The sequence below is a fragment of the Thunnus albacares genome, chromosome 4 (assembly GCF_914725855.1).
Source record: "Thunnus albacares chromosome 4, fThuAlb1.1, whole genome shotgun sequence".
NCBI classification, from domain to species: domain Eukaryota; kingdom Metazoa; phylum Chordata; class Actinopteri; order Scombriformes; family Scombridae; genus Thunnus; species Thunnus albacares.
Window position 1 is genome coordinate 6,013,710 of NC_058109.1, and position 67,423 is coordinate 6,081,132.

General features: G+C 38.3%; 1 protein-coding gene across 1 annotated transcript; it reads left to right on the forward strand.

Moving 5' to 3' along the window:
- Positions 1–2,631: 2,631 nt before the first annotated feature.
- Positions 2,632–54,493, forward strand: grip2b (glutamate receptor interacting protein 2b). Its single transcript, XM_044350258.1, has 24 exons — positions 2,632–2,705; positions 7,276–7,411; positions 7,542–7,687; positions 8,683–8,763; positions 10,540–10,615; positions 17,800–17,945; positions 18,605–18,752; positions 19,615–19,784; positions 25,761–25,916; positions 26,595–26,747; positions 26,852–27,038; positions 34,109–34,254; positions 36,040–36,120; positions 38,365–38,428; positions 38,785–38,930; positions 40,224–40,368; positions 44,348–44,487; positions 45,038–45,247; positions 45,543–45,696; positions 47,115–47,229; positions 47,769–47,964; positions 48,147–48,355; positions 51,243–51,389; positions 52,397–54,493. The coding sequence occupies exons 1-24, from the start codon at positions 2,678–2,680 to the stop codon at positions 52,553–52,555; spliced, it is 3,339 nt and encodes a 1,112-aa protein (XP_044206193.1). The 5' UTR covers positions 2,632–2,677; the 3' UTR covers positions 52,556–54,493.
- Positions 54,494–67,423: the final 12,930 nt, after the last annotated feature.

Here is a 67,423-nt window from a genome sequence, read left to right on the forward strand (position 1 = left end):
AAGTAGGACAGATCATCTCCCCTCAGAGCCACAACAACAATGACAGCCTCAGCTTCACTGTCACAGCTGCTGTCAAACTGAGTTAAAGAGTGTGGGTTAGTAAAATACTTAATATCCTTCATCTATCATATATGAGGCCTTAAAATATGTACATTAATCTCAAAGAATAAATGCTCATGACTCCCTGAAAACCAAAAATTACGACCTCTAAGATGTTTTTAAAGAAAAAAATATTTATCGTTTAAAGGTTGCTTTCGATTTCTGCATCTGCCCTTCCTCCTTCCGTCTCCAAAGTAGGCAGAAGGATGCACTCAGAGCAGAGTCAACCCCGCAGCTAAAAAACAAAAAAAAAAGAGAAAGAAAAGAAAAAGAATGATGAATGAGTTGCACATTGTCTGCAAGTTTCAAAACACCAGAAGCTGTGATTTTCCTTGCCTGTAGTTAGTGCACATCAGCACCACCGACAGGCAAAGAACTGATGCCGTTGTTACTTTGCTTAAAGGTGGCACCGGTCCACAGCTGCAGAAATGAAACTGCAGCCCTGCAGGTTTTCTCAGCCCAGTTTCAGGTGAACCACATCCATGACATGGTGTCCAAAAAGCTCTTCTGTCATTGTCCGATACATTTCCAATTACCAGCAAGGAAGTAACAACAGCAGCAGTTTGGACAAATCAATGTTGATGCATGTCACATCTACAGGCAACCTTCTTCCAGTTTATAGGTAAAATATACAATAAATAATATAAATCAAAATAAATTATATAATAGCATATAATATTTTCAACCTACAGTGTTCATTCTTTTGTCCTCTGCATCCCACCCTGTTTTTTTTTGCAGGACTCTTCTTTCCCCCCTTCGCCAAAATGTCTGATTGAATTAGCTTGGTTGGTAATTCTGCATCAGAGTTTTTAAATGATTACCTCTGGCATGACTCCAGCCTCTGCATTTAAATCATGAGTTTAAAATTGCAGTTTCAGACACCTGTGGAGATTTGAACATAACTGAATTTATAACTTCTCAAATATTAAAATCCTCACATGTTCATCTGCTACAAATCCCTGCCAGACGCTATAAAACAGACTATCTGTTCCCCCCTGTGACATATAACAATGATGGTTTCACTGTCCAACCAGGGAGGAGACTAACTTCACCAAATGGCCTCATTTGCCAATTCATCAACCTACTGAAATGTAGTTACAGTGACTGACTGTGTAGGTGCCTGGAAAATCTCCCTTACGTGTAATCTTCTTACAACGGTATTTATACAAAGTGGATGCAATTGCACATGTGATACTACTAAGTGGATTATGTGTGAGGGAGGTTTTTCAAGTATTTACATTGCATATTGTACAATTCTTACACTTGTCAGGGAGGAAACACTCCTAAAACAGCATTTATAGGACATTTTGCAGCTCTTAAAGGCCAGAAGACCCATTGTTGCTGCATCTATTCAGTGGGACAGGAAACATTAGGATATATTGGATATTTAATAAATAATAGATGTGTAATTTCAGGCTCATTTCTACACTGTCAGAGTGACCTGTGCTTGTGGTAAAATCTTTGCTAACATGCTAGACAAGTGGAAACTGACCTGTAGGAGGCTCTTGATATTTTTTTTAGGGGATTATCAAAATCATTTGGATGAATCCTCTGCAGATTTCTGGATGATTACCTCATGGCAACCCCACCTATGTAACAGTTTTCAAGATAGCTCACTCTTGACCAAAGTGCTGGACCAACTGAACAATGGACTGACAGCAACGTAGCTAGTGTGGAAGAAAAATGCCAAATAATTGGCAATGAAGGAAATACAGAAATACCTGATCGGTCATAAGAGAAGAACTGTACTTTTTTTTTTTGGGGGGGGGGGGGGTTTCATCTACTGAAGATTTGTAAGATACAATCATTTATAATGACCTGCCATGAAAAGGCAGGACTCTGTTTTCACCTAGTAGCCTAAGGTGCAAAATCCACAAAAAAGACAGTATACCCTTATGATTCAACCCATAAAATCAGAAACTACAAAAGGAGTTACATTGGAAAAGTTCTTTTTGTTTTGTTTTGTTTTTTCTACAAGATGGGAGTGTGTAGAGGAGAATGATATGATTCATGGGAAGGGAGGGAGACTAGATGTGTCGAAAGATGAGTGACTGTTGGCGAATACACATATATGTAGCAGCAGTGTTAGCATGAATAGTTTCTGTGCTTTGGTATGACAACAAGAGCTTTTCTTGGTTTTTTTGAGTTTCTGGTCCAAGTGGTGGAAATTTTCAAAAAGTTAGCATGTGAACGTGTGCCACTGTGGAGAAGGTTGCTGTTGATGTTGTTGACTATATATGAAACTTCTGATCTTGAGGCAGGAAGTGTATTGTACTGCACCACCCCCTCCCCTTCAAAGTTCGGGCTGTCTCCTAACTTGATAAGCTGTCAACTTGCCGCATATTTTGGCCACCACATTGAGAATGCATCCAACAGTTTAAAAACTATGGCTTTAATTGTTCTTCAAACATTTGATTTTGACATTAATACACAGGGTACAGTATATACTACCATTTTAATATTACCAAGACAAAAATAATGTATATACATACCAGTTCTAAGCTTTATTATGTGTCTCCTCTCTCTAGATGACGGGCCGTATGGAAAAACTAAGGATATCTCTGGACCAGAACACACCATGGCCTCAAGAAGACACAGTATACCAGGTATGTACCACTTCTATATCTATCTATCTATCTATCTATCTATCTATCTATCTATCTATCTATCTATCTATCTATCTATCTGTCTGTCTGTTTGTCTGTCTGTCTATCCATCTATCTATCTATATATCTATCTGTCTGTCTGTTTGTCTGTCTGTCTATCCATCTATCTATCTATATATCTATCTATCTGTCTATGTCTCTCTCTCTCTATCTATCTATCAATCTGTCTATGTCTCTCTCTCTCTCTCTCTCTCTCTATCTATCTATCTATCTATCTATCTATCTATCTATCTATCTATTCACTGTCACCACTTTGAAGTGTCAGAATGATTTGTGGTCATAATTTGTCTCAGACATGCCAAAAGCAGAATTTGTAGATGTGAATTCACTTAATTAATCTGAGACATTTGTAAAACCAGCTTTTCACAGTGGAGTCTGGGTAATCTTCTCTCTGGTTCACTATCAGATCCTGGTGTACTCTGTGTATGAATGGCAGGGCAACCTCACGATGACTGCAGAGATAGTCTGATAACAACAACGGTTGCAGGGTTGTTTTTTTTTTTTTTTGTGAACAGATGTGTTTGTGCTGAAAACGTCCCTGAGAGCAAACTGTTCCACAAAACCTTTTCTCTGTAATATTCCATGGCATAATATGTATCTGTTATAACAACCAACAAATTTACAATAATATTTCTTGTATGTTTATAAAGAAACTGTGAACATACCTTCTCATTAAACAAGATTTTTCAACAGTCTCATCCATTCACTTTCATCCAATACAACTACCTTTATCATCCCAACTTATTTAACGTTGGTTTACATATTTGAATGACCTCATCCCTCATTAAGAGAGCAAGAAGTTTCTAAAACAATTTAAGCAGAAAATCTGGGGAAAAGTATTTTTCTTTTTTTTCAAAATCCTACATCAAGAAGACAACAACATAGCTAAGAAGAAACAAAACTTATGAATCTGATTTATAACAAAAATACTGGGTTATTTACTCTTTAAGTTGGACTTTTAAAAGATGTGTTCTGACATTTCTTTATCACTTGTGAGAACTGTCCTCTAATTCTCTGTTATATGATTTATTTCCATTTAAATTCTATTCTATCTATTCTGCTATTCGTCTCTCATCCTTTGTTTCACCCTTGCAAGGTCTTTGTTACCTTCTCCCACATATGGATTTCTTTCACACATCAAATCTCCCATTTTTGTCCAGATAATGTGTTTTTTTTTTTTTTCTTATCAACTAAACCAAATCCCTCCATGTAGCTTCCCATCATCTCTCTCCTTCTCTCGCTCGCTTTTCCTCTTCTTTTCTGTCTCCATCTTTTCTTTATCCGTCTTTATTCATCCATGCACAGTCACGTAACTCGGCTCCATGCTGGGTTTCCAGTGTCACCTTGCTTTACAGGTTTACAATCGAGTGTTTGTCTCAATCACCTTCCACGGTCATGTTGTTGCTGATTCCATCTGTCCTTCTTACTACTGTTACTACCTTGTTGCTGCTATGCATCTGAATGTGTGTGAGACAGATTGAATTTGTACTTTTTGTTATGTTGCATCTAATGATACAACATACATTTCCTGAGTAGAAACACTTTTAGTTTTATTTCTGCATAATATCAAAAATCTCATAACTGTATTCCCTGAGCATCAACATAAAGTGTTAGATATATTTTTATTAATCCCAACATGGCCGTTTCTGTATTTCTCTGGAGGAAAATCTAATTTTGTGATGGATTCAGCTCAGAAAATGTTCTCAACTTCAAACTATATTTTCAAAGGCGTTGGTGCTTTTATGCAAATATGAACAGAACAAGGACTAATGAATGAATGAGTGACTTTCTGCAAATAATGTATGTGTGTGTTTCTGCATGAATATGTGTGTGTTGTAATATCCACCAGAGATAACTGCGGTGTGAAGCACCTCACTGATCCTGAGTGTCGCCTGAGGGATTTACCTAATCTAGCTATCTATCACACCAAAGCTTCATCTCACCTGTGTGTGCGTGTTTGTGTGCGTGTGTGTAAAAATGGAAGATATAGAGACAGGTATTCATCTGCAGTACAGGTCTCTATCAGCACTGTTCAAAGGTTATATTATACTTATTATCTGGCTGCCTCAGACTAAAATCCATGACCTTTCACTCATAAACCCAGAACTTCCTAAATTTGATTCACATGTTTCACAATAACTGGCTCATTTTACAGCTGTGTGGCTAGTAACATCTGATTATATTCATGCAGGTGTGCAGCATGGCTAATATTGCTGGTGCAACTCCTTCAATCACCCCAACCTTCCCTTCATGTGCAATGTTCATTATGTTCATTGATGGGATATACAGTAGGTTGTCTTGACTGAATCTTTGTTGCTGATTCTTTGCAGAGCTCTTTGCAGAGCCTTCTTTGCCAAATTGAACTGTATAACCGTTAGCTATAAGTTATCATTTTCTTTTAATTTTGCATACTTACATACTATTAACTTACTTAACTTATAACAACTTAAAGCTGCTATATGTAAGACTGTGTTATTATAGTCCTGTAACTGAGTGCAGACAGACAGAGGAAAATAATTCATCTGTTGTAAGCATCCTTTGTATCGGACCATCCCAATGCTTAACATTGCTAGCAGTTTGTTAGTCAGTGCCATGTCCAAATGGCGGTTGATGATTTGGACCCAACCTGATTATGTTTTGTAGGTCAAATAGCTGTGCACATGGTCATGGAGAAACTAGTCTTTGTTCATTAACTTTTGTCATAAACTCTTAACTTCAAAGAAGCAGAGGAACTGAGCGCCGCAGCTCTGCAGTTCTGCAGCTCTGCAATATGGCTCCCAAGTCAACCCATTAAGTTGTTTACCTCATCAAGCCTTGACTCACCCCAAGAATAGCTGACCTGCTGCAGTTTATACTTGTTAGAAAAGAGGTTACATGTATTTTTTTTTCTCAAATTCGTGATGCCTTTGTTTTTACAGTAGTTTAATTAAGTGTTAAGGGAATATAGAACTGTACAATAGTTTTTTGTCCTCCTGTTGAAATAGTCAGAATGGTCCACCCTACCTTGATCCTCGTTATCACATCCACAGAGAATTCCCTTCAGTGGGTTTAGTGGAGGGTTTTAGTTTTAAACAAGCTTGAGACGGTCTCAAAGTGTATCCAAATAATGTCTTTATTTTCTCAATAATAATGGGTTTAAAAGCAATATTATATATTTTTTAGATTCCTCATTCTTTAGATACAATGTAAATTTTTAGTGGACACATAGTGTTGCAATGTAAAAAATCTGTCCTAAGTGACAATCTGAAAATGTGCCACTATGTAAAATGTGAAGACCTAAAGCAACATGGTCATCTGATAGATAGATAACGCTTTATTTTACAGGTCCCTTAATTTTATAGTAATTTCCTAGAAATTGTCTGAGTAATTTGCAGGTATTTAACAGTATTTTTAGGATGTTTTACAGGAAGACTGGTGCAATTCGGTAGAAATTATGAGAGAAAACAAAAAGTTGGTTTAGTTGGTAAGTGCCCACACAGTTTTTAAGAAAGAATCTAATATCCTAATATGTAGTTTGACACTCAAAACTACACTCTAGAAACTCTAGAAGTATTTAGTCAGTTAAATGATTGTTGATTTATTAAGAATTTTTCCAAATTAACAACTATGTAAGAACCCAAATATAATGAATTTGTACCATTTGGTCATTATTAAGTGACAGTAAAATGTGCTCTACCATATATAGGTGTATGAATTGCAGATGTACCCAACTATGAACTTAAGAGCCACATTTCATTTTGATCTCATGTATTTATAGTTTTGCACGCCAGTAATCAGAATATTTAATCAACAAAGATGTTCTGATTATATCTAACTTTAATTTGACTTTAACTGGTTTGATTTCCATCTCAGTTAACTGTTTAAAATTCAAGGACTTTGTAAGGATTTTTTGAAAGTGATCAATAGAAAAGAGTGAAAATAATGTAGTCAGTAACACACAGTTTAAATATGTGTATATACATTATTTTGCCTTTTAATAAAAGTTATGTTTGTGTCACAGAGAATCTATTTTCATACATTTAGTGTTCTCTAAAGAGTTTTGGTTTAGTTGTTGTAATTTCTGTTACTGATGATGATGATTTTAACCTTTCGAGCCCTTTTCATCCCTGCCAGAAACTTTTCAAGTGGATTGACTGCAAGAAACAATGAGCCTTTGTTTATTCTCATTAACTGATACTTATCTAATCTGATCTTCACATTTACATTTTAGTCATTTCAGCGGACTCTCTTTGATTGAGCGGACAGGAGATCAGTGTCTCACTCAAGGACACACAGCGGCGAACCTGTTTTGATTTCTTTTTTTCTTATATCTCGGCTTTGCTTTAATCCGGGAATCATAATGGACAGAGGGCAGCCACTAACCACTTATCTCTTTGGTGTATTTTGTGTGTTTGAGTGTTTGTGTCTGTGTCTACATCTTTGTGTGTGTGTGTGCGTGTGGGTATGTCCTTCTCTTTGCCTGTTTTGTGTGTGTGTATTTGTCTTTATGTGTATGTGTGTTTTTGGTTAGAAGCTCTGCGGGGGGTGACCATGGTGGAGCTGGTGAAGAAAGAGGGCAGCACACTGGGCCTCACAATCTCAGGAGGAACTGACAAGGACGGGAAACCACGGGTATCGAACCTACGGCCAGGAGGACTGGCGGCTAGGTCTGTAGTAAAACATCTCACAGTTGCACTCAGGAGTAGAAAAAATAAATATATAACTGCCACATTATTTAAAAATAATAATGTGTCATTTATGAAAGCTTTTACATTTGTTCGTGCTTCTTCTGTGCAGGAGTGACCAGCTAAATGTTGGTGACTACATCAAGTCAGTGAACGGCATCAATCTGACCAAACTACGCCATGAAGAGATCATCAGCTTACTGAAGAACGTAGGAGAGAGAGTTCTTCTGGAGGTGGAGTACGAACTGCCCCCAACAGGTACAATATTAGTTCATATTAGTAACACCATGTGCTTGTATAGGTTTCTAAAGTAATAGCAGCACTAACGTTATGATCAGAGCGACATAAGCACTAAATTAAAAAGCGCAACATCCTCATTCATGTCAGTGCAGCCAATCTGCTGGTGCCAGAGGGATGCAACCAAAAAATGAGGGGTGGATCAATTTTTGCTGCAATGCAATGAAATGTCAACTGTCAACACACACTGGCCATTGAAATACATGCATGCACACATTCCTGGTAGATTACTGTGTAACGAAAATGCCTTAATTCTACTGTTTCCATGACCATTATTGCACTTGCTGACAATTGCCGCTGTGATAGCTTTCCAGAGTTGTAACAGCTTTTAAACCCATGGATCTGTTACTCAAACTAAACTAAAACAACATGCCCATACCAGCGCTGGCCCCTTGCATTGGTATGCCATTTCCAGGCTGAATGCCAACTAAAACAAACAGCTGCTAGCAGACGGAAGATGAGCTCATGATCTGACTGAAGTACCAGTAGCTTCACATATATCTTTATTTGAGTTTATTGTAAAGCCTTTAATAGCTACAGTGAAAGCAGCAAAGGCATTGAGAAGTACAAGCATCCTTAATCAAAACCCACACAGTGTACTGCATACATATTGGGATCCGGGTGTAATTCAGTCTGCCCCCACAAGAAAAGAAGTGTATTTCTTGTGGTGTCGTAATTATATAGGATAATATAATTTCTGGTTCATGCTTTTTCATTTCTCTGTGTTGAATGTTTATGCTTCATTAACATAATATGAAATTTAGTGTATGTGAACAAAGCTGCACTTGATTATTGCAGCAACAGAAGCAAATGACTCAATTACTTTCACTAGAAAATACGTAACAGCTAAAGTATAAATTACTTTCTCTCCCCCTCTCACTCTCTTTCCCCCTCACTCTCTCTCTCTCTCTCTCTCTCTCTCTCTGCCCCCTCACACCCATTTCTCAAAGCACCAGACAGCACCTCAGGGGTTATCTCAAAGACAATCGACATCTGTTTGCACAAAGAGGGGAACAGCTTTGGTTTCGTCATGAGAGGTAACCATGAGTAAAAAAGCCCATTACTGTGTGTTTAGAGAACTTCATGAATAGTTATCTGTGACATGCCTGTTGCAGTATCACAGCTTCCTGCCTTGTAGAAAATAGAGACATTGCATCATTTGTTTGAGCTGGCACTGAAAAAAATAATAAAATGAAGCTTTAAAAGTTGAAAAAAGATTAAGGAATGATACAAAAGTGCAGTCTTTCTTTCTGCTGTCACTCCTCTAAAATGGCACACTTAAACAACTAATGGTTAAAAGAAAGGCTGCAGTAACGTATCAGTGATTTGGACGTTCTAGTCCATTAACTACAAAATCTATATTTGTACATCTCTGCTGTCCATTTTCTAAAACATACAATAACATTTTAGATTGATTGCCTGCCACCCAGGCAGCTATCACTTTCAATTCTTTTCACTTTTTTTAATGTGAAAATCTTTAAATTTGTTGTAATAGGTAATCCATTATAGCGAGTAATTTGTTGCATTTATTTTGTTAGTGTTATGTTTTTGTCAGTGTTATGTTTTTGTCAGTGTCATGTTTTTGACTCCTCATACTTGATGATAGACAATACTTTGTTCCAAAAACAACCCAGAGGAGCAAATTTGAACTGCCACCTCTATGGTTAAGGTTTGGTTAGGGTTAAATAACTGAAACTACTTGGTTGAAGTTAGGGGAGGCTCACCTTTACGGTAAAACAAAAACATGAACCTAGAAAGGATGCAAACCACAGTCTCCGATGTCAAAATCACATCCAATCCTAAAGCTTGCGGTGATACACTCACCAAGCACTTTATTAGGAACACCTGTGCAATCTAATGCAACCCAATACAACAGTTCTGCCATAAATTATGCTTTTATGAAGCATATACATTTTCAGCTTTTGTTGAAATTGTCAGAAAGGTGAATATTGCGTTAAACTGAAAAGTGTTCCTAATATTTTGCCCCCCTCATGTATGTTAATGAGGTGGACAAAAGATCAGGAACACTTTTTTAATATTATGCACTCCAGTCTACCAAAACCCACTACAACCTCAGTCATAGATATAAAGTAGAAAATTATCACTTTTCTGACAGTGTCAACAAGAGCCAAAAGTGTATAAGCTTCGTAAAAGTAGAATTTATGGCAGAGTTGTTGTATTGGACTGCATCAAATTGCACAGGTGTTCCTAATTAAGTTCTCAGTGAGTGTATTACAATGTCTTGCTTTTTTGGCCTCGCTACTAAAAAGTTAATATATACAGTCTATATTCAGTAAACAACCAATATTTTCCAGACAGAACAGTCATTATTCACACCACCGCCACAGTTTGTCAGGTAAACATAAGAATAGGTCATTTTAAGCATTTTAAAAAATGACCAAATGTCTTATTTGTATAGTCAGGACAGTCTCTTATTGTCGCTAAATAAGCAGCTTAGAGTAGACACTGTCTTAAAAACATGTCCTTCCTTGACTTTGTCAAGCTGAAGCTTCAATAACAAACCTCTTAGTGTAAGCAACCAATTTCACATCATCCTTTTTACAGCATCCATGTTTTGTTATTGTTTTCTATCCTCTGAGTTAAACTTACAGTGGATACAGTAACTTTGTAATTTTGACCAAAATGTGAAGGAAATGAATTGCTCACTCTAATGGATTACATGTCTGAAGCATGTTTTAAGTTTCTGTAATTCTCATACTGAATTAAATTAATGGGGGAAGTGAAGGTTTCTAGTCATATGAGATCACTCATGACTTGTATGACTGATCAGCTTTGCTCTCCTCTTCTTCCAGGTGGTACCCACGAGGACTGGCACAAGTCACGCCCCCTAGTGGTCACCTATGTCAGGCCAGGAGGCCCTGCAGACAGGTAGCACTGACTGCACGCTAATGCACTTGCAGTGAGATATAGTATATGCATACATGTTCATATATACACACATTCACAGAAAATCACATGTACACACATGTTCATGCAGTTATACTGAAACATATCCAAGCAGATATACAAACATATTTACACTCAGAACCAGGGAGAGCGATAATGTATGTCTTTTTAGGGGTGAAAAGGGCACTACCTTCTAGGGGTATGCCCAAATACAAATACATTATTCAGCAAAGTTTTATATGAATATTTGTTTCATACAAATTTAAAAAAATATTTGTTGGGGGTGTTCACCAGAGATAAAGCTGAGCTACTGACACTAGCAAAGTTCTTACAAGGGACTCTCCATAACCTGTTGTTCCCCTTTCCACAAAGTTAGGTTGTAAAAAATAGGCAATAAATGAAAAGTTCAAAGCAATAATTGCCTTTGAAGTTCCTCCCTGCACATTATAGGGTGTGCTGTCACTGTGTTATGGGTGTATAAATAGGTAGAGGTCTGTCTGTATGTGGCGATGAGTGAAGTTTTAGCTCAGTAATCAGTGCAGTCATCTATGATCTAGGAGACTCCGGTTCAAGACCTGATGTGAGGACCTCCTTTGTAACGTAGTTTATTCATGAACACTTATTGTAACACTTTAATTTTCTAAAATCAAAAGTGTCATAAAAACAAAAACAGGATTTTTAAGCCTCTTTCCACTTTTATTCGAATACAAATACAAATACAAATAATTTTGCTGCCTCAACAAATACAGATACAAATACAAATACTGGGATCTCTGCACATCCCTTCTACCTTCCAAAACAAGTGATGTCTAGGAAAAATAAAAGCCAGGCGAGCACTGGCCTCCATCGAGTTTAAACTAACAGCAGCAGAGCGCAGCCAATTCCATTCAGGAGTCTGAGAGATCTGTCTGTGCCCTCATGCAAATAAACCCCAAGGATAACGGTGTCATTTCCTGTGACCATCACTGGTATGTTGACAGTTATGTGTTACTCATAGCTGCAGCAGCATGAATCACCTCATATCCCTTTAATGTTGTCATCATGTGTCTGTCTCAGCCTTCATGTTTCATGTTTAAGTAATAATCCATGACATTTTCATATAAATGTCAGCTTTGCAACTGTTTAACTGATGGAACGCAACAGTGATTCAGCCCTCTGTAGATTCAATACATAAACATTTACACTGTTATTAAATCCTCCTGGGAAAAATACCCTACTGCAAAGAAAATGTTGCCTTTTACATGCCCAATTTGTTTTGAATAAGCCCTATAAAAGGTATGTATGAGCAGTGAATGTAGCAGACAGGGAAGAGAGTGCCATCTATAGAATTTCAGACCTCATATTCTAAGGAAAAAAGATGGCAGTCTAACAAAATGATCGTTAATGCTGGGACATAAGTTGTGGACACCAAAGTCTGAAGTAGGGCTGGGCAATGACCTAAAATCTATGTCACACTAAATTGTCACATTTACCTTGTTAATGACAAATGTAATGAGAACATATTTTAAATACATTATGGTATTATACTTCCTTCTTTCCCAAGTTGTTTGTCCTAATTAATTACGGGGTGATCACTTAGAACTTCTGGACTGAACTTTGGGCTGAATGGAAGGTTAAACATCTGGTCAGATATCAGTGGTTGTTGTGGCAATTCTCAGTTGTGAGTATGGATGAAATTGGACCAAATGTTTTTTTAGTTTTTTATTTTATTCACTGAACTTTCTGAAGTAACACAGTTATATTTACAAGCATATTATTTGCCCTCTCAGTATATTATCAGTCAAAAGCCTGTTCACTGCATAGTAAATATATGCTATTTGTGATACATTGACATTGACTCATTCTATATTAAGTCTCACTACAATAAACTATTTACACAACAAATTATGAACAGACACATGTGACTGTTATCTATACATAATGGTAGGACGCTCTTAAATGTTGATCAATAACAAATCATGTGTCAACACTGAACATGGAGTCTTGAGCAATTAAACTAATCTCAACACAACTGGCTGGAAAACCTTTCAGGTTTCATTATCACTACACATGGAAAGGGCTTATAAACACAAGCTCTCACAGAAACACAGGGGGAAATAAGTAAACTAATATTTATTCAAATATTTAGATAAAGAAAATATTTAAATTGTTTTTCTATCTATTATTTTTTTAAAAAAACATTGGACTTAGCAAGGGTCTCAGGTGATCAAGCCCCCCTCTTGAACACAGACTATTGGCCTCTTCCGCTTCCTGTTTCTGGAGTATAAGAGGCCATTTTATCTGGTTACATATCTTTTGGTCAAAGGAGGACTCCGCCATGAATCTATGGAACCAGAAAAAAGTACATCACAGTTTATTATTATTAATGCAACAATGACAACAGAACATTCGCTGATTTGTGTGCATTTATTTTTTTTTAAAAAAAAGCTGTGTTATTAAGTGCAATAAATTATGCAACATGTAAACAAAAGACTGAGGCATGTCATTACTTGTAACCTTTATTTGCATTGAAAGTAATGTAGATTATTCATATTATATGAGCAACAAATTGTGGCTCATGTAGACACAACTGGATGGTGTTTTTGCTTTGAACTAAGCAGAACTTCAAGCAAAATGTTAGTAAAAGCAAAACATGTGCACCCACACATTTTTTACACAAATGATTTACCCCAAAATAGTCTAAGTTAGACTGACTTATTTGGGCTAAATCATTTTACACAAAGCAAATTACACAATAAAAGCAATTTTCATAAGAAATTTTGAAGCTGTTCAGCATATCAACAAATTCTTACAGTCATAACTTTGGGTCTGTTGCAAATATATTTCTGCTTTTTAAAAACCACTGTAAAAATACTGAAAATATGAAGTGATTTGCAGTAGCATGAACACTTCAATAGATCAGATACATTTTTGTTTGCTTGGTGTTTAGTCTTACAATGTGGGTTTAATTGTGAAGTATTTTCTGGGAAAGTTTTGCCTTTCTCCGGAGCACTGCCACTTTTTCCTGGACCAACCGTAGTTCCTCAACCATCCCCAGTTTGCGTCCTCTCACCCAGATACCTTCCACGGCAACAGGGTCTGGCACCAGGTCACAGACAAGGCCTTCACGCAACAAATCTTTCACCAAATCCTCATTATCATCTTGTGGCAACCTCATTATTATCAGTGAGACATCTTCATCAAATCGTTTCCACTGGATAGCCTATTCAGCAATTTTCAGCTCAATCATTTCCATTCTAGAGCTCAGAACCTCAAGCTCCAGATTCAGTCACAATTCTTTGGCTGTTTTCTCCAGCTCTTTCTTCCGGGTATCTCGGCTTTCTGAGATCAGCTTCTCCAACAATCCACGCAAACTGTCAATTATAGTGTTCATTTTCTTTTCCATTACATTTTGCATATTGTCTATTTTTGCATTAAGCAACTTCAGTTCATTCATTAATGCAGCGTTGCCACTGTTCTCACCATCAGAGTCTTTTGACTTACGTTGTCTGGTGTTATCAACCATAATCTTACTCAAATGGAGGCAATTCAGACCTCAAAATAAGCACCTAGGCTTTGCAAAAAAAAAAACAGTTTGAAGAATACTGATTCAACAATTTTACATAAGTTATTTGTAAATTTGCAGACAATAGAGAGACAGAGTGCTCACACGGACATCTGAAAAACACCAATCTGAGAGGCTTGTGGAGGCTTGTGCCTTACTAAAAGTGTTATTTCCCGAAATTTGTCACCCATCTTTATAACCATCACACAAATCTCATTGCTTAGAAAAGTCCAATTTTGCACAGCATGCTTGACTCAGCTGTTCCTGCACCGTTACTCCAGCCAAGATAGGAAAAGATTGGAAAAATAAAGTGTAACCCTCTTCTCTGATCGCTTAGCAACTTCAATCAGTTGATACCAGACTTAAGAACTGTGAGATGCTATTTTTATTCCACTGGCAACTATTTGTGAAAGAATTACACACAGCAGGAAATAAATGCTTGTTTGAACATTTTTAGGGCTTGTGGTAGAGCTGTTTCAATGTAATCCAGTATGTATTTTTGCTAAAGATTGATTTCAAATCAACCAAAACTATTGGTTTCACATTATCTACAGCCTTATAGTGGTAGATCAACCTGCATATTAGCATGACAACATACAGTAAATGAGCAGACAAAACACAGGAGATATTTAAATGTGTCCAAAAGTTCACACACAAATAGAATAAACCTCCACAGGTTCACACACAGATTGACAGACTGGAACAAGACCAAGATTAAATTCTATCTTACTATTGCGTTATTTCGCCTTGAAGCTCATCTAACAATATTCTAAAGGAAATCATCTCCAAAATGTGGGTCAGTCCAGAGGAAACGAATGAGATATTCATGCTGCTTATATCCCATTTGTATGCCAATTGGAGAAAACTTAATCCACCGCACCATACAGTCCCAGGAGTGCATACATTTTTAGCATTACCCACTGGGAATTAAAGCTCAAACTCTGAAAGTGTTAGAAAGCCATGGTGTTTTATGCAGGACCACAAAGAAACCGCTTTCATTGCATCGTTATATGAAGAGAAAGAGACAAACAGACACAGAGGGAGCCTGCGGGGCCTAACAACTGGTTAGATGTCACTGAAGTCCTTTAAATTGTTTATTTCATTCAAAAACTTAAGTTGGAGTTGTCTTTAAAGGGGAAAATCCACCCACAAACACAGTTAAATCCTCCCCAATTCTTAAAATAACAACTCTGGGCCTATATCACCCACTATTCTAACTTTTCTTTTCTTTTCTTTTGTGGACAAAGATGACAACATGTCATGTTCAGGTAATTCTAGCACCTATAATAGAGTTTGAAAACAACACATGTTTCAGAGATCTAAAAAAAAAATTGCGGTGGATGTCAGATTGTGGTGTTGGTCTCTCAGAATTTGACAGCCTGTGTGTAGAGCCATCATTTTGTTCCAGGGTTTGAGTACGGCCTGCAGCTTTTTTTTGTTGGTGAAAAAGCTACATTATCATTATCACTCTCTACACCTGTTTCCCTGGTCGATTGAAGGGCGGAACCTTTGTTTTTTTGTTTTGTTTTGTTTTGTTTTTTTCTGAAAGACTTTTATTTGACTCCAGACATTCCTTGTGAAACTTCATTCTTTAGATACTTCTTTTACATAACCTAATTCTGACCTTCAATGGTCTCAGCTTAGCTTGCATCCTGTTGTTAAAAAGCTTCAGGGCTATTAGCATCATACTTTACAACTTCTGGCTGGTATGATGACAGCTCTGTATTACTCACACTCTGGCACCATGCATAAAGCATCTATTAGCTCTCTAATGCAGCCCTCTGCATGAAAAATTCAAAATAGTGCATATCCATTTTTGTTGGAAAAAAACATAATTGCCTGAAATGTACGTTTGAGTGCCTCTAAAATATGAAGCATCCAGTATGTAAAAGTGCTTTTGTCAACCAAGGACTTTTGAAAAATTACCATAATTTGATTGAAACCAGATCACATGACATACATTTTAATCTTAATATTTTAAATAATGTGAAGCACAGCAGTATCATCTGTCATCTTAGTGCTGTTTGTCCTCGCTTTGTTTGTCCTCCATTTGAATTGACGAAAATCGTCTCAGACAGAAGAGAATAGAGAAAAAGAGGAGGATGAGGAGATAAGAAAAAGAGAGTGTGGTGAAGACAAGAGGTAGGAAAGGAACGAAGCTTGGAACAAGTAGGAAAGTGAGGAAATGAATAAGATGAAAAAATAAGATCAATGTTAAAAGCAAAAGGATGGTTGGTATTGGACTGAATAAAGAAGAGTGAGATAGGAGGAAGATGAAGAAAAGGAGAAAGAGAAAGAGGCAGGTATCAATACGATGTTAGAGGAGGTGGAGACTAAAAGAGAGGAAATGGTTAAAAAAAAGTTTAGGTTGTCATGATTTTTTAATTTTTTGATGGCATGACACTTGTTTGTCATTTTTATTTCCATATACAGTACAAGTTGTGTCATATACTATTACCTATTCATGCAGATAAAGCATATATGAACTTTAGTGACAGAAGGAAGGAAGAAGTAATGAAAAATGGCATCTGAAAGAAGAGAACAAGTTGACCTTTAAGAGAAAATCAAAAAGTAGAACTGGTAGAAACTAGTGCAGTGCCCGTGCAAAATGTGCCTGTTCAGAATGGGCCGAATGCTTGGCCTCTGGTATTGCTGCTTCAACGCATTGAAAAATGAATATTGTTAATGGTATGAATGAGTATATATACCAACAACATGAAAGAAGCTAACATTCAATTGTACATAAGTGTTAAGTGCTGTAATAGTGAATCTTTTCTCATTTCAAGTATAATAAGGGCTGCATTTAAAAATAGAGAGAGAGCTTTTGAAAAAATGTGCATCTTAAAATAAAGTGGATTGATCATATTGGGGTATTTCTTCTACCACTGTCACAATACCAACATTTCCAGTTAGAGAAAGGGTGAAAAGTAAAGCAAGATGACGTTTACCTGGGGCCCCAAAATGACTAAATCCCCCCTGAAAAACACACCCGAGTTGTGGCTACTCGTGGTCAGAAACACTGATGAAACACACTCTGGTTCATCGGGCATATTAGTCGCTTGCTTTGACATAACCACTGCGGTTATAAACTAGAGCATGGATTTAATTAGCAGAGGTATTTTGCTGGCGGTAACGTTATTAGTGTTATAAGTTAGTGTGGCAAACTTACACAATTTGAGTTGCAATTATGGCAGAGTGGTGCTGTTCCTATCCACTTGTGCTTGTTAACACAGTCCAAGGAGCCCTGAAGCCCCGTCACGCTGCTGCACAGAGTGCTGTTCACTAGTTTATTCAAAGTTTATAATATTGAACGTGTCGTGTGTCCAAATTGCACCAAATTCAATACTACATGTCCTTGAGTCCCCAGCAATACAGCCCCCAAGTGTGTAGTAGATCGGGTGAACAGTTCTAGAGATGTGCGAAGGACACACATACAGACAGACAGATAGTCCTTGCTTTATAGTTAGAAGAAACAAACAAAAGAAAGAAAGGAGGCAAGAGAGAAACATCTGGAAACCATGGATGGCGATTTCAATCCTTAGACTCTGGCAAAACATGATTGTCTCATCTCTTGATGTGTGGAAGAGAATCTAACCCCTTGTCTTTGTGTGTGTGTTTCCAGAGAGGGCACACTGCGTCCTGGTGATCGTCTTCTCAGCGTGGACGGCGTGCCACTGCACAATGCCAACCACAGCGATGCCCTCAGCGTGTTGGCTCAGTGCGGCCAAGAAGCCCTGTTCCAGATAGAGTACGATGTCACTATTATGGGTGAGAGACCACACAAACACGCATGTTTACTGAGGTCATTTTGGGGGCATTACATAGACTTACATTCATTTCTTGGAGACTTACCCTCATCCTAACCATAACCATAACCCTTGCCTAATCCTTACCCTAAACTTAATCTAACCCTAACCTTCACTGACCCTTTTCCCAATGGGGGACACAGCTTTTGTCCCCAGTTGGACAAGCCGTCCCCAATTAACTGGTTTTTAGTCTGAAATGTGTCCCTGAAAGTATCATAGGTCAGACACACATACACAGACACACTCTCAGACATGAATGAAAGCTTAGGGCAAAAGTTTCTCCTTTCCTATTCCTAAAATATCACTGGAATTAAAAATTGGCCTGTTGTGTTTTTATTTGATGTGTTGGCATTTTCTTCTGCCTTAGGCTGAGTTCTGCCTTTTTTTTCTAGGTAAAACTGCTCAATTTCACTCACCCAGAATGCTTTGCAAAGAAATCCCTAGTCATCACATATGGTGGTTTATACTTTCAAGGGCATTTTTTGCCTCAAACTCAGATACTTTTGTATGTTGGTGATACAGAAATTGAAAGGTACTCTGCTTTTTCTCTGTTGGCATTTCATGGCATATCATCTTACAGTAAACAGCCAAATCACAGCAAAAATGATTTTTCCTAATCAGACACAGTGACGAACGCGTCCGGTCCATTATTGGTAGAAATTGCCAAGACACCAGGAGCGACGCTGGGTATCACGCTGACATCAGCCAGTCATCGAAACAAGCAGGTCATTGTCATCGACCGGGTTAAACCTGGCAGCGTGGTGGACAGGTACACACACTCACACACACAAACAATATGTGTTTGCTTATACAGTATGCACAGTTGGAGTTTGACTTTGATGCCCTCTCTAAAAACAGAGCCCTGTTATTGTACACCTGACAAATTACGGATGAAAGTAACCTTCAATTATTACCATACAGTCATAGCTGGAAGGTTTAAAGCAGCAGTTAGTGCTTCATGGACAGTTTTTTTGTCCTGGGTTTCACCTTTCAGGTTACATAAAGGCTGCCCTAAACCTGGAGCTTGATGGGACCACATCCTGAGAGGAAGACCTGCAGACATGGGGCTGAAAAATAATATCAAACTCCTAGACATATTTTTCAAGAAAAAAAATCTCCTAATTCATATTGTCCCCTCCCACTTCTGAGGCCAAATCTATGCATCGGGGTTATAGATATGCAGTGGTTGCGTATTTTTTAAGCATAGTGTATCTTCTCTCTGTCTCTTTAACACACACACATACACACACACAGGCTATGTCCGGCCCTATAACTAACACAGACAGCAGGAGACAGGATATTGCCCCGAGCCGCAGTCTGGCTCTAAAATATACATGAAGCACTTGAACTTTGTGTCAGAGCTGAAACAAGCTCGGAAATAACCTCAGTCAACTGAACAGGTTGACTGTGGAGGTCTACATTCTGTCACTATGCATTCCCACATGGTTGCAAAATTCATTTAAAAATCTGAACCGTAGTATAAATAGCAGAGACGCATGCTGACAGGTTCTGCAGCCCGCTGATGTGTGCTAACTTGTGTAGCCTACATACCGCTTTTCAAGCAACACAAAACCAAGCATTTCTGAAACAGTTGTGATGAGATGCCTTCTTTTTTCTCTCTGTTGTACCAGATGTGGAGCGTTGCATGCTGGGGATCACCTACTGTCCATAGACGGAACATCGACAGAACACTGTACAGTCCTGGAGGCAACACAGCTATTAGCGAGCACAACAGAACTGGTCAAATTGGAAATACTCCCCTCCCACCAAACAAGGCTAACTGGGAAACAACACGACACTGGTGGGATATATATGTGTGTGTGTTCTTTTTAGATATATATATCAGGGAAGAACCTGAAAGCATCTCACTTCATTTGACATTACAGAGGGTTAGGGCCAGAGTTAGGGTTAGGGCCAGGGTTAGGGTTAGGGTTAGGGTTAGGGTTAGGATTAGGGTTAGGGTTAGGGTTAAGGTTAGGGTTAGGGTTAGGGCCAGGGTCAGGATCAGGGTTAGGGTTAGGGTTAGGCTTAGGGCCAGGGTTAGGGTCAGGATTAGGGTTAGGGCCAGGGTTAGGGTTAGGGTTAGGGTTAGGGTTAGGATTGGGGTTAGGGTTAGGGTTAAGGTTAGGGTTAGGGTTAGGGCCAGGGTCAGGATCAGGGTTAGGGTTAGGGTTAGGCTTAGGGCCAGGGTTAGGGTCAGGATCAGGGTTAGGGTTATGGCCAGCGTTAGGGTCAGGACCAGGGTTAGGGTTAGGGTCAGGGTCAGGGTTAGGGTTAGGGCCAGGGTTAGGGTCAGGATTAGGGTTAGGGCCAGGCTTAGGGCCAGGGTTAGGGTCAGGGTCAGGGTTAGGGTGAGGGTTAGGCCCGGGTCAGGATCAGGGTTAGGGTTAGGGTCAGGGTTAGGGTTAGGGTCAGGATTAGGGTTAGGGTTAGGGTTAGGGTTAGGGTTAGGGTTAGGATCAGGGTCAGGATTAGGGTTAGGGTCAGGGTTAGGTAGCATGAGCAAAATCTAGTACACAAAGACTTGCCAAAGTAAAACATGAACACAACATCACATATCATGGCATACATGAAGAAAATGCACATTAATTATCCTTCAATCACTCATGACCACATTTTTTTTATCTTGCTATTTTATAATGTACACACTGTTGTCATCCAGATGGTGTTTGCTTGGTTATGTGGCCAAATTCACATGTTGTTTTCCTTTTGCACCTTGTGTTGTCCTCCGTGACAGCTGTTAACACTGTTTGATCGTGTTGTGTTAGATATACGATGATACAGCTCTGAAGTGAATTTATTTGACGTTTTTCTGCCACTAAAGTGATTTTGGAGTCAGTTGTGTTTGTTTCTTTCAGCTGTCAGTCTGATTTTCACAGACAGCTATACAGGCTCTGCATTTATGTGTGTGTCCAAAACATGTTTCTTCACAGTAGGGATCTATAGCCACCACAATCCTTAATTCTGTTTTCCAAAAATTGTATTTCTATCCACAACTAGTTAACCAGATCCCTACTAGTCTGCCAAAGTCATACACAGACTACAATATAGTGAATGATTGAGCTTGTTGAACTGTTATCTCACTGTTGCTACATCTCCATGGGTCTATCTTAGGAAAAATCTGTTTTAGTCTTTTTAGCCACCGGAGGCTAAAATTGTGCATCTGATAAGTGTGTGAGAGACACCTGAATGTTGTTTTTATTGAGATCGTTCTACTGATAACCTGACGTGAGGTGAAAAACATGATTGTTTGGGACAGAAGTAGTATTACTCCAGCATACAGCTTCTGTATAAACTTAACAACAAGTAAGGGAACTCAGCTGCTACAGTATGTACAATGTCAATATATGAATTTCAGCCAAGATGTGATTGATAATATTGTATACTACCATGTAAATACAGTATATCTTCTTAAACATTACTGTGCTGGGCTACTGGATGTTGTGGCAGATATTGTGACCCCTCCTGAATCAGTCCTGCAATCATGCCACAGTTAGACACTGCCTCCATCTTGCATATTTTCTGATCAATTCTCTATTTTCTCACTTTTGGTTCATATAAGTGGACTTTCTCCAGAGGAAAAAAAGAACCAGAGCACACTGATTGATTTTCAGTCTTTAACTGTGCAAACAGAAAGGCTGGAAATCAATCAGTGTGCTCCAGTCCTTTTCTCCTCTCAGGTTTGCTGTCTTTGTTCTGACAGGCACCTGATTCAGCTGCGTCATAATGCTGGAAGCCCTTTTCAAACTGTTTCGCCTCAGCAGGACAGTTCAGAAAGCATCAGACAACTTGTCAGCAAGCTAAATTTAAAAATCTGGTATTTTACTCAATCAATCAAAATTTATTGGTAAACCACCTTTCATACAGATTTTTGCAAATCAATTTGCCCGACTGACAAGAAGATAATAAGACAGAATAAATGTAAACAGTAAAGCAAGCAGCAAAACAATCTGAATACAGAAAAAATGAATACAATAAAATATGTGATTAAAATAAAATAAATTATGTCCATAAAGCCAAGCTAAAGAGGTAGTTTCTCAGTTTACATTTAAAAATATCAACATTTCCTGAGAGCTGAGATCCACTTTTACCGTCTGTTGCAGGATTGTATCCACAGTATGCTGACATTTTACACACCTGAAATCTGAGCTTCTAAAAAATGTCCAGGGTGTACAACCCTTCAGTGAATTGTGTGTATATAATGTAATATAATGAGATAATTTGGACCCTTGTCTAAACTGGATGATAGGTGTAATACACACTTGTGTTGCTGAAGGAGGAGGAAGGATTTAGTGTGCACAGAGGACATCGACCTAAACATGGATGCCTGTTGCTTTAAATTGAATCTGCTTAGTATAGATGTAGTCTAACCTGTTGATGTCTGAAGTGACACAGAGAAACACCAGTTATCTGTTGCACTGAACGTACAGAATACTAAAACATATTGTCTTTAGCTAACGTCTGTTGAGCCAGTTGAAAAAGAGGGTTTACTATTGATTGCGAGTTAGCCAGAGTTCAGTGTATTGAAGTGAGAGACAGCGAACATTCTTACCTTTAGATGGATCTATCTTTGCAGTCCTTAGCCTGACTAAACGCTATAATGGAGAACAAATGGCCAAGACCGTGTATAGATTATAAAGCAATATAAGCAACTCTTGAGCTCTATGTTGTCATCACTCCTCAGCACTGATTTTGGATACATGTCACACAAAAAACACAACAAAGATTTTATTAGGATTTAGTCCCAATTGAGTCGCCCCACGCACATTTAGGAGATCAAAGAAAAAAACCCACTCATCGCAGTGTCTTTTTACCCGCTGTCCTGTATTATAGAACGCAGATTGAGGAATATTTTGGCTGCGACAGCAACTCTGTGCCTAATTAGAAGAAAGGAGTGTTTCTTCACCCTTAGCCAAGCGACGGCTTTAAATCTGCAGAAGAATTAGTGCCAGTGGATTTACAGGGGAAACGTTGATTCCAACGGCTGCTTTATTATCCCAGGTTAATGCTCACAGCTGAGGAGTTTAAATATGACAAGTGTACACACTCATCACACACATACGGTGACATATGGAAACACATTCTTGTACGCAGCATGTATACACACACACGTAGAACCTGTGATGAAGCTACCAGCATTGGTTTATTTTCAGTCTTATATTTACTTGAATTATTCCAGCGAATTCTCTCTTTTTCTCAATCACACGCATCACACATCCACGGAGGATGAGAGAGTCAATATTTAAAAAGAGGCTGATGGACTGAGAGTACAAATCAGTTCCATTTTTTTTTCTAAAATTGTGTGTTTAGACTCAGGATGTAAAAGGGCAGGAAGGTGAAAAGAGAAGTGGCAGATGAATGTGAACTGAGTGACAGGGAGTGTAAAGTGTGGATGGTATTTAATTAAAGTCATTACATCTCTCATACTGCTGTCAGAAGCTGCTTACAGCCTGCCACCTCCCTCTCCTCTCCTCCTCTTGTCTTAATCTCCTAGTCCTGTCCTCTACTCCTTTCATTTTTCTTCCTCTCTCCATCTCATTCGTCTCTCTTTTCAACTCCGTACATCTCCTCCCTCATGCTGTTCTCATCTCATTTCATCTTGTCCCTCTCTTCTATGTCATTCTGTTTTATTTTATGTAGAAGCGACAAAAAACAATAAAGTTCCTGGTAAGAAAGAACCAAAAGCTATACATCCACACGCACACTTGAAAGGTTGCCATCTCATCTCATATCTCCTTCATTTGTCTCTGCAGAGCAAAATTCATTCTTTCCTTCTGTTAATCACGATTGTGCGAGACCTCTTTTGTGTGTGTGTGTGTGTGTGTGTGTGTGTGTGTGTGTGTGTGTGTGTGTGTGTGTGTGTGCGAAAGTGAACACAGCTCATTAGGATACTGATGGCCTTGCAGCAGACCTTGCGGCCAGCCTGTCTCTGCTTTATTAATAGGCACTCTGTTTAAAAGTTTTGCAGTTGTGTGTGTGTGTGTGTGACAGTGATTGTGTTTCAGGGTGTGCACAGGTTAATGTTGGTGAGTCCTGACATGTGTGTACACATGCTTCACGTGTATTTATTTGTCTTCTCTTAAGGTGTGTATGTGAGGTGTGTTCTTTGTGTGAATCCATCCTGTACGCTCTCCTCCTCCTCTCCTCCTCTCCTCTCTGTGACTGCAGCCATTTCCTGTCAGCAGATTTGTCTCTCCAGTGTGGCGCGCTGAACGTAACGACTTTATTTTTACTCGGGGAAGCTTAGAAAATGTTTCCACATCTCTCAGACCTCACCCTGGGGCCACCCATACACTTGCTGCTCCTCAGACCTCCCGCTAACTGAAGAGTTTAGATAAGACGACTTGCGTGTTGAGGAAACAAAAGCTCTGCGGATGGATGTGGCAGCACGGGGCAGCTTAGGATCATATTGAGAGTTGAGATGAGTGTGTGTAGTGAGGAATTACACATGAAGCTGTGTAGCTTGTCACACTTTAGCCTTGATTGTATGCTGATGCTCTCAGTGGGAGTTTCCCCAGAAGAGGTTTCCCCCAAATTCTGAAGGATTGTGATTTTTGAACAGGTGGTACAGTCCACCAACCTTTCAATGAGATAATTCCATATGATATACTAATGAATTACATACTTCTATATAATTGGTATGTCTTAAAAATACTTGCATCTGATTGGCTGGCAGGTGTCTGTTATATCTATGTAGAATATTGTAGTTCTGGTCAATGGTTTTAACCACACTAAAGTTATACTAAACTGCAGGTAAGCAATTGAGCTTCATGCCACATTAACAGTGAACTCAGTGGTGAAATGGACCTAATTGTGGGTTAAACTACAACAGTACAACAGTTTGAATACAGCTTTTCTTTTTGCCTGTGCTATAAATGGCCTTAAAACACTCCCAAGGTATCCTAATAAAGAGGAAGTTCTACCACACCAAAGCATTATCACTATCTTACAGCACACTTTAAGGCATTTAAGACCAAAGAGATGTATGAACAAATGTCTTACAGGATTGAGCTCCATCATACTGTAGATATGAGGTGTTCCAAGTGGATAAAACAGGAGACATCATAGACATAACGCTCTTAACGCATTGGAATTAATTAGCAAAAGGTCCCTTAAATCCAGTGTGATCACTGCCTTTCTTTGTACACCAATTATTATCATCAGCCGTGGTAACATATCATACGCACAATGGTGTGTAATTTAATACTGTAGACGTCTGTCAGATTTTTACTGATGTTATAACCAAGTACCATCAATCTGGACTGGTCTGCCACTACTGTCAATCTTCAATGAGGCTCACAACCAAAACCAACTGACAGCTGCCGCAAAGTTACACACTGACTAGACCAACGCTTATCAATCAGGACAGAACTTAAGAGTAAGGGAAGGTAAAAACTGACACTACTTTAACACATGACAACAGAGTGAGCCGTCTAACTTTAGACATCAAAAGGCAGTCATGGAGTCAGTTTTTACCACACAAAGCAATGCGCCATCAAAGGCAAGGAAGAAGAATACTGCATGCTAAATGGGACTAAACAATGCAGGATTAAAAATATTTTTAAAATCAACTCTGCAAATGTTTTATGAGGGGGGAAATACATTCAGCATGGTAGAGCTCAAGGATTAAGACAATAACTTTAGCTATTTAGAAAAAAAAACCTTGAAGGTTATGGTTGTTAGACATGTTAAGTATTAAGGTAAACATGGAGGGAAGGACGTTGATGCAGTGTCCTCACAAGTAACAAAATCGTATGTTTGTATGTGTGTGTTCCAGTGAAGGTTCAGAAATCGGACCACCCCCACTCCTGGGACCCTTGTGTGAACTATTGTCACCCTCCCAACTCCACCCTCTGCAACACAAGCTCCACCCTCAACAAGTCGTGGACCGCCTCCAACAACAACACCATCAACAGCCTCGACTACTGCAAGTGTAAGATTTCAAACACAGACACTGTGAGAACACAAAGCTGTCTGTCTGTGATGTCCTACGATGTCCTCATTCATTCATTCATTACTTCCTCTTGTCATTTGATTTTAATCACTGCTATTAATTCCTTATTTTTATTCAGTCTGAAACAAAACTTTGCTGAAGGTTCAGTTATGTGTCAAAGCAGGCTGTTTCAAATTGAGTGTGACTTTTTTCATCAAAAGTCAAATCATCTTTGAATGGATTTTTGTAACACCATTAAACTCGGTGTGCCAACATACAGACGGACGAGGTGACAAACCATCCTTCTATGTTTGTTAATGTCTGGTTTAGAGGCAAATTTCTTCCAAAACCACTTAACAAATCATGCTAAATGGTTTAGAGATTAGATAATGATGTTGAGATAATGGGCCATGAAGAAATACATGTTGTATGGCTTCGCTGACATTTTTTCTGTCTTTCTTTGTTTTCATCTTATGCTCTTCATGTCTTGATTTCTGACTTTTTTTTATACTTCCCCCTCTTTACTCATTCTTTTCATCATCCACTCACAGATTTATGTCTCTTTCTTTCCTTCGTCTCTAAATCTGTTTTACTTGAATATTTAATTCCCTCCCTTTCTTCCCAAGAATGGCAGTAATATTGCATCTTTTATTTTTTATTTTTCTCTCCACTATGCAGCCCTGGTGTCAGCCAGTTTCTCTCCCGGGTCTACAACCACGTCAGGCCCGAGCAGCCAGAGCTCCAGCACCTTGCCCAGGCCTACAGTTCCCATGAGTCCAAGGAACTCGCTGCTCAAACGACGACAGAGAAAGAAAGAACACAAAAGTTCCTGTAAGCTCCGTATGCCTGTCTGTCTGCGCAATGATATAATTGTCCTAAAGGGAAATTAATGATTAAAAATCAATCTCTGCGTGTATCTGTATGTGTGTGTTCAGTGTCCCTTGCATCCAGTTCGGTGGGTCCTGGTGGTCAGGTGGTTCATGTAGAGACCAGTGAGGTCGTCCTAACAGGTGACCCGCTTAATGGCTTCGGTGTGCAGCTGCAAGGAGGAATATTTGCCACCGAAACACTATCCGCACCCCCGCTCATCCGATTCATAGAGCCCGACAGCTCCGCAGAGAGGTGAGCATATGCATCTACATGCACTCACACACACACAGAGACATGTTTGCAGATGGTAACGTGAATAAAGTGCTCATCATCAAAAGTGCAGTTTATAGTTTAACATGTATCAAATGATTAAGATACATATGAGTATACAAGGCTTGTGTTTTTATTTAGTGTTTTACTCTGGCACTGCCTCACAAAATAGTCAAAAAGTATAGGCAATAAAATACCTATATATGAAAAGTGAAAGTTCTTATAATAGAGAATGTTTATGATTGAAAGTTTAAAATATTCATGACACACCATCTTATACAGTCTTCAATGTTTTTTTTTTATGTTTTTTATAATACTATTGGGTAGTTTAAGTATTAAGCATCATATTTTATTTCATCAGGCTTATCTTATATTTTGCATGTTGACGTTTATGCTGCAAAGTTAGTAATAAGCCAGACATATTCTACAGAGTGAAAGTATAAAGACTTATGAAATGGAAAGACTAACACTGAAAGCCTGAAAATACATCTTGAGTTGAGTTTACTAATATTACAAATATCACAGATTGTTCTACTTAGTTATAATCACTTAGTACTTAGTTATTATCTATGAAGTAGCCAATTAATGTCCTCACAAGTGTAGAGAAGTGTGTGTGTTATTTGAAAGAGTTACAGTCTTTTTGCATTTCTGTGATTTAGCATGCTTTTGTAGTACAGCTATACAAATGGCTCTGTGTGTGTGTGTGTGTGTGTGTGTGTGTGTGTGTGTGTGTGTGTGTGTGTGTGTGTGTGTGTGTGTGTGTGTGCATTAGCAGCTTGACTTAGCTTCCCTGTGTGTGTTTGAATGTTTAATGTGCGTGTGTGTAAGACTGATGTTGGTGGAGTGTTAACAGCTCTGCTTTGCTGGGTGTATGAACATATTTAAGCATGTACATGAGTGTAGGTTGGGTTTTTCCAAATGTCAGCATGCAAGTGTGTGTTTGTGTCCTTAGCTGCACTTTAATTCATGGATATATATTCACAACTTAATTTAAGTCTCTCTGTAGGAATTAAGGGTGAGCTGAATCTGAACACGGTATTTGGCAAAGCACAAATAGTGGGTTTTTATGAATATTCATTTCATACAGATATTAGTGTGTGTGTGCAGTAATGTTAAATGTTAGCCTATGCAATGTTCACATAGGCATTTATTAGTTTAGAGTTTAGTTTATTGGTTTGAGTGTGGGTTAGGAACTGAATGTTAGTTTTAAAATGATTTTCTTTTCAATGATGTTTATGATTATATGTGTTTATTGCTGTAATAAAAACAAAAACAGGATTGTTACACCTATTTCTACTTTTTATTTGAATACAAATACAAATAATTTTGCTGCCTAAACTAATACAGATACAGATACAAATACTGGGCTCTCTGCACATCCCTATTATGAATCCTAAATTGTGTCTGCATTTGTGTGTGTGTATGTGTGTACTGATTGATGTTGCCGTCGTATTAACAGCTTCTCTAAGTGCTGGGTGTGTTTCCGCACCCCGAGGCCACACTTCCGTCTCCACTGGCGCCCACACTAACAACACTAATTACCTAGCCTTCCCTCGCCCACGCTGGAGGAATCGATAAGTACCTTCCTGCCTGTTTGACAGGGTGAATCCAAATAAACCCCTTTCACATCACCCTGAAATACATTTAACCATGACTAACAGTTGTTAAAACCATAAGTTTTGTGCAGCAGTGACCAGTGAGAATGTCCTCCTTTGAGGTTCTAACTTGTAATTATCCTGCATTAGTGCTTCTGGAAGTTTTTCTCTCTTTGTTTCAATAAATGTTTAGTATAATTATGTATATTGCAGCACTACTCAAAAACACAGATCCCCTCCAGATATGGTTTAAGATATTTAAAGATGTATAAATTATATATAATCATTTATGTCTGATACGATGTTCCCACAAAACATTCAGTTATCTTGTTAAATATTTGTAAAATCATTCTCCTACTGCTGGACACAAGATTGCTCCTACTTTACTGAAAAGTCCGTTCTTAATGTATGTACTCTGGAGGCTTCAAAGTTTTCACATCACACTTATCTAAGTTGCAACCTGGACTGCGGTTAGCTCCAAACTAGTTGTGATGTCACAAATCATGTCTGTAGGTACATGCCTTGAGCACGGACACTTTCCACTTTCAGCAGGTGAATGTGAAAACAGCCCTTAGTGTCAAACTCTGCTCAAACATCCAACTGAAGGAACAGGAAGAAAAACAGATTTTTGAGTGGAAGGGGACTTTAAATTTAATTAAAGTGGCAATCTCAAAGATCTTCGAAGATTTTCATTTAAATTAATGTCTGTTAAGTCACAATCTATCGCCAAAAGAGGTAACACAGTGGTGATTGAGCCCATGACCCACTGATGAAAGCCCTTGAATTTGCAGTATCATCAAAGTATGATTATTACGAACCGAGTGGCTGCGGCGACTTTCCCGCCATGCATTCAAATCAGCAGGGCTGATGCAACAGACTCGCTCTTCATATGCTTGTGTGAGAAGTGGCTTGTTTTTTAAAAGCTTACTCTTACTGGCTTTTTACCAGCAAAGCTTTTATTGCACATACAGTAACTGTCTCTCCTGCGCTGCTCTGCGTGTGCAGCACACACACGGAGGGCTGAACCCTGCCTCCCGGTGCTCTTCAGAGCAGAGGAGAGGAGACAAAGTAGGCTGGCCATAAATGACAGCAAAACACAGTAGAGACTCTCACGCTGAGCTGAAATGAAATGAGTGCACACAAATTAGGTAAATAACATAAATAAACAGTCTCTGCTGCATTTTGCTGTCATTTATGGGTGTGCTATATCCTCTCTTCTCCAACTGCTCTCTTGTGTTTCAGCGAGGGCTCCTTGTGTGTGTGTGCTGCAGAGGACAGTGAACCAGGTGAACTAGCTACTTGAGTTGATGACAACTACACTTATTACATTATAAAATAAATCCGGGTCATCCGGTTAGTCTATGACATCTCAGTAGAACATGCAAAATATAAACATTTTAAGCAACAGTGTACTGTGGTTGTTGCTGATATCATTTGGCCCAACTTCAATTTTCATGCTCCAAAATTAAAAGTGACATAGTGTGTTACTGTTACCATTGCATTGAGATACTTCAGATGATTCACATTTTAAACAACCGGTAGTTGCTGTGGATACCGATAACTGCCAGGAAACATTTTAAAGTGCCATCATTTCGTTCCACTTTTACAGCAAAGAGAGAGAACGGAAAAAAGAAAACTCAGGAAAGAAGTGAAGAGACACATTAATGAGTAATTCTGCAACAAAAAAAATGAGAAATAGAGGGGGCAGTGAGACAGGGACAAGAGTGTTGGCAGGCCATTTAATTCTCAAAGACCATAATGAAGATGCCTGACTGTATATTAATACAGGTTATCCACTCATGGCTTAATGGATGATACATCAACTCTGTGTGTGTGTGCGTGTGTCTTGAGAGAGAAAATCCTCAATGTCTCGCACCCAGAGGGCAATAACTGCATGAGGGTGAGGCCGAGTTAAAGTGAGACGAATCACATATTCATTTTCTCCTGTCTGTAGTCTCCTTGGTGTGGAGGGAGATAACTACTAATCATTTAGTAGTATTTAGTGACATGACTCTTATTTTAGTTCAGTGCACAAATTCTAAACCGCAGTCCTGACTTTTCACCCTTACAACTATACAAAAGAAAATTACAGTCTTTGTAAGGCAGACTGCTGTTAGAATCACATTGTCATTGCTTTCATTATAGCACTGAATACATTGACCTTGCTGTTGTGTAGGTCCATAACCAGGTAAATAAATTATGGGCTTTAACCTCCTCCCCCCACTCTCCAATTTCTATCTCACTCATCTCTGTGATAAATGACAAAAGTCAAACCCATCACCTAACTGCCTTTTTCAAACATTTCATTAGCTTTTAATTGATTCAAAGGTCAGATGAGTCCACTGGCTTGACCTGTAAGGCTCTTTGCACATGATCAATGGTATTAACTATGCTCACTGCAACATTGATCAACATTTGACTCAAAAATTTAAAAAGTAAATAGGTGTCCTGTAAAGAATTCATTAATCTTTTTTAAACTGTAAAATGTATTGAGCAGTAAACCCTTATGTCTGCACTTGATGATATGGATATTCTGTACTTTCACGTAGTCTTATTATTACTTCAGCAGCTGAACCCATCACAGAGCAATATGCTTTATCACTAATGGGAAATTTCATGTCATGTAATTGTTTTTTTTTATTAATTCTTAGTTGTTTGTTTGGCCTTATTAATGTTGGTTTTGTATGCTAGTTGTGTGGTTGCCTGATTATGTTTCTTGTCCTCAGGTCTCTCAGTCTTAATGAGACTACCTGATTAAATAGTTTAAATAAAATAAACTTTGAGTGCAGTGGCAAGGCACAAGGGTACACAATGCCCAAAACAAACAAAACACAAAGCAATGGCTCATGCTGACACCAAGTGAGTGCTGCTGATGATGTGAAAAGGACCTAAACCTACAGTAACACCACTGCTGTGCTACTTGCCCATTAGCAAGCAAAACTTAAATAGTAGTTTCCTATAAGCGAATGACTAATGTCGTTTTGGACCAAAACGTCTGCCAAATGAACACATGTAAATGTAAAAGCAGAATTAGGAATTTGCATTATCAGGAAAAACTATTTGAACACATGCTGAGAAACACTGTAATGACCCAGAGCCATAAAGAATCTGGACATGTTCTTTGTAAACCAAAACAAATACATTTTGATTTATTCATTATTGTTGTAGTATTCATAATGTTATGGAAATAGCTTGCTTTTAGTAATATTGTTTCTGGTTACAGGCTTGCTGTGGGTTCTATTATCTGTTTGAGTGCATATAAAATAGTGTTTTATATTTGATAGAATTTTGTGTACTACACTGCCCCCTCCTGGTCAATCTGCAGCAGTGGTAGTACTAGTGCAGGGAGTTAAACACAGTGTAAATGAGGCTTGTGTAAGAGAATGGAGTGACTGTTTCTTCACTTGCAATTTTCTTGTATTTTTGTTGTTTTGGACACAGTTTATGAGTATTTCTACTCTAAATATGAGTATTTATTTAGATACTGTAAGCAGAATATAGTTGATGCAAATTTAGTTTTAATTTGAGGTAGCTAGCATTGCTGTTAGCTAGTAATTGGCATTGCTTGCCTCATGACTCTACATTTTCTCTCTCTCTAAAAGTTATTGTGTGTTGGTTTGTTTCTGATTTCTTTTAGCAATTTGTGTTTTTGTTGCACTTTTATAGTTCAGAATCTTATTAAAGAACCAAAGGAAGATACTCTTTGTGTTTATTGGAGGACTTCACTCTGTTAGCTAGCATATTGTTAATAGGAAATAATTAAAAAGATATTAAGTTACTCTTAAATGTGTGTCTAAACTCCACTTGGTTTCACAGGTTAGTAAGCAGATGAAAGAGTGTGGGTTTGAGTGCTCAGTATATCAACTTGAAAGGCAAAAATATGTCCACATTATCTATGAGGGGCTTAAAATAGTCAGAATTCACAGGCAAATATCTCAGTTTGCTAACATACATAGCCTACTCTTTATACTGTGATCTTTACATGATCCACGACTTTAATAGTCAGAGCTAATGTGCTTCACTTTCATTCCACCCCTGATTTATGTGGTGAGGAGCCAGGTTTGGGGATTTCTAAATGGTGGATGTTTTGGAAGCAGGGATGTTTAACAGCAGCACTGAAAGCTAAAGTGGCTAATAATGTTGTGATATACAGTACAGCAGGGACTGTGAATCTCTCCCTGGTGTCATCTCTGTATGTAAAATGAATTAAAGGGAAAACATATCACAGGTTGGGGGTATTGTATGCCTATATGGTTTTTCCTTCCCCCTTGACCCCAGGAGGTAATCATTTCTAAATAAGCATAAAAAATAGCTAAATGAACATGTTTTACTTCAGGTGATAGAATGCAGAGTGTGTAAAAAGTGATACCGAGTGTACATGTACACACTCAAGAACGAAGCTTATGGTAGGAGCTTATGTCTGGATGACTTTGGAAACCCCCGTCTCACTTTACTTTAAATATGGGTCATTCAGACTGAAACAACAGCCGAACCTCAGAGCGTTCCTCGATAAACCTGGCACCTGCTACCTGACAGTTTTGTTAAAACTTATTACAAAACTAATTTACACACGGATACAATTATCACCCTGAAGCTCTATCATCTTTTTAACTTCTTATAGCTAATTGTTTTGGTTTCAGGGCTCATTTCATTATCTGACAAGCAGCAAGCAGCTGTTGTCAGCGAAAAAGCTCTGATAAGCCCACAAGAGACAGACAGAATTACCTGGTGAAGAAACAGGGACATCTCATACCTAAAGAACCTGATATTTTTTTTTCAGGGGTGGATGGAGACCTAATTAGAGCAAAAGGGAGAGTGAATAATGGACTTATATTCATCAGGTGGACACAGTCATGACTTCAAACGAATGCTAATGTTGCCCTGTTTCTGTTTGATGCACAAAGGTTTGCTAACATGGTCACCATGGTGGTAATATGTCAGACAATATGTTAGCTTGTTATAGAACCCCTCTGGCCAAACAAATGTATCAATGCAGTAAAATAGAGCTCCTCAGGGAAATCATCTTCATATTAAAACCCTCAAAAGGTACCTAAGAACTAGTAAAAAAGCAAAGCGATGGCAGTCCAGCCAGAAAAGTATGTATATTTAAGTCAAGTCAGGTTTATTTGTGTGGTCCAACATCATAAATCACAAGTTTGCCTCAGGGGGCTTTACAGTCAGTACAGCAATACAACATCCCAATTTGAATAAGGAAAAACTCCCCCAAAAAAACCCTTTAAAGGGGGAGAAAATGGAGGAAACTTCAGGAATAGCAAGGATGGACAGATGTACAATAGATATTGTACGTACAGAACAGAACACAAATTACAGAAAACATCACTGAACATAATAAGACAATTAAAATAGATTTATGATATATACATGAAGAACATGATGAAGAGGATGCCAAGCAGCTTCTAGGTGTCTCTGACATCACTGTGGTAACTCTTGCTGTAGGTGTGGCCTGCTGCAGGTTGGAGACCGCCTCCTGTCAATCAACGGAATCCCAACAGAAGACGGAACACTGGAGGAGGCCAATCAGCTTCTCCGAGACGCGGCACTGACCAATAAGGTCACACTGGAAATAGAATTCGATGTAGCAGGTTTGTGAAGTTTTTACCTGCTTCTGTCATAAGCATATCATAAGCATGATTTTGTACGGATGTAAGTTCATCATAACTAATATGTCATCTATGGGACATTGTGAATTGTGTTAGAGACTTAATATAATTAAGTATAATAAAGGTGAGTAGTAACTGTATGCACTATATATTCCTTTTTATCTAGTATTTAGCAGTTTTATGGAGAATGCACAAATAGATTCATTGGCACAGACAGGATGAACTGGTCAGACCCAGCTGCTGAGAGCCTCAGTGTCAGTGCAGGCAGGGGTGGACAGAATAATTACAGCTCTTCACTGCAGGGCATGGCCCCATCGACATGCATTTAACCCAATGAAAAAGTAAAAACCACATACTACTCTCTTGAGTTCAAGGCAGCAAATCACTTAACAGTAGTTCTGATTTCAGCGTAGACGAAAAGTGGCACAGATAAAGGTTTAATCAATCCAAGCTTTTGAAAGGTGAAATTTTGTCTGATATCCACCACAGATATCAGACAAAAAAGACGATCTTTATCGCAGAGTTACATATGGAGTTAACTAGCTTACAATTAGCCCAACTAGCTGACTTTGAGTTTGTAGCAGTAGCTGTAGTAGCTGATGCTTAACTTCAGTATGGTGATGCAGGTTGCTAAGTTAATATTACTTGCATTTTTTACAATCACAAAACCAGCTGATTTTTGCTTTGTTGTTCTGGAAGCTGATTTATAACCATGATTTAAAGAAAACAACTTTTCACCCAACTATGTAATAAACAAAATATCTTTCAATACATTTTTGAATAACAAGCTTTTTTTTTTACACAAAACAGTTTCACAGTCTTTCACAGCAGACAATATCTAAACAAAAACAATCCTTCCATCCTTTAAATTACACAATTTTTACATCAATAAGTGATGGTAATATCTCTTCTCGTACACCGTTCCAAAAATCAGTGTGGTGAACTGCTAAAGAGGATTACTGAGAACTTTGAAACTGTTTACTGAAACAGTGATTAACACAAATGAACTTCTATAAAATCAGACAAAGACAACATCAACTGGGTCAAAGTCTGATTAAAATGATGAAATATGGGCTTGATGCATTTGCAAACTAGAATATTTTTTCTATAGTTCTATAGTTTTTCTATATCTTTGTGCAAATGTTTGATATTTAATTTTTAACACATGATCACACGATGAGAGACTGACTTGATTAGAGCTGTGTAGCTCTCTGCAGTTACAATTATGTTTTTCCACTGCTTTGGTCTTGCCTTTCATAATGTTGCATCATTTAATGAGTTAACATGGCCAGCGAAAAAAATAAATAAATAAAATTTGCATCTAAACAGAAAGAAAACAGAACGATTTCATACTATTAACCCAAAAATGGATACAGCCAATCTCCGAGCACAGTATTTGATTTTTATGAAGTTGTGGTAACCTGCTTATCATCATGTTTGCAGTGTCAGTAAATAAGAAGACTGTCTCTGTGAGTTTGAGGGACATTGAAGTGAGGAGCTGATCCAAACACTTCTCACAACTCACACTCGTCATATTTATGCCTGGATGTGGACTTATATTACTGTTGGAATTTGTATTATGACTCATGCAGGCAAACAATGAGGATTCAAAGTCGCCGCTTGCCCCGGAGAAGAGCAATTCAGAGGAGTTAAGCGCAATAGCTAAATGCCTTGTAATTACAAATGTTAAGCATGATGAAATCATTTTTTTGTTGCTTTATATATGAATGCCTCTCGCCTGTGTGTGTCTGTGTGTTTGTACTACAGAGTCAGTGGTGCCTAGTAGTGGTACTTTCCATGTCAAACTGCCGAAGAAAAGAGGAGTGGAACTGGGGCTCACCATTAGTGGTAGGAACACACACACACGCCAAACACTGTTCATATGATGTATTTTTTGTTTTAAAAGGCTGCTGGCAAAATTGTTTAAATGTCATGAGACCACCCTGTGCTTCTTAAAAAAAAACACACACAAGCACTCACATGTATTTTTCAGAGTGACTGTAGCCTGCAAGAAAGCTCAGCTTTAACTGTCAAAACTGTTTATAACACGGTATAGATACAGTACCAGGCCACACCAGGTCTGCTTTTCATTCTGTTGACATGAATCTCAAGCCACTGGCCTTATATTATATGGCCAAAAGCATGTGGACAACCCCGTACACATACATTTGTGATCTTTTGAAATGTTAATACAACACAGTATACAGTTATGTTTTACTAATAGTGATAACAGTGTGCTTTAACTTGGTGGCAACGGTTTGGGGATGGCCCTTTCCTTCTTCAACGTGACAGTTCACCCTGGAGCAAAACCAGGTCCATAAAGAAATGGTTTTCAGGTTTAGTGTGGGAGAGCCTGACTGGCCTGCAGAGTGCCCCGACTTCAGTCCCATTTGGGGTGAACTGGAACGCTGATTGCAAGCCAGGCTTTATCAACATCAACAACTGAAACCAGAAGAGTTGGGGCTGTTAAAGCAGTAGATTAATGCCCATGGTTTTGGAGTGAGATGTTATACAGTCATAGTTCTGTGTAGTGTTCAGGTGTCCACATTACCTAATTTGGCTGTCCACATAATTTTGGCCTTACAGTGTATAAACAATGGTGCACATATATCTTTTTGTAACATGTATCACTTTATTTGGAGCAAGTAAATATCAAAATGTCATGTACACACTTTGGGAAGTAAAGAAAAATCAATGTATCTTAAACACAGAGGATCCGGTATGTTGTTTTGCTATTGTTCTGTAAGACAAAAGCCTTTATGTTATTTAAGTCAAAGACTTTATGTCTAATGATAATTAAACATTGAATGTAGGTCAGTGGTAATGACCTACATTCAATGTTTAATCATTGTTAGTCTGGACATTTTGTTTACTTTAGTGTACCAGTATACACTGCATTATTTTAAGTAGCAGGAGCTCAGTGACACATAGACTATTGAACCTGGTATATTTTAAAATGTTTTGAGTAAAGACATAAAAATACATAAGTAGGTATTACAAAGATTGAGAAGTGCTTTTATGACCAGAGAATTGCTGAGATAATGAGTTCGGTGCTGCTAAAACATCAGGCAAATTGCAGTGAAGCAACCCTCTCAGTGACTGAGTATTACAAGACTGCGGTTGAAGTGTTAACCAGCGTAAATGTGTGAAATCTGTGAAACTGAACGTTGCCCAGGAACCATTTAAGTTAAATTAGGTTAAATTACACTTAATTGAAAGCCAAATAAAGGTATAATTTCAGAGGTGAACCTCACCCCTGACAATTTCATATAAATGATTTGACCCTGTCTATCAACAGCTACTGCGACTACTCCTCAAACTGACGAGCATTATCAGCAGTGGTGCTGACAACTTGCCCTGACTCTGGATTTTATAGTTGAATTTTGATTGCACAGTTTGTCCGTACAGGAAACACTGTTAATCATCTCAAATGAATGTGTCATTTCTGACAACCCTGATGTTTGGAAAGCTTTTGTACACATCAGTGAAAAATTACATTCTTGTAATTCTAATTAGCATCTAACACATGAGAATTTTCAGTTTGCCTTTATACCAAAATGAATAACAGGTTGTGCAATGACAGTCTTTTAAGATGGAAAATGGTGCAATGGCGCCATCTTTTGAAGTAAACTGTTCACAGCATTGTGGGCATAGTGGGAAGGATGTTGGCAGGAATAGTGTTTGACACATCCAGCCTGGATCTCCACAGGACAGTTTTTCTGATGACATCCATTCACTGTCCTGTTCTCTTTGTATCCAAGCAGCGAGCTTTTTAAAGTGGAAACAGAGGAGGACACAAAACATGCAACACATTGAAATATTAACAAGTATACTACTAAAACAAATATTGACATTTAATTTGACTTAGCAAATTATCATGGTATAGCCACTGCAAGCAAAACATTTGCAGCCTTCTTCAGTGTCCGTGTCTATGACAGTATATGTGATGACTGCAACTCAGTTTTTGAAACGTTTACTTTTCAAGAAAAGTATTAGTACTGCTACAATATCAATACTTATATTATATAGTTGTGTTATAATATTCTTTGTTGTCACTGTTGCATCTTATGGTAATGTCATATCCCTCCATAGCCAGTAAGAAGCCAGGAGAACCCCTCATCATTTCTGACATCAAGAAGGGCAGTATGGCCCACAGGTATCTACTCTACTCTATTCTATTCTATTCTATTCTATTCTATTCTATTCTATTCTATTCTATTCTATTCTAGTGGCTGAGTGTGCTTTTTTTTCATTCTTTCAATATGTTTACAGTGTTTAAGCCCAAGTCTTTTAAATATAGTTGTAAGAATGTCATACATGTACTGTATGTACATCATTCTTACAACATTATGTTTATTACTCTGTCCTCTGAACTGAATAAGATCCTCAACTTGTAATTCAGGTTCCACACTGGGAAGTACAGTGTGGGTTCCTTCATTTCAGTATGACAAAGAACGCTGTAGTTCAACAGTGACAAAGCTGATCTTACCTCTCTCTCCCTCTCTCCTCCAGAACAGGAACATTGGAGCCTGGTGATAAGCTGTTGGCCATCGACAACATCAGACTGGAGAACTGTTCCAAAGACGATGCGGAGCAGATCCTCCAGCAGTGTGAGGAGCTGGTCAAACTAAAGATCCGCAAAGATGAGGACAACTCAGGTAAGTGCTTGTGTGAATGGTAATGCTGAGTGGTCATGTCGGTTCAGTATGTGATGGATGAGATTGATCATTACATTACAGAGAGGTCTTTTGGACAAAAACTTTTATTCATCAGATCTGGTTAATTTTATTTGATTGAATGAAGTGGCATCAGTTTGTGGAGAGATACACTATCAGTGTTTGACCAGCAGGTGGTGCTGTTGTCCACAACTCAGACTCATTTATATGAGCTCAGATGCCTACTGATGCCTAGTGGTGAGCTGTTGCAGTTACAATTAAAAACTGACTACAGTATACAGCAAAACAGCAACAATGATAATGATAATAATAATATTAATAATAAAAAATTAAAAATCACAAGTTGTTACAAAATGGTGACCTCCTGTTTATTACACAATTTCCTCTCAGACTGTCAACACAACATACAGTATGTTTTGTGCTGATAATTAAATTGTGTGCCTCGGCCATGAAACACACCATACTCTGCCAGTGTCATAAGTTCAACTCTGACTGGTGCCACTGATGCAAAACAATAATAATAATACTTTATACAGTGATTAAAATCAAATTATCTAAATAATCTAATCAAATTATCTAAATAATCAGTTGCATTCACATCTCCATATGCTGTATCTGTTGCAGTTCAGTTATGGTTGATTTGAGGAGAACGTAAAAGATGATCTTGTAGCCATCTTGGATTTGTGTGATTCGACGAGTTGAATAAATGAGCATGTTCATAATGGAGCACAGAGCTGTCATAGTACTGTTACTCTGAGTGTTTTAACATGATATGAGGAAAATGAGACACACACACAAACACACAGGGCAGAATTATATAATCATGCTAGATTATGACTCATATACACATCTCCTAAACACACGCATACATACACACACTGACACAGGGAGTAACATTCATAAGTATGTGTTCATGCTACATGATGACAAGGCAGTCTTCTCACTCGTTACCATGGAAACTGTGTCTTCCGCACCAGTGTTGTCTTGAGAAGTGTTTTGACCTACTTCTAAAATGAAGTGTGTGTGTGTGTGCCTGTGCGTGCATGTGTGTGTGTATGCCTTTCTGTGCATTTGAAATGAACAGGTAACGTCATGCAGTATCATCTAGTGAAACTGAAGTGCTTCAATGTGTGTGTGTGTGTGTATCGGATTAGCAATATACGTCAGACAGTATCATCTATTCCTTGGAGTTGAAACATTAGAATAACGTGTGTGTGTGTGTGTGTGTGTGTGTGTGTGTGTGTGTGTGTGTGTGTGTGTGTGTGTGTGTATCAGATGAGCAGGAGACGTCGGGCAGCATCATCTACACAGTGGAGCTGAAGCGGTACGGAGGCCCTCTGGGTATCACCATCTCAGGCACTGAGGAGCCTTTTGACCCCATCACTATATCTGGCCTAACCAAGAGAGGCCTGGCCGAGAGGTGCATGCTCACACAGACACACACACACACACACACTCATGCACACACACACACACAGTCTTTGAAATCTAGGCTGCCAGTTTGAGTTGTTAAGCATTTGAAAAGGCCCTGCAGCTGGAGATTTTTGCATTGTTCAGTTTTCACTTATTGTAACATCTTGCTTCAGTACCTAGTGTTAACAGCAAACACTATAAATTTGACTTGATGCTTCTTAAAAGTATACTGTGCAGTTTTTTGCAAGTAGGTACCCATTTTGTTTGTATCATGCATGCTCCTGCCATGGGTCTCCATGTGATTGAAATTTGGTGGGGAATACACAAAAAGAAATGTAGAAATGCACCAACAAAGGCAAGAAAGAAAAAGACTGCAAACAACTAAACATGGATGTAAACAACACATGATTTAAAATATTTAGAATAATATGTTATATGAGGCAGGAAATGCACCCAACATGTTTGCTAACGATGTACACAATGCATTGTGGTTAGTAACTCAGAATGTAAACACAACATTTGCTTTTTTTTTTAAAGAAAACTCTACAGGGCACCTGAAACAGAAATGATAAATTACACAAAATCCTGTGATGTGCATTTTATGTGTGCAACATATAAGAGTAGAGCTACTCCAGAGAGGCTTCATTCACTGACTGAACCAGCACAACATCCTACACAGTATAAAACAGCTCACCTGCAGCTTCACTGTGGCTCTACGCATAAGTGGGTGAACACAGTATGTTCAGTGTGGGGCAGGTGAGCTTACATGGCAAGTATACACCTCCTCAACTGGCAGCTAACAGGAACACTTTGTCTCATCGCACAAACCCAGTTGTCCTTTTTACATTTGTACAGTTTATTTTTAAAGAAGTTGTTTGTGAATTCATCGGTGGACACGTGTGAGTCCTAAAAACCTTCAGGTCATATTTTTTGGAATGCAGGTATTGTCCTTGTGTCTTTGAACCATTTGTGCTGGCTGCATTCCAACCTTTCCACAATATCATGTTTCACTGTGTCTCAGGTGGTGGATATCGAAAAGCAACGCGAGCAGAGCTGCTTTAAGTTTTAAATACAAAGGTTTCACATCTATTTTAGTGACATTGTGCAGTTGATGCACAACTCTAATCCGCTGCTGGTGGTTGAAAACTTCAGTGTTTTGTTCATGTTGAGGTTGCAGAAAATACTAGTTTTAAGTTTCATGTTTATTGTCATATACTTGTAACAATGCAACATCATTAGCAGTGAAGAACTTCTTAGACTCAGAGCCAACTCAACTTTACATAATAAATAAAATAAGTCAAATAGTATTATAAGTAGCCAACAAAGGCGTATAAGTAAAAAAAGAAAGTAAGTGTAATGTTTTGAGTGCAAAAAGTATTTACATAAAGAATTTACCTAAGAAAATAAAATATAATAACGAGAATAATAACCATAAATATCTTAAATAGTCTTGAGAATACAGGTATGCAGTGCAATACTGATATAAATTAAAGTGATTAGTGTACATAAACAATGTAATAGTAGTTATTTAGATGTAAACAGTATGTAGTTATTCTGTTGTTACTTCACACAACCTTCCAGTTGTAGTAAGGGTCATTGGTATGTTTGTGCCATTGTGTTACTGTGGTGTGTGTGCAAGCAAAAAATGTCAGCAGTTCAGTAGTCTGATGCCTTGTGGGTACAGACTGTCCCTGAACCTGCTGGTTCAGGTCCAGATGCTCCTGTACCACCTGTCAGACAGCAGGAGCGTGAAGAGTCTGTGGCTGGGATGGCTGCGGTCACAGAGGATCCGCTGTGCCTTCCGCCTGCAGCGCTGGTTGTAGACGGCCTGGTGGGCTGGCAGCTCAGTCTTTGTGATGTGTTGTGCTGATCTAACCTCCCTCTGCAGAGCTTTGCGGTCGAGGGCGGTGCATCAGCCGTACCAGGCCATGATGCTGCCAGTCAGGATACTCTCGATAGTACACCTGTAGAAATCGGTGATATCCTGGAGTCCATACCAAACCTCTTCAGCCACTGGTGGAAGAAGAGCCGCTGTCCTGCTGCCTTCACAATCACATCTGTGTGACCAGCTCAGATCCTTGCTGATGTTAATCAACCCTCTGCTCTGTAGGCCGATTCGTCACCGTCCGTGATGCAACTTCAATCCTGTCCACAACAGATTTGACATCCTCTATGGATGTTAAATAGAATATAATATCACAATACACACAATGTTACTGGTAACCAGCAAAGAAAATATGTGATGCATGTTATATTCTTAATGTAGAGCTTAATGCACATGAATGGTCAGAATAACAATTATCCCCTTTGGTGCCAGTGGTCATGACTGGAGATCAAGGGTCATGACCTCTTGTCTTTTTTGCCACATGGGAGCGGTAACTAATTTAGAAACAGGATAGTTAGAAAGGTCAATCCCATTCAAACCACTGGTTTAACTGGATCAGAATAAAAACAAACTTTAATCTCGTGTGCCCGAGATGTATATCAAGATGAAAAATATAACCTTTCAAGACTTTGTGTGATCATGGCAACGCGTACTGAAACTTAAACCCGACTGAGCCAGATGAAGAAACTCATTTATGTTGCCTTATTTAGCCCCCCAACATCCCCCACCCCCACCCGACCAGCGGGGTAAAACCTTATTAGGAGAAATAATAGAAGCGGCCTCGGCCAATAAAGGGATTCCCCACCAGCAGCTGAACGTGCAGCAGGTGCCATGTGACATGAAGTGATGACAGATGAGATAATGAGAAACATAATGCTGTGGAGAGATGGGATAGCAGCTAGTGTCCACAGTAACAAGAGTGAACAGAAGATGACGTAATGGTTTTTCTGAGTCATAATCATCTACTGGTGAATGCAGCTTAAATCCGATCCACCACACAACACTTATTTCACTATAAAATGTTAGCTTTTATAACCGGCTAACATTATCCCACCAAAACACACCCAGGGAGGCAGCTTAGTGCCTTACTATACTTCCACACACACACATTGTGACCCAATTTTCTTGGCGTTGTGATGTAATTGTTCTATTTCCTGGTCTAAACTGTTGTCGATAAAGCACTTTGCCTTAGACCTGTTGGCTAAAAGCTCTCTATAAATAAACTGGGTTCAGCTTGACACAGAAGAAAGTACAGGAATACAGATGATATCAACGTTGCTACATCCGTGTGGCTGCCATAAAATGTTCGCACAGACCTAGTTTTTCTTTAAGCCTTTTGAGTGCTTTAATTTTGTTAAACCAACTGAGGTAAATAGAAAGTGAAGATATAAAATATACATTTGTTCATTTCCACCCCTTCAGACGCCTTGCTTCTCTGGCTTTACACACTTGTGCGTATGAATTTACAGTTTGTACACGTGATATATGGGTCAATGAGCTTGTTTGTGTGTGTGTGTGTGTGTGAGATAAGAGCTCTAAATAAATGATATCTCTAACAAAGTAGGCCACAAGATATAGGACTGTTTGCAAATTACACCAGGTTTAATACAGTGGACACTGATAAAGGAATCAAAGGTAGCAGGTGTTCTTCATTCCAGAGTCCCCTTGTTGTAACCTAAAACCAGTCATGTGGTTGCTTACATAAATGTAGTTTAGGCATAAATAACTTTAAATTGAATTCCTGTACCCAAATCTGATTTGTAAACAATGACGATGTCGCTACGTGCTGAGGCCTAATGTTTCAGCAATTAGTTTGTATCCAACCTTGTGTTGTACAAATTAGATTTGTATATCACTAATTTGCACTGGCAAATATGTTCTGTCTTAATTACATTAAGCATAATTTCTCTGCGCACAGAAGACTGCTGGAAAGAAATTATATAAACTGATTTTAGAGTAATCATATGTTAACAAGTATCTCACTTTAACCTCATATCTCAGTAATCTTTTCCTGTATGTACTGAATTGCACATTACTGTGTATGCTTGTGTGTCCTCACCTATGTGTGTGTGTGAATTTGTATGTTTTCATGTGTGTCCAGGACAGGGGCTATTCATGTAGGGGATAGGATTTTGGCTATTAACAGCGTGAGTCTTAAAGGCAAGCCTCTGAGTGAAGCCATCCACCTGCTGCAGATGGCTGGAGAGACGGTCACCCTCAAGATAAAAAAACAGCTTGACAGTAAGTATGAAAACTATTAGCGGTAACTTTGCATCACAAATAGTCTTAGCACGACATCTGGCTCGAAGAGTATGGTTTCACGTTCTTGATACCTTTATAAATATTCACAAGCTTCTGACCTGAAAACAACATTTTTTACAGACAGCACTTTTAAGTAAGACTTTTCCTAGATGGTTGTAAGCTGTTTTTTGTTAGAAATGTGAAACCCCAAGATTCTTTGAACATTTCTTTGTCTTGCCTAAAGAGAAAAAATGCTAATATTTCCCTGCCATGATGACTTGAAATCTAATTTGCAAGCACTCAGATCCTAATGGGTCTCTGAATTAGAGCTTTATTAAATGCAGATGCACTAGACAGCTCAGTCAATTGAGCCAGTGCTTCAGTTGTACAAGCATCTACTGTATTATAGGGTCTTCAAATGTGTATATGCAGAAAAGGTTCATTGCCAGGAGAACACCCAGGGACAATCAATCTTTTCTGAAAACAAGCTTTTTGTCTCAAGAGTTCCTTGTCGTTTGATGATTATTTTATTCAACATACCCAATTCCAGCTTTTTCTCACCAAGATGCGGAGGAGAGGAAAGCAGCAGAGGCAGAGGACACGACAGAGAATGAGCTCAGTGACCCTGAGGAGGATGATTTGACGGACAGCCAGCAGACCAATAAGCTTTCAGAGCTTTACTCCACAACTATACCCAGTGTTGACTCCGCCATGGAGTCATGGGATGGCTCGGGGCTGGATGCCGGCTATGGCAGCCAGGGTAAGATTTGTATTAACACGGGAAGATGGTGAAAGGTCATTATGTCCTACACTGCGAAACATATTAAGTGTAACTCTTACAAAAGATGGAACATAATTAATGCAAGTTCTTGTATTTTGTTGGCTTTGCCCAAGAAAAATCCCTGATTAACATTAATAAAGTCTGGATATTTTCTGTGAGGTACTGAATAATGACCTTCAGCATTTTTTTAATCCAAAATGGTTCTACAGTGTTTATACAGTATGTATGTGTGTGCGTAAATGAGCTCTATTGTGATTCTCTCTCTCCTTCACAGGTACCTACAGCCACCAAGCAGCCGGTATTGCCCTGCACCCTCATGAGTGGCGTAGTGCTAAGCAGCAACGCAGCACCACGCCTCCTCCACGCCGGAAGAACTACCCCTTCAGTGATGGAGGCTTCAGTGAGGATGACTGGGACAAACCACCAGGGTAGGACTGAAGTTAATTTTATCTGTTTAATTACAAATCATCAAATCACTTTTGGATTGTCAATACAGTTTTAGATCTCTGGAAATACTTCAGGCCATAATTGGTTTATTTTTTATTACTTCACTGCATGAAAATCTGATAATGTAGACTTGAAACTTGCTCCATCTGTCCAATCCACCATAATGAACATAAAGTCTGCATTGATTTTTGTCAACGTACATTATCATTGTGCATACTAGGTAGTGATGTAGTATACAGTAAGTTCAGTGTTTTAAATATGCACTGATTTACCTCATAATGATAAAGTAAAATTGTGAAACATTAATGCAGACTTGATGTTCACTCAACTCGAGCAATTCTCAAGATGTAAATGGGCTTAAATAGCTAAATGGATTTAATGGAATAATTCAGTCATCTCATTTTATTCACCAGCAGTATGGTTGTGAAGACTTTAAAATGCCATTAAAGCTGAAAATCATCCTGTTAATCTCAGTGTTTAATTTTCAATTTAAAGTAGTGGAGTAGAGTCAAAACAATGGTAATGTGACACCGTCAAAATCTCCACTGGTAAACATTAATAAATTATTTCATAATTAATTCATCTGTTTATTGCATTTTGATTGATCAATATGATGTTTAGTCTAAAAAATGTTTCTTGCTTTGTCCAACCAACAATCCAAAACCGCAATGTATGTTGAATTGCTCAACCAAGAGTTCATGTTGAAGTGGAAATTGCAGGGTGGAGATTGAGTCTTGAAGTCAGTGAGACTGACTGAGTATCTGGAGTATCCGTATGTTTGTGTTTCTGTGTATATAGTGATGAGTCAGGACGTTGAGCCTTGTGAGTATAGAAACATTCACTGGGGTTATATAACACTGCTGGGGGTGGAGAGAAAGAGACGAGGAGAGAGGAGGGATAGTGAGGGAAAAAAAAAATCAGCTGCACAGTGAAAGTGAATTAATCCTGTCAGTTGAGGACATTCACTGTTAAAAGATTACTCATGTCGGATTTAACCAGAACGAATAGCTTTGTCCTGCACTGACGCTGCTGTGTTCACATTAGCTTTGTTGATGATGCTACGCCGTCGCTGATACAAATAAAAGAGCACAACGACTTTGGCCTCGGGCAGACTCAGTTCAACAGTATACATACATTTATTCATATTACCGAGTCTCCTTGTTTGGTCTGATAACTGTTTTAAGGTACAGAAAAGTGTCATGTTTTACAGAAAGAGTACAGTTTACATATGAAACATATGAAACCAAAAGGCCCAAAAACAGTTTACTCTAATTTATTCTTGTTTTGTTTGGTGGCATAAAATATGTTCTTTTCTCTCTAGTAACTAGTGATGCTGCCACTGGGTGAGATAACTTGTTTCCAAAGCAACTTACTTTGATTTCATTTGTGTTTGTGATAGATTCATTGGCCAACAACCAGACGGTATTCTGTTGGATCCAGAAGACAGTTTCTGGTGTCAGGCATTGGAGGACCTGGAAACCTGTGGCCAATCAGAACTACTCAGAGAGATTGAGGTCAGTTAGCATGTTAGCATCCACCTCAAGCTTAAACTGCAGACATTAACATTAGCATACTTTCTGAAAATGGTGGAACCCCAAAGTTACCCCAAACAAATGACCTGTTGGTTACAATGGCATGTTAGCATTAGCATTGAATATAGATACAGCACATAACCTCAATCATTTACATACACAGGCTCATTTAAGATGGATTTTCTTACTGCTGAATAGCAAACTCTGTAGCCTATGACGCAGCTATGTGCCACTACCCCTTAACTTACAAATATAAACAGCTTTATGTACACAATTGTGATATCACAGTATCAAAACCATTAACACATCGTCTTCAGCCACTGAAAATTTGAACCATTAACAGTGTTATTACTCAAACACCGTAAGACCTTAATGTAGGCTACACTGACTTTTTACCATCAATATCACTCAAAAATTCACTTTTTTTTACCTCATAGAGATATATAGTATACCTACTGTTAATGCAATAATTTCAGTATCAGCTGAGGTTTAAGAGTGGATGTGTGCATTTGTTTGTGCAGGCATCCATCATGACAGGCACAGCCATCAGTCTGGGAGTAGACGGTGTCAACAAGCCTCCAGCTGAGCCCATACTGAGCCACAGCAGGATGAGCCCGTTGCGGAGAAATTCCCTCCTGCACCAGGGAAACCTGCTCCACCAGGGTACACACCTCCACGAGGAGGTCCACCTGCATGAAGAGGCCCAACTCCACCAAGGTAATTCAATGGTCCCTAATATAAGACTGACAAAAACGAAAAACTCTCCAAAATCTAATGGAAGGAAAATGAATTAAAGTTTTATGTACTAGTATGTTTCCATGTATGGAAGTACTTTTCACTAAATGCTTGTTGAAATACTGTTAAATGTATAATTTACAAACCATTTCCATTTCACCCAGACACCCACCTGCACCAGGAGGCCCATTTCAACCAGGACGCTCACATGCACCAGGGGGTCCACATCCACCAAGAGAACCAATCCCCTCTTATGCACCATGAGCCCAAGCCCAAGGCATCATTGAGAGTGTCAGAGAGGACGTGGGAGTCTCGTCGGATTAAAGAGGAGATGCAGGGGATTCTGTCTCCAACACCTCTGGAGCTGCACAAAGTGAGTTCAAACCTCTATCTGAAGATTCTGTCATGATGTGGTTTATGATCTGGATTACAGCTAGGATTAAATATAAATAGGATTAAGTGAAGTGAGGGCTTGAGTTCAGGATAAACATTAGAATTAGGTCTGCTTCTTTACTAAAAGAACACATGTAAAGAAAATCCAAACAAGTTTAAGTTTTGAGATCACTTATTTTCTTAAATCCAGTAAAGGGTTGGGCACACATTTTTATTATTGCTTTGAAGATACTGAAGAATAGCGTGATGATGATGAGGAGATTGATGCTGCTCTCATGTCTGTGCATGAAGTATAGAGCTGGAGCCAGAAGGTGTTAAACTGGCTCTGTCAGCCTCTCTTAAGTTTACCAATTAACACAATTCATCTAGTATCATACACACTGTCCAAGAAATAGTTACAGAAAAAAAACAAAATTTGTCGTTTTTATTATCCTGTTTGTGTACAGACACAAACAAGCCAGCTTTAGAGGTGTTAGTAGTTGTGTTTTTCAGCTTTAAACAGCACTAGACAAGGTGTTTTCTCTTGTTTCCTGTCTCTATGTAAAGCTAAGCTAATAGCCTCTTGGCTCCAGCTCCCTACTCAATGCACAGACATGAGAGTGGTATTGATCTTCTCATCTCACTCAATAAGAAAGCAAATAAGACTGTTTTTCAAAATGTCAGCTTACTCTTTAAAGTTCAGTTCAATGTTAGAAAGTTGATTCACCTCCAGCTCTGTCTGAAGAGTTTAGGGCATTTGTTGCCACCTCCATCCACCATGTCACCTAAATTTGCCAATTGCATTCTCAGTGCAAATTTGGCAACTTTCTGACTGTTTAGAAAATTTCCATTGGTAGAAATAAGTAGTTTTGTGTCTGCTTCCAGATTAATAGATCTTTTTTACAGCAGACATTTTGGCTCATCATAGCAGGAAAAGCATGGGTGTTACTAACAACATTAATGATTGCTTGGTTTTATTCAGGTGTCCAAGTAAGCCATGACAGCGTCACAGGGAGCATTCATGCACAATGGACTCTTTTCACAGCAGACATTTTGACTTGACAAAGTAGGAAAAGCACAGGTGGAATTAATAACATCAATGATGGCTGCACTGCATGTATGTGAGCCAGTTTCAGGGCTCTGGTATTGTGCATGCTCACTCATTGACATTGATTACAATTAATAGAATGGAGCCATCATTAATGTTATTATTGATAGGTGCTTTTCCTGCTTTGACAAGTCTAAATGTCTGCTGTGAAAAGGGTTAATACTAGGACCCTGAAACCAAAGAAACTAAATAAAATTCAGCCATCATTAAGTTGTTGTTAGTGCATGTGCTATTTCTACTGTGCCTTGTCAAAATGTCTCCTGTGTAAAAAAAGGCTATCTGTACTTAAATCAGACTACTTTACTTAAAACTAAATCCTAAAAAATTGAGCTGGTCAGAACGATTATTCTTTTCTTTGAGTTTGAGAAACACAGCAATGTTTTACAGTGTAGGGTATTATGTAATATTGTATAGAACGTGCAGTATAGCAGTCTAACCCTCTTGGGCAACAGTTATGCTGGCAACTACATGTCTTCACCTCCATTTGGATTTACAGTCATGACTTCATTCAAGGGGCCTGCTTAAACTTGTACAGCCCAGGGCCAGAATGAAAATACATTTGTTATCCTTGGGGAAAAATACATTAACTTGAAATCCTCTGCTGTTTTACTGATGTGCTCATTGGCCATCAGCCAAAATACAATCCTTTAAACTGTGTCTCATTAAAAGTTCATTCAATATTCATAGATCGTACAATATCACCATTTCCTGGTTTTTTTTGTGTGTTTTTTTGTTAACCCACAGTTCTTAGCAGAACATGTGGCCTGCATTACCAATTGTAGAAGCTCCTGCATTAAATCCTGCGTCAATAAATCATGCAGCATGGATACATAGTGTACTGTGTATCCTATTCAGTACAACCACATTGTAACACAAGGGTTAAATGCTTTTAAATCAGCTAATACCATTCCCTGTACCCTCTGTCAGCTGAGAAGAGAACACAGAAACATACCTTACAATTAATTTTAGATATGGAGTCATACTTTTAAGAAAAAGGGACACTGTCCATATTTAAATTCCTTATGTGTCAGTGTCCTTAAGCCCTTAACAAAACAGGGTAAAAATAATACAAACTATTAATTTAAAAAAAAAAGTGGCTAAATGTCACAAACATGAGTTTCACTTCAAGCATCTTAGAGTCCTGACACACCAAGCCAAAATTTGACAATCAGGCACTGTTGAGCATCTGTGGCCTGTTAAATTGCTGTTAGTATGCCTAGCTGTTCAGCCTACTGAAATGGTAATTTCATCCATTTACTGCGGTCTCTCCTTGTTTTTCCACTTCTGCCTGTTCTTCATCCACAAATGAGACCAGGGGCAAACAATGCCAAAGCAAAACTTTACAGTGCCAGGACTTTTTTAATCAGACTGTCTTAGACATAAGCATGGTTGGCTCATTTGTTTTTGTCTTTCTGTGATGTTTTTTTGGATAACTGTAGGAACACTGACTTTTTCTTCTTACGCAGGTGATCAGCTGGCTGTCAGCTGTTCTCTTTGCGGTCTGTTCAAGTTTTCGCAAAAAAACTTGAACAGACCGCAAAGACCATGTGATCTGATACCATCTGTTGTTTAACACTATCTTTTTGCATTTGGCTTGTGTCAGGACCCTTGAAGACAACCTGTGCTGCCCGTTTTGAAGGCATATGGGTTTCTTAGATAGAGTAACACATCACTCCTCACAGACAGCCATTGTTTTCCATTAATGTTTAAACATTGATTAAATAAACAGAGTTAAGATTCAGTTTCTTTAAACCAAACCTACTAATGTTTCCCTTTGTAGGTAACAGTGATAAAAGACCCAGAGAGTGATGACTTTGGCTTCAGTGTGTCAGATGGCTTCTTGGAGAAAGGAGTTTACGTCAACATGATCCGACCTGACGGACCAGCTGACAGAGCCGGGCTCAAACCCTACGACAGAATCCTGCAGGTAATGATAAGGACATGGATTTGATGACAAAGTTAGCCACTTGACCTCTATCCAATTGTTGTTTCATTATCTCAAGACCAGACTGATAGCAAAAAGCCCCTGAAACAAGCAAGCATGGCTGCAGTTACGGCCTGGCAGAGCATCACCAGAAAAGATCCTGTGAGTCTGGTGATGTTTGTGGGTCCAAGACTGCAGACATTCACTCATGGCAAAGGATTTAGCACCAAATAATAAAAAATGATTATCTTATTTACATCTCTTTCATTTGTTTTTTAAAATTTAGGCATCCTAAAATTGGGGTATTTTGTGTAAAAAGGTCATGGTTATCTACTGTAGATTTAAGCACCCTCAAATTAAAACTGAAATTCTGAATTTTAACCATGTAGTCACATTACTACTCACATACTGCACTCTAAAGCATACTATCCACACTAAGGCAAGAGGAGTCATGTTAAATTAAAGAATAATTATGGTTTATTATCACTTAGGTCTTATGTCATAATTTTGACCAACATTTCTACCTGTTATACAGTATTAACATTCTACTCCAAGTCGTTGATGAGATGTGGGAACACATCACTAGAACAAAGTCAGACAGGGAAAGCAAATACAGGAAATATGTCGTCTGTAAACTGCAAAGGAATGACTGTTGATAAAGGATAATTTGAGCACCAATTTTACAAATTGCCGTAGTTTTTTTCTTCCAAATAATCCTGGCTAACCTGGGTATTTGTTTTCAACCTGTCTGATCCCTTGACTGCTTGTGTGTCTTAAATTGACTTCTTTTCAGAGATGCTGCCGTGTTCCAAGATCTCAGTAATTAACTTGCTGAGTGCAAAGTTGTTATTATAGGAATAATGGTTGAAATTACAAAAATAAGACCAAAAGTTGCAATAAGGAATAATCCTTTAACCTGAAGCAGCAGTTGCTTTCTGTCTTTGTTAAAGTGAATGAGCCAGCAGGCGTACCATTTATCAGAGCGGCACTGACTCTCTGTCTTTATCCAGGTGAACCATGTAAGGACAAGGGACTTTGACTGCTGCCTGGCAGTGCCTCTGATCACAGAGGCCGGAGACAGACTGGAGCTGGTCATCAGCCGCAACCCACTGGCCATCAATGACACAGAGGACAATAACAACACTTTAGATCACCCGCTAGACCTGTAACACACACACACACACACACACACACACAAGAGACAGATGAATCTCTAGACATACACACACATGCATTCACTCTGTCACGTTCAGGCAGGAGACACACTATAACTGGTGATGAAGTGTAAACTAAAAAAATCTTCATTAACTTGCCAAAACACAAACACACACACACACACAAACACTCCACCGGCTTGCAATAATTCTACTTAAACAGAGAGACTCCTACAGGAACACACACACACACACACACACACACACACACACACACACACACACACACACACACACACACACACACACTTGCATGCTCACACAGTCACCCCCTCTTATTCACACTGGGTTGAACTGCTGTCATACAGTATATTTCTTTGTGGAAGCACCACCACAGAACACAGAATGACCAGAGACTCTCCTGAGGGCTGGCTTGGAGTCTTCAGCACTGTTCCAACGTAAACAACCACTTACTTGGCACTTTAACTGGTTCTGAAAATTTAAATCTTTTTCGTACTTAAAACAAATGAACAAAATATGCCATTTGGGTGAGGTAATTTTAGCTGTTTTTAATGCCAGGCCACAGGCTTATAGAAATTTCCAGTGCTGATGGTACCAGAGGGATCTGCCTTATTACACAATATTGTAAGTGATTTTAGGAAATTTCAAGTCGAACTGTGTTGAGAAAAGAGAGATATTGCCTCACTCAGTTTGCAGATTTCATTTGTTTTAAGAAAGGAGACTCGATTGAAGATTAAACAGACTGTTTATAAAGGAATTGTTTTTTTTTTATAGTATCTGACCACAGATGTAGCCACTGTAGAAGTCCATATTGTTCAGATACTGCTGCTCCAATGCAATTCCCATGAAGATTTTTTTGGAAAAGGTCAGGTTTAGCTCTCTTTTCCAGTTGTTGCACAAAGGCAGACTTCTACACTGGATACCGCTGCACATCAAAAGGTCAGCGCAGTGATATTATCAAAAAAAATCTAAATTGGTGCCATCATTACAACATCAAGACAATGATGTCATTACAACTGCCAAACTGTTTTTTTTTATCCAATCATCAAAGGGAAGATAAAGAAGGAAAGGGATTGTTTTCCTCTCCTAACAAAAAATGGAAGTTATTAGCAAAGGTTATTGTTGCTGCAGTACAAATGAACAGCTGTGCTTGTGGAGATGTCCCGGAGAAAACCTTGCCTACAGAAGAACATCTTCCTGCAAAGACATTTCAGAGATTTTGTTTTACTATTTTCAGTTTATTTATTTATTTTTTGGACAAATGTTGGGAGAGTTGCCCATCTACATCGCCCCAATGTGTCACCACAGTTGTCTTAGAGCTCATCTCATCTCAGCTGATTGCTGCCTACAAAGTCAAAGAGCAGTAGTTACTATGTATGCATTACAAACAGCAAAGATCATGATTGAGATCGAGGTCAAGCATAATCAGAAATAACACCGATTTATACCATTTAAAGGTGTTGTGTGAAACATTTATGAGAGATCATTACCACATTGATTTTGAGACATTAGAATAATTGCCATAAACAAACAAGGCCAAATAGCCTTTCAGCAGCCTCAAAACTGTATTTTACTCTGTGAGCCAGAGGGTAAGATTTTAGGAATAATTGCCTCATGACACAAACAAGGAATAAATCACTGCTCTTCAACAACAAACAGTGCTGTAGCTTGAGTCTCTCGTGAAAGCTGATGGTATAAGAAATCAAAGGCTAATATGAACAGTTATCTTTATTGTAAACAGAAAAATATGTGATATGGGATTAAATTATAATTTCCTCTGGCATACACCGAAACACCTAAAAATACAAATGGGCTATTCACAGCATTCTGCAGTTCACCTGCTTTAGGCTGGTACCTGCAAGACCAGTGCTGACTCAACAAAAATAAAGGGCCACAGGTAACAGCAAAAATGATTTCCCAGAGAAAGACACATAACTTCTCATTTTCTCCCATAAGATGTGATTTAGCATGAATGCTTTTGTCTGCTTGTGCTCATATGATTTGAGGTCACACCACATATTGCTGCTCAAATAATTTACAAACATAACTGAGCACGTTAAACATTAATTAATATTGGCTGTGTCAAATGTACATTATTCTCTGACTACTTACATAGATAGGCGGCTAGCTCCAGTGATACCATAGTCAAGATTTTAAAAGTGATACAAACATTAAAAGTACCACTGTTTTGGAATAGATGCTACTAATCATCACTACTGTCTTATTTATAACAATGTATGAACTTGCCAACTGATGCCACACAGTACAATCAAATAATGTCTATACATCAACCATGAAGTCTTAAGTGTTACTGCTCTTCGGCTTTGTATGGAGGACTGGCTCGTTTGCAGCATAAAGATCACAAACAGAGTTAACAGCATCATCTGCAAATGTAGAGATTCACATGACAGAATACTGATGAAGATAAGTACTGAGCTTAACTACCAAGACTGGGGACAAGTCACACACACATACACTCAACATAGGGACATGAAACAGGGCTGTTTGTGCATGCAGGTTATTATGTATTTGTCTTAAAGTGTGTTCACATGTCTCTGTGTGTTTGGCTGCTTTGTATTCCTGCACCTCTGTCTATGATGTGCATGTACATTGTATGTCATGTGTGTATTCTATCTTTGTGGGTGAGTCTGATTTAAGCTGCTGATTATATTACCAGCAGGGTAATCTTTAGCTTCCAGCCGCCATTAGTGACTACCCTAACAGAAGATTAAGCTCTGTGATTGGACACTTGCACTGAAATGCATCTTGGGAGTTGTAGTCAACTTTAGATCTGCAACGATTAGTCGATTAACTGATTCAACAGAAAATTAATTGGCAACTATTTTTATAATTTATTAGTCATTTTAGTCATTTTTAAGCAAAAAATGCCAAAGATTTGCTGATATCAGCTTCTCAAATGTTTTGTCATACATGATAATAAACTCGGGTTTTGGACTGTGAGTGAACCAAAACAACTGGCATTTTTCATTACTTTCTGATATTTTACAGACCAAACAATTAATTAAGAAATTAATCGGCAGATTAATCAATTATGAAAATAATTGTTAGTCAACGTCTTACCTTATGTATTTATGTACACAGGCTTGTATGTTTGAGTTTTTTTTATCAAAAAAACAAAAAAATAATTGTTAAAGTTAGCCACTGATGATTTAACCAGGAGAGTTTCGTGCCCATCCAAGAGGTGGAAGTGCTCTAACTGTATTGTCTATTCCGAAAAAGAATAGGATTTTAACTTCCAGAATGCCTAATATAGGCTCTCCCACTTTGCACCTCCATGGCATGTGGTTATGGTATTAAGACAAATGTGAAGAAATCTGAACCTATCATTTAATGGCTTTTCAAAACTTTCCCACCTCTCCTCTCCTCTTATTTTAGTCTGTTTGGTAACAGCAGACATTCCTTCCACTTCCTTCACCTCCTGTTTTTCATGATTTTCTCTTATTCCTGCCAAAACTGCCCTAATTATCTGTGGATTAACAGGACTGAGACTGGCTGTCCCTACCCTCCTACTGCACTTGGTGTGTGTTTGTGTGTGTAAAAGAGTGTGTGGAGGTAATATTTGTATGTGTGTTCCTGTCTGCATGGATGTATATAAGGGGTATAGATAAGGTGTACAAAAGTGTGTGTGAGACAATATACACAACACATAGGAATAATACATTTAAGAATGTGTGTGTGAAAGAGGACAGAAAGTAGCCTTTGTCCTCTGTAGGATTGGAAAATTTTTCAACAGGAACAATCACAACCTCTGTTCTCTCTCTCTCTCTCTCTCTCTCTCTCTCTCTCTCTCTCTCTCTCTCTCTTTCACTGTTTCTGTGTCTCCCGCTCTTTCCTCACATTGTTACATAACACAGTTAGAATCCAGCTGCTCCCTTTTGAGAAAACCTGGGTGTGTTGGACTGTGTATATGACTGTCGGTATGTGTACATCTATGTGTGTGTGTGTGTGTGTGTGTGGAGGTTTCTGTGTGTACTGTATTCATGTGTCTTTACATGTACATATGTACGGATGTCTGTTTTTTTTCCCTTCTGAGCATGAGTGTGTGTGTGTGTGTGTGTGACAGAGAGAGAGCTAGATGGTGTACATTTCATTGTACAGTGGTGATATTTTTCAGGGCTGTGGGCCGTTCACTCTCCTTTCTGAGACTGAAAACTATATAAACTCAGTTTTTGTGAGCGAGCTGGAGACAGACAACAGTTTTCATTACTAACAAAAAAAGGGACATTTACTTCTCTCCAAGCACTTACAAAAAAAGCACACTGTTGAATACCATGCACTGTAAGTATTTTCATGTACAATGGAACAAACTTGTCTGAGTGTTTTTTACGCAATATCAAGTGGCCAAAAAAAGAAATGTTTTGTAAAGCAACAAAAAAAAAGACAAAATACTGAGAAAAGCCTTCCAAAATGTTCTGTTGGTTTTTATGTATGTATGTATGTATGTATGTATGTGTGGTCATTCATAATCCCTATGCATTTCTGGGTCAAAGGTCAATTTAAAGCCCAATCCGGAACCGTTAAATGTCACACAGATTACTGGTATGTAAGAAAATATAATAATTTATCCCAGTAATACAATATAACAACAAGTACATTTACACTTAAGTGGTTAAAAATGTAAAAATCAAAACTTTCAAGTGAGTAATAACTGTGATATGACTGATATTCAAAATTTAAATTTAAATTATTATGCAATGTTTTTCTACCAAAATTCAAATTTATTCATTTAAATTTTAGTAGAAAAATATTGCAAAGTTGGTCAAGACAGTGTTTTATTACACTGGCCTGATTTTACTACCTGCTCAAAGCATGAAAAAGATGTCATTACATTTGACAAGTTATTACATAACCTGACATTCATTATGTCATCAGCTGCAGTAAGGAGCTTTCCCATGCCTGCTCTTCCTGTCTGCACCCAATCAAACACACACAAAATATATTGTGTTATTAACAGTTCATGTTACCCTAAAGCTTAAAAATAACTCAGTTCTGACCAAGAGGATGCTAGTTCAAATCCCTTGATCAGTAAAGAAAGGGTGGGGAAACTGAATGCGATGGATTCCTCTTTCATCTTAAAGGACCTGTGTGTAAGATTTAGTGCCATCTAGTGGTGAGTTTGCAGATTGCAACTAACTGTATACTCCTTCTAAGAGTGAAGGAGAACCTACAGTGGCTGCGAAACTCGTGAAAAACATGAAAGGCCCTCTCTGGAGCCAGTGTTTGGTTAGTCCGTTCTGGGCTACTGTAGAAACATGATGGAAGAGGACCTGCTCCCTGTGTTGATATAAAGGGCTCATTCTAAGGCAATGAAAACACCATTCTTATTTTCAGGTGATTATACACTGATTAAAACATACTTATGAATATTTTATTCCATTTCTACCAAGTCCGTTCCACTAGATGCCACTAAATCTTACACACTGGTCCTTTAATGGCAGCTTTGGCAGCAGATCAGTACTGTATGCTTCTATAACGTGTTTCTGTTGGAGACGGAGCACGTGCTGGTGTTTTTACTGTTTGAGTTTGCATTGTGCAACGTAAGCCAGTCAGTCATTCATTGTTTTGATTTGGCAACACATGAAAAAAAGATCACGTCATGTCAGATTTCACTTATTGCTTCTTTGTACTGCTTTAAGGTATTTGACTGTGTCTGTTATTAGGTTGTTAGTTAGCAAACCACAGTATCTGGTCATCTAACTTATAGTCTGCTGCCCATGAAACTACAATTGATCTTACTTGGTTGGCTAAATATTAGCATATTGTAGCCTATTGCCCAGATAACATTAAATAGCTAACTATTGTATCTTGACAGCTAACCATTAGCTTAACTTAGCCTCCTACTCAGATAGTTAAAAGCTAACTATAGTACCTAGTCAGTTAATCATTAGCTTTATATGCAGAAAATTATAGTCAACTCGCTAATGAAGCATCTGTACAACTAACGAAGAGCATTCTGTGCAAAAAACTACAGTTAAGTAGCTAACCAGAGTATTCAGCTAACATTAGTAGCATACATGCTAGTTAACTTTTAACTATATGGGTTGTTAAACTATAGCAGAGCCAACCAAACAGTAAGATAAATACATATTTGCTAGAAACTTGCTAGTAAGTCAAATATGAAACAATGTCTTGTTGCATATTTCCAAACTAGCAAATTTTTTGTTTCCAATTTTTATTTCACATTTATGGTAATTACATGGGAACATTTTGTATAAAAGTCATGAAGACTTTATTTTAACATAAAATGATTTTAAAAGATGTGTTGACAAGTGGCAGCAAAGTTTTTTGCGATTCCGGATTGGGCCATTGATAATGTATGCGTTGATATTGTGTAATTTTCTTTTTCTCAGATTGTGTAAAGTTCTATTCTATGTAATATAGTATTTTTCTATGACAATATTACTCTTCCAAAACGTGGGAAGAAAACACAAAACAAAAATTATAAAATGGAAAATAAAATGTATAACTTTGTTGTTGTTGTCATTTTGTTTGTTTTTTTCATTTTCTATGAAACAAAGAGTGTACCACTATACTTCTCTTTTCGAGAAGAACATAAGAAAAGATTGAAAATAAGAAAAATAAAATGTCTAATTTTATGTTGCGTTTATGTCGTTATTTGGAATTTCTTTGTGAACTTTCAAGCAGACATATTAGACTTCTTGTGGTTTTCTGTTATTTATATACTGTTATGTTGTTGGATATTTATCCTAAACATTGTCAGAGTTCCATGACCTGAGGTTAACATATATAGAAATGCTCCCTGCAAGTCAAAAGCACAGGTTTCTACCTGCTCCAAATGCTTTGTTTGCAACATTTTTTTTCTACCTGACATCTGCTCGTTGTGCATGCCCATAAATGGCCGTCTGCTCCATAGCATTTATTACTAGGGATTTTCCATGTGTTGCTTGCATTGTCCACTCACTATATTTCGGATCAGATTTCAGCACGAACATGTACAGGTATATTTGAGAAGTTGACATTTCGAGTAAAGAACAAGAAAAAGTTCTGAAATTGTACTATTATAGTTTGTTGCAAGGTCTGTTGATGTAGCCTCCAGAGCTGGTGGAAGTCTCTCAGTGGGCTACTTGAAAGAGCTGGCCAATCAGAACAGGGCTCAATGGGAGGGGAGGTTTAAAGATACAGGAGCTAAAACGGCCTGCTTGAGATAAAGGCTGAACTGAGGGGTTGCATAAAGGGCCAGTATGATTTAAATAAGGAATTTTTGAAATGTAAATCATACAAATATACTCCAAAAGTGCCCCAAAATAAAAAAAAATAAATTAAAAAGTTGATCTGTGAATGTGCATATGTCCCCTTTAATGTAACTTGTAATGCTGCATGTGCACGTGAGTGACTGATTAAGTGAGGGAGAGACTTTATGCATCCAGAATTCAGGAACTGGTACAACAACTCATTTTACAATTAAGGGAACCTGGTTTCAGTTTTACCCACACTACTCCAAAAAAAGTCACTGCAGTGAAACCGATGCAACACATGTTTCTACTTACACCTACATTGCATCATAATGTCTTTTGTCTTTTTTGTTTTGTGTTCTTCAACTGGAAACACAAGCAAGGAATTTTAGCTGAGTTTTACACAGTAGTTCCAGAGCGTACTTCTAGTTCCTGAATGTTTTGGTGGAAACAAGCCATGTGTGTATGAGGAGATGGGAGTCATAAACATAAATGTGCTGAACTGTGTGTATCTTATTTAAAATGAGTACAGTAGTGTCTGTTTATGTGGAAACGTGTCTGTTTGTGTGTATGCATTTTCCTGTCTGTATAAATTATGTGTACATGTGTGACTGCTTTCCCCACTCTGCTAAATAATGTGGTTTATTTTGTGTATGTAAACTGTACTGTACATTCTGCTTCTGCTGACTTAATTATCCCCAAGAGTCTACTGTTACATAACAGGTTCAACACACACACACACACAGTACACATAAAATGCTAGCACACACACAAGCACAAGAGTAACACATGGGAAAGTAATTTAACAACCAACGCTCACTATATGCACATTTGCGCACACAAACTCACCTAAGAGTTCAACTACCATGCATGCTAACAAGCCAACCCTGCAACAACCAGTTTTGTCTCCGGACTGCATTACAGGTCTTCATTGTGATTTTCCATTTCCACCAGCAAAGTGACTAAAGCTGGGGACAGACCTGAGGACAAGTTGAAACCTACAAAGACTGAATAAATTACACATAACGACTGACTTCCACATACCAACACACACAGATTTTTATTTAGTCTTAGCAAACAGAAAGGAGTACATACTGAACGATTGAGTAAATACACACATTGAACTCAGTAGTATGATTTAGTTGTGTCCCTATAGCAACCAGCCAACAAACTGTGTGCTCTTGTAGCAAAACAGAAATGGACAACCATCAAAAATACTATGAACAAATGGGTTAACTTATTCCTTTTCCTTTTTGTTTAGAACAGAAAGTACTTAGTTTATCAGACTCCCTTTTTTCTGCCCACTCACGTCATTTGATGATGTTTGCCCAAACATCTGTATTTTTAGCTTCTTTCAGGGAGTTAATGGTTACTGCTATTGTACGTCTGTCCAGTACATGATATTGAAAAGTGTTGGGGTGGACAGAATATTTCATGATTTTATAATATAACATTCTGAAAAGAACCATACTGCCTAATCAGTACTTTTACTTTTGTTACTTTAAAGAAATATTTTGAGAAATACGGTTATGCATCTTCTTACCTAAAGAGAAGATCAATACAGCTCTCAGCTTAGCATAAAGAGAGGAAGTAGGGGGCATTGCTCTGTCCAAAGGTAAAAAAAATCTACCTACCAATTAATGTATTGTATTATGACTGATCAAATGACTATGTGAAAGGGGTTGCCTGTAGTGACAAACCCAGATATAATTTTCTGCAGCTTTATAGCTTCTTTCACAACAGTACACTACTTGCCCAGCACCAAATGACAGAGAGACAAAGTTAGCGACTAGCTGGTGAACACAGTGGTGCATTTGGCTGCTAAAGAGCCAGATATTTCCCTCAGGAGTTGGTGGAGACCAAAAACAGAGCCAGGTGGGCAACACAACTCCAAATTAATGATTATGTTGCTCCATGCTGGATGTGTGAATAGCCAACTCTTTGCTAACAAGTTCGCCATATCAACTAAAAAGGTGATAATATGGCCATGTTGTGTTTACCGCTCATTTATGCTGCCCCCAAGTGACCAAAAGTTTAAACTGCTCATTAGAAAGAAAAAAAAAACTGTGAGGAGTTAAATATTCAGGATAAGCATATTAGATCTGATAGATTTGGTGTGGTGCCCACGGTTGCCATGGTCACAGAAGCTGCAACCATAACATAAATCTCGCACATTATGCACTCCAGGTGAAGCTTATCACTAGTAGTCGCTGAACAGGAAGGAAGAAGGTGACATCTTGTGTCACCAAGGAGGCATGTGTGCATCCACAGGTCAGCAATAGGAAACAGTGACTACAGTGTAGGGGTAATATGTCAAATGGGAGAGGACACGGGAAAGACCTTTAAAAACTAACAAAAAAAATATACATAACCAGTGTCCCTGTGGCCCATACCGAAACTGCATCATCCTGGGATCAAAACTGTCCCCATTCGATTTTCACATCATTCCTCTTGTTTTGCCCTTCCATTTCCTGCCTCTTTCTATTTTTGACTGCAGAACAAAAGGCGAAAGTACCATGAAACACGAATCTAAAAGACGCACATTTGTTTTTGCTTTTTGTACTGTGTGAATGCCAAAAAACTGTCTTGAAGATGAAATGGAAAGAGAAATTCTCAGGAGCAAAGTCTATTCTTGGAGCTGGCAGGCAGAGAATGGAAATGTCAGCGTTGTGTTTTTCATTCTCTAGAGTGTCAGTTATTTAAAGTTCAGACTGCAGCAACGCAACAGTAATATTGGCGCACAAATCATTCATCAACAGCAGGTTCAAACCATCAACATCCGCTGTGTTCTTGCTGAACCGAGGGCCTCATGTTGTCACATGGGAGCAATAATCATAATCATAATGGTTGTATTTGTGTACCACTTTTCTGAGCAAATTTATATTGTAAATCAAGACAAAATAACAAGTACATGTGACTGGATTCAAACTGTGCCTGAAAGAGCTCTCTGTCTTTTCAGAGTACTTACTGTGAAGCATTTATTTTATGTAGCACTCGTGTAAATACTTTCATGGGAATCATCAGTTGATTTGATTTGGAAAAAAAAAAAAAAAAAAAAAAAACTCATGTAACCACAGCTATTGAGAGAAAATTACAGTCTGGGAAAAGTAGCTGCGTTCAGTACCCAGCTTCTATTAATCACCAACATGTCTGAGGCTTTACTTCCCTGTTGTGAAACGGATGTTTGGGTCAAAATATTCCATAAACTGAGGCAGTTTCCAGCAGCTTCACAGAGCCGCTTACTGCCATTATTTCAGAACATGCAGCTTAATTTGGGAGGGGTTTGGGCGGAAGGGGTAGCCTATTTGTGTGTACTGTTTTTCTCCTGTTTTCAGTTTTGATTTATTTTGTTTAGTTAGGTAAGCGTAGGTTGGATTGATTTTGCTTACTTTTTGAGAGTTGTAATACCACCACGAAGCCAACATAAGCCCTTAATTTTGGAAAAAGTACATTTCTCAAGGGGGGAAAAAAAGTTACTCACCCCAAGAGCTCCAAGAACTGGAGGGTAAAAATTAAAATACAACTTTGACAAAATACAACACAATGTTGATGTGTTAAAGAAGGGAACCTGAGAACCTGGTAGCAATCATATATATATATATATATATATATATATATATATATATATATATATACACATTAGGTATGTTAGGTATACCTGTTCAATCTAATGCAATCCAATACAACAGCTCTGCCATAAATTCTACATTTACGAAGCTTATACATTTTCAGTTTTTGTTGACATTGTCAGAAAGGTGATAATTCTACCTTATGTATATTATTGAGGTTGTAGTTGGTGATGATGGTGTACTGGAATGCATTATATTGAAAAATGTTCCTAATATTTTGCCCCCCTCATGGACTGTGGAGATCTTGATAGGTCCAGTGTCTCTCTCACAAAACCTGCTGCTGACACCACTGTGTGTCGAAACCCTGCAGTGAGGAGGCAGAGGTTATTCAAAACCTTCCAAACTGTCAATCATGAAAAAGTCTCATGGGACCCAAAGCTGAAACCGAGGGGGCTATTTGGTGGACATTTTAACATCAGAAGCATTACTGCAAAGAGCAATCGGCTAACTCATCCTCTGTCTGACTCAAATCTAGACTTTCTCTGTCTGACTGAAACATGATTGAAACAAACAACTCGTGGGAGTGTGTTCACGGTGCTCAGATACCAATGTTCTAGAAGAGACGGACCTGATGGAAGAGGAAGAGGAGTGCTTTTTTATGTGAGAAACAACATCAAATGTTAACATATGGTTTACACTGTGGATTACATGTTAGAATATGTTGGGATAAAAATAATGTTATCTCAGCAAATGTCTTTTAACATCATAGGTGTGTATAGGCCCCCTTCTGCAAATGACACTTTCTATGATCAGCTCACAGAAATCTTGAAAGAGTGCCATCTCAACAAAGAATTATAACCTATGGGTGATTTTAATGTGAACTGGGAGGATAAATCTGAGAGGAAAAAACTAAAAGTGATCTCAGAGAAATTCCAACAAGAACAACTATAAAAGGCCCAGCTAGGATTGCAAAATGCTCCAGTACACAAATTGATCTGATATTTGCTAACAAACCAGAAAGAATAACTAAAAGTTATAATTTAATCACTGGCTTATCAGATCATAACCCAACCTTATGTGCAAGAAAACCGAGTAAAAATAGATTCAGGACCATGGCAACTAAGACAATGATCCTTCATTGCATACCCAGAGCTAAGCAAGAAGAATTTGTCAGTGAAATTAATAGCTTGTACTGGGATGATGTACTGTCCTCTGATGATCTGGACTATGGCTGTGATACTTTTACTCACAGAATCAACTCTGTGAGGGAAAGATTTAATGTGAGGATACAGATAAAATCTGAAAATAAAAACAATTTACCATGGTTTAATGAAAATGTGTGGAAACTAATGAAATCTAGAGTTGCTGCACTAAGGAAGGCAATTAAAACTAGAAGAGACACCGACATGCTGATTTGTTAAGGTTTAAGGAACAAATGTATCCAAGAGCTAAGAGAAGCTAAATCTCGTTTTTATCTCAATATATCGAATGAGGCAAAAGGCAACAGTAAATTGATAATCTCACAAGGAGGAACTCAATGTTTTTAGGAGATTTTAAACTCAGAGTACAGGGAAAGTTAATTGAAGATCATCTTACTGTTGCTAATGTCTTAATAATTTTTTCTTGACTGTGTATATGAGTTAGGAAAAAAAATTAGACCAGGTTTTCAAGCTGGTAGAGACTAATGAATTACAAGTATACAAAATCATCAGCTCCTTAAAAAGCTCCAAAAGTAGAGATGCTTTCTAATTTGACACCATGTTTGTTAAATCACACAAAGATATTTTAACTCCCCCCACTGCTCATTTAATTAACTTGTCTTTTAAACACAGCTCTTGGAAATGTGCCATTCTCACGCCTATTTTTAAATCTGGAGACCGCCTTGAAGCCAGTAACTACAGACCAATAAGTATACTGCCAGTACTCTCAAAGGTTGCTGAGAAAGTTGTCATTGAACAACTGACAACATTTCTTAATACTACATTGTATGCCATTTGGCTTTAGAGCAAATCATTCCACTGAATCTGCTACCTTGCACTTAATAGAGCAAATCAAATCAAGACTTGACAAAGGAAGAGTAGTCGGTGCTGTATTTTTATATCTGCGTAAAGCATTCGACACAGTCAATCATGATGTTTTAATACTGAAATTCTCTAAATTTAACTTCTCATCTAGAGCACTGGCATGTCTTCATATTCATCTAATAGGATACAATGTGTTAAAGTCTGTGATGCACTGTCCAGTAACATGAGGTGCACAATGGGTGTTCCACAAGGGACAGTGTTAGGTCCCCTATTATTTAGCCTATATATTGATGATCTCCCTCAACAGTGTCATGATGTAGAATTGCAAATGTATGCAGATGACACTGTTGTGTACACACATGTAAAAACAGCTGAGTTGGCTGCTGCTAAGCTAACAATTGCATTGGAAAGGATCACACATTGGTTTGATCAATCATGTCTGAGTCTAAAAAGTTAACTTTTTTAACTTATAACTATTTTTCACGCCTTTGATTTGCAAGCAATCAGCAAATCAGTGCTCACTGGTTTCTGCTCTCTGTCCATGATTGCTGATTAACTGGAGGAGGCACATTTACTTTTTTGTCTAGTGTGAAACAGCCAACAGTTTTAACTTCCTTCAGGGCCTTGCATTATGATGATACACAGAAAAAATAATATAATCAGGTTCAGTTTACATACAGTATATCTTCATTACAAAGGTTTCAATTGTCCTGTTACTGTGTATACTGTAATTCTCATGGAGCAGATTTTCAAATCATTCTATTACTTTCACATATTTAAGGCAAACTGGCAGCACTGAATATGCTGGAATGCAGCCCCCTGCTTTTGCCTGAATACCTTAAATCTTGTATTACAGGCTTTGTAGGATTAGAGTTTATTATGTTGTCAGGGGGATTTAGGTACATATTTAGGTACATATTTAGGTGGGATTTAGGTCCCATGAGTTGGGAAATTGAACCTGAATGGAATAATCCATGTGTGTATGTGTGTAAATGTGTGACGGGTATTCACTTCATATATTTACAACAACGGACAATGTAGAACAATCATCCAGACACAAGAAACTCCAAACTCATTTTCTGAAGACAAATTTTTTATTAAGAAATAAAAAAAGTTTTACATCTTTGTAAAACCTGTTCAAACACATATTTTTTTTTTCTTTTTTTCTTTTTTTTTACTAGCTTACAGGTTGGCCATAGAAATAAAAAATAAAACCTTTCAAATTCTTTTAAAATGTTTTTTTTCTTCACCAAGAATTAAAAAACATTTTCCCCATGTACATTCTGAAAAAGGAAGGGCTGGTATACTCTATAATGCAGGAGAGGTGTTGTCATTGGAAACCATGATTAAAATGAGTCTGATGACAGAAAGGATGGGAAGGATGAGCAGGACTCCATTTCCCAGAAGCCTTAGCGCTGAGATCACCATTACTTAAGTAAGTGAAAGAATTTTATTGTTAGAATTTTGTCCTCGTAAGTCCAATTGTGAATTTTCAAAGCTAAAAATGTCTTTAGGTTACACTGTAACTATGGTTTTCTTAGTGAGGACATATTTTTCAAATGTCAAACCAAGGGACGAAGATCTTTGCATTAAGGATGTTGTGAGGAAATAGAGTCCCTTTTTTCTACCTTTGCAGCCACATTAATAGTGACTTCAGTGATAATACAGATGTGTTACTTCTACGTAGCCTACAATTCACATCTGTATGGTCTCAAGTTGCATCCATATCACAGAAACAGACAATCCGATTCAGAATCACATTGATATGGTGGTGTTTTCATACCAATAATGGACACAATGTAAGCAACATGAGATTTAAAATCAGGCTATCTGTGCCCGTGTGGATGTAGTTTGGTTTTTCACTTTCTTTGATAAAGCACTGAGGTTGCAGGGTTTGGTGGGGTGGAGTCAGATTTACATAGAAATGTCTGAACAAGCAGGATGCGGAAATTGCATACAAGGTTTTAAAAGAAAAGCCCACATTTGATATGGTGTAATCTCGGTCTTATTGGATTTACTGCTTTTGTTGCAGGGACAGGTTTCCCAAAAGCAGCC

Coding starts and splice junctions, on each gene's coding strand:
- grip2b (XM_044350258.1), top strand. CDS start 2,678: ATGGCCTCAAGAAGACACAGTATACCAG. Junction 2,706..7,275: donor AAGAAGACACAGTATACCAG/GTATGTACCACT, acceptor GTTTTTGGTTAG/AAGCTCTGCGGGGGGTGACC. Junction 19,785..25,760: donor TGGGAAACAACACGACACTG/GTGGGATATATA, acceptor TGTGTGTTCCAG/TGAAGGTTCAGAAATCGGAC.